This window comes from Lacerta agilis, chromosome 8 (assembly GCF_009819535.1).
Source record: "Lacerta agilis isolate rLacAgi1 chromosome 8, rLacAgi1.pri, whole genome shotgun sequence".
Lineage (NCBI taxonomy): Eukaryota > Metazoa > Chordata > Lepidosauria > Squamata > Lacertidae > Lacerta > Lacerta agilis.
The window spans coordinates 80,421,535-80,473,464 of record NC_046319.1 but is presented as its reverse complement, the minus strand read 5'-3'; the positions used below and the strand labels follow the sequence as shown (position 1 = coordinate 80,473,464).

Genomic DNA, 51,930 nt, shown 5'->3' with positions numbered 1-51,930 from the left:
GGAGACACCCCTGTTGGAAAAGTTAACACGACAGAGGACAGAGCAAAAAGAAAACAGTTTTCTTCTAGTTTGGTATGGATTTATTGCTCACGTTAACGACAAAAGGCATGGACAAGAAACCCCGGCCGAATGCAAATGGGCATGGTTAATTCCATAAGAATTCATGGTCAAACCTTGTGGTAGTTTTGTAGCTACACAATGCTTAGTTTTAGTTCTTTTGCTCTAGGCTTTCCCCCCTGCACCCAATGGAGAAAGTCCTTTGTGCTCAGTTGAACCCCTCTTCATGATTTCCTCACTCTCTTTGCAGAAGATCCCACGACTCTCTTCTGTATATCGTTGCCTTGGTTTTAAAAATCCTTCAATAAAAAATATTTTTTTAAAAAAATGGGGAAGCGGGGACAGGAAAAGGAGGTAAATCTCTGAAGCAGGAACCCGCACCCTTTCCAAACAAAGGGCATGTGCAGGAAATGTCTGCGAGGGGTGCCAGACGAACGAGTCCTGGGGGAGAGGGAGGGAGCAGAGCACCCCCTTTTGCCAGCTCCGGATTAGATTTAGCCCTTTAGACCTCTCCCTTTGGGACTCCCAGCCAACGGCAGAGCCTAGAAGGCGAACCCCCCAAAATCCAGCATGTCTACGTCCTGCTCCATCCCGTCGTAATCCAGGGGGGCCTCGTACTGCGGTTCGGAATCACAGGCCGACGGGTGGTAGCCCAGCTCCTTGAAGTCCGGCGGGCGGGGGTCCGCAGGGGGTCCGGCTGTGGATGAGCTGACCATGTGACCCATGCTGGGACCAGCGGCGGCGCCCCCCACCAGGAGGCAGGCGGCCTTCACCCCTGAGGTGGGGGCCTTGGGGCCGTGGCGGAGGCAGTGCGGGGAGCAGGTTTCGTGGCACAGGCTGGACCTGGCAACTGGAGAGAGAAGCAAAGGGCAAGTGGGGGGGATGAGAGGGGGTTAACTAGCCTCATATAGCCATCATGCTTGAGTCTAATTAGTGCACGAAGGGGTTAATGCCATAGCGTAAGCTGTCCTGCAAGGCTTTGCCTATGACACTTCCCCTCACCTTGGGAGGAAATGGGCAATGAAGCCTTTTGGATTCGGCATGTGAGGAGCTCTGACCTGCTCCCTCCAGCTGCATGGCTTTAACCAGCCTCTTTTCTGCTTGGCAGGGGGTTGGACTGGATGGCCCTTGTGGTCTCTTCCAACTCTTTGATTCTATGATTCTTCCAGACAAGGATGGAGTCTGAAACTCCAGCCTTTTCCCTATCTCGATAGTTTAGGAAATTTTACCGTTTTCTTACCAAGCAACGTTTTACTGCCTGTGCAACTTTTTATGACTGCTGTACGGAAAAGCACATGAATCTGACCTTCGAAGAGTTTTGTAAGTAAACCGTCTCATAGCTTACCAAATGGGTGGTCTAGGGAATACTTCGGGGTTCCACTAGAAAGGGCATATTTTTAAAGGTTTTTACAGCCAAATTTCCATGCTTTCCTATGCTGCCTATTTTGTGATTGTTAAATCGCTGGAGAGGTTCTCTCACCAAAGATTGCTTGCCCCCAGACCTCCTGGGTCTTGGCACCTGCAAGGAGACTGTGAGACCCAGGAAAGAGAATTGGAGGAGAGTTAGCCTAGCTGGGCAGTTGTGGTGGATGGTTGTTGTGGTAGCACCCGGAAGGTGCTACCAATGGGAAAACCCCCGAGCAGGATCCAAGCACAAGAGCCCTCTCCCCTTCTGTGGTTTCCAGCAACTGGGATTCAGATGCGTTGCTGCCTCCAACAGTGGAGGGCAGAGGACAGCCATCCTGGCTAGTAGCCATTGATAGTCCTCTCCTCCATTCAATTGTCTTAATCCTCTCTTAAAGCGATCTGGTTTGGTAGCCATCACTGCTTCCTGCGGAAGCGAGTTCCACAAGGAAATGGAGATACGGCTGGGCTGGCTGGGACATGTCCCAAACATCTGGAAGGCACCAGTTTGGGGAATACAGAGCAAACCGGCTTCCTCTGTGCAGGGGCGTTCCTAGCCCCTTGGCTGCCCGGGGCGGGAAGCCAAGAGGCACCCCTGGGGGCGGGGGCATCGCGGCACGTGCCTGCGTCATGACGTCATGCCGCACGAACACGCTGCGACGCCCCACCCCCGGGGGATGCCGGGCGGGGGCTTCAGGACTATCTGCAGCTCGCAGAGGCTCCCGAAGCGGGGGCCTGGCATCCCTGGGGGCGGGGCATCGTGGTGTGTGCGGCATGACGCACGCACACGCGGTGACGCCCCGCCCCCGGGGGATGCCGGGCGGGGCTTTGGGAGCCTCTGCGGGCTGCAGGGAGTCCCGAAGCCGCTGCTGTAGCACAAAGGGGTGCCAGGCTGCGGCTTCGGGGCTCTCTGCAGCCCGCAGAGACTCCCGAAGCCGCCGCCCGGGCCCCCTCGGGGGAGCGCAAGTGGGGCAGGGAGAGGGGCGGGTCAGCGAAGAGGGGTGTCACCCCTCTTCGCTGGCCCGCCCCTCTCCTTGCCCCAGCTCCGCAAGCCAGCCAGCAGCGTGGAAAGCCGCTGGAGGGCGGGGGCTATTTTCGGTGCTGCCGGGGCAGAGCCGCAGGGGCGGCCAGCGAGGGGGGTGACACCCCGACTCGCTGGCGGCCCCTGCGGCTCCACCCCGGCAGTGCCGAAAATAGCCTAAAAAGAATTTTTTTAAAAAAGTAAAAAAAAAGCCCAGTGGGTGGGGCCGCCCCCCGATGTGTCACCCCCAGCAGGGGCGCTGCCCGGGGACCCCCCTCCCCCTCCACCCCCCCTGTGACGCCCCTGCCTCTGTGTTCATTATGCTTGCCACCCCTCCAGCTATTCCCATCTGATTGGCATCTCCCTCGCCCTGACCCAAGAGGGATGCCCATATGTGGCCCACTGGCGCCCCACACAACCCCTGGAACCGCTACCTTCTCGCCTCTCTGTGCTGGGGCTGGGAGACCCGCTGCGCCCAGCGCCTTTCCGGCAGTGTTTTCTCACCGGCGAGTTGATGTGGAGCTTGCAGCTGGAGGGGGATCCCTGGGAGAAGCTCTGCAGAGAGAAGCCGAGAATCACAGTCGGAAGAACCGCAGAGGGTCATCTAGATCAGGGGTAGGCAACCTAACACCCGTGGGCCGGATGCGGCCCAATCGCCTTCTCAATCCGCCTGTTTTTACATGAGTAGAATGTGTGCTTTTATTTAAAATGCATCTCTGGGTTATTTGTGGGGCAAAGGAATTCATTCATTCACCACCACCCCCCAAAAAATATAGTCCAGCCCCCCTCATGGTCTGAGGGACGGTGGACCAGCCCACGGCTGAAATAGTTTGCTGACCCCCTGATCTAGATCATGGGTAGGCAAACTAAGGCCTGGGTGCCGGATCTGGCCCAATAGCCTTCTAAATCCATGTTTTTACATGAGTAGAATGTGTCCTTTTATTTAAAATGCATCTCTGGGTTATTTGTGGGGCATAGGAATTCGTTCATTTTTTCCCCTTTCAAAATATAGTCCGGCCCCCCACAAGGTCTAAGGGACAGTGGACCGGCCCCCCTGCTGAAAAAGTATGCTGACCCCTGATCTAGATGCAGGAATCCAGCCAGGAAGAGCCCACCCACACCCTCTGAATGTTTAGCCAAATTCCGCGTCGCCTTACCACATGGAAAGATGGACATACAGTCAAACCTCGGTTGTCGGATGTAATCCATTCCGGTAGACCGTTCGAATTCCAAAACGTTCGACAACCGAAAACTGAAATCGGAAGCCTCAATACAATAGGGAAACTCGAAACGGAAAGTGTGTAGCACGTTCGGTTTCCGAAAACCGGAGCAGTTAATTCTGGGTTTTCAGCTTTCAGGAGCCGAAACGTTAGAAAACAGAGCCGTTCAAGAACCAAGGTTTGACTGTAATTACAAAAAATTACAACCAAAGTCATCATAGGTGATAAATATAAACGCCTCAAAATTTGCACATCAAAATTAAACGATCCCTACATAAGCCGCAAGATCTGAAAACAAATGTTTGTATATCCATAACTGCAAAATTAACAAATCTAGAATTGAATCTTGACCGCCAGCAAAAACCCCTAAACAATTAATTACACCCCCAATGTCCTTACAGTTTGTCCCACCTCTGCCAAAATCCATAAAGAGAGTCTGCTGGATCAGGCCAATGACCCATCTCTGTCAGCTGCTGGGAAGGATTTTAAAACAGCAACATGCCTGCTGTCGCCCATGATTTCTGCATCAGCAGGAATCACGCAATGCAGGAATCGCAGCTAAGAATACACAAAACTGCCAAGGAAAGGAAACGCACAGAACAAGGACGGGGTTTGCTGGTGAGATTTTTTTTGCTTTGAAACCAATATCCAGTTAGCAAACCTGCAGTAAGAAGCATGACGTTGCTGGGCAAACTGGTAGCTGCCTCCTGCTCTTTCTCCAGCACAGGGGTGGGGAAGCTGTTGAGCCTGAGGGCCGCATTCCCTCCTGGGAAACCTCCTGGGGGGCCGCATGCCAATGGTGCTCCCAAAATTGGGAGGAGGAGGAAGGGGGCAATGGATGCAACCCCAATCCTTGTCCAGGAGGCTACATTCCAGCTGGACAAAATCGGAGATCTGGGAAGCCAAGGGGGTGGGGGTGGGGGTAGGCGGGCCAGGGCCAGGGAGGGGGTGTAGCTTGGGGAATGTCCCAACGGCCGCCTGGTGAGGTCTAGAGGGCCGCATCCAGCCCCACCTCCAAGGCCTGAGACTCCCCAGCTGTGCTCTAGAGTTTCCATTTCAAATCCTTACCTCTTTGACTTTTCTTAAGATGTTGAGCCAAAGTCTGCAGGGAAAAAGGAAAACAGGATTTTGTGTTATGGGTGTCTTTGTGCCTCATCGTCTACTCTGCCCCTGCAAGCACCACTCCTTTCACCCACCTGGCATCTTATGGTGCCATAACTGTGCTGGGCCAGTGGCCTTGGCCTAAGGGTTAGAGTGTCAGACCAGGACCTGGGAGAGACCAGGGTTCAAATCCCCCCACTCATGGCTTATCCACACTTGCTCTTTCAAGGCTCAGTGTCCAAGCAGCCCACCCTTTTTTCGTTCTGGAGCTTTCCCTCCAGCGTAACCTGCTCTTTAAAGCAGGCAAATGGCCATCCGTGGAAAACCCAAATTGACATTTCCTCCAAGTGAGTGCTAAAGTGCAGGTTTTCATGGGGAAAGTTCTGGGGCAAAGCCAAGCAAGTCGGGCACACATCCAAGCTAGAGCCTGGGATAGCTCAGTTGGCTAGAGCATGGTGCCGATAACGCCAGGGTTGCAGGTTCGAAGCGGCTTATTCCTGGAATGGATGGTCCTTGGGGTCCTTTCCATCTCAACAGTTTTATGATCCTATGTCGCTTTTAAGCGCACACATGTGCCTGGGGCACAAAGTCAGTGTGGTGAGCCCCCAGCCACGAGGCTGAACTGGGTGACCTTGAGGCCAGTCGCTGCCTCTCAGCCTAAACTCCCTTGCAGGGTTGTTTTGAGAATAAAATGGGGAGGTGGAGAAGCAAGCACAACACTTTGAGCTCCTTGTGGGGGAGGGGGAAGGTCGGATATAAATGTAAGAAATAAATACGCTGTAGGAAGAGGAAGAAAAATAAGACTGCCAGTTTCGTTGCACCTTTATGCAATTTATTATTGTGGGAATGCTTAGGAATGTGGATGAGGATATATTGCTAAAGATATCCTATCCCAGCTTGTGTTAACAAGCTCCAAACTTAGCAGAGTTGCATTCCCTTTCTAAAGCACAGCAGGAAACGGTTGCACAAGCTTGCTAAAGCCTCAGAATAACATATATATTCCTGGTATATTCCCCTTCTTCCCTCTTAAAAGTAAAGACACAACACAGTGCTCTTTAAAAGTATAAAAAGAGTTTGCTCACAGCTTTCATCCTGGGTTACAGCACAATCTCAGAAGGCAGGCTAGTTCAGATAAATGTATTTATATGTGTGAAGCTATCTCCATAAGGGAGCAGGCTTCACCTGGCCTCTTTTGGCTGGAAGCCAAGGGAGCATCCTTGTTCCTTGAAGAGACGAACCCAAAAGAGAGAGAGAGATGGCGTCTGGTCTCAAGAGTTTTGTATACAGGCAGGGGCATCGCAGGGGGGGCGGAGGGGATGGGGGCCCCCGGGTAGCGCCCCTGCCGGGGGTGACACATTGGGGGGCCGCCCCGCCCACTGGGCTTTTTTTCTACAATTTTTTTATTATTATTCTTTTTAGGCTATTTTCGGCACTGCCAGGGTGGAGCCGCAGGGGCCGTCAGCGAGTCGGGGTGTCATCCCCCTCGCTGGCCGCCCCTGCGGCTCTGCCCCAGCAGCGCCGAAAATAGCCCCCGCCCTCCAGCGGCTTTTCGCGGGCTGCAGAGGCTCCAAAAGCCCCCGCCCGGCATCCCCCGGGGGCGGGGCATCGCCGTGTGTGCGTGCGTCATGACGTCATGACGCACGCACACGCTGCGACACCCCGCCCCCAGGGGTGCCTCTTGGCTTGCCGCCCCGGGCAGCCAAGGGGCTAGGAACGCCCCTGTATACAGGTGAGACCACACCCACCTCTAGTTACACAAGAAGTTATCTCAGTCCAGGTAAACAGGAAGTTTTGGATGGAGGACTGAGATACCCTTCATGTCCACTCTAGCAATGGTATGTTTTGACTGCTCTGCGTTTACATCCCACAATTATTATTATTATTATTATTATTATTATTATTATTATTATTACTACTACTACTACTACTACTACACAAATATGGAGGACAGTTTTAAATAGTAATGAAACACACGGTGTAAAGTTGGCACAGAGCCTAGAAGCATTATATTCATACCAATGTTGCTCACATTTTCAGATCAAAACTTGATTTCCGTATGCAGCCAATATGAAAAGGAAATTTAGAATCATAGAGTTGGAAGAGACCACAAGGGCCATCCAGTCCAACCCCCTGCCAAGCAGGAAACACCATCAAAGCATTCCTGACAGATGGCTGTCAAGCCTCCGCTTCAAGACCTCCAAAGGAGACTCCACCACACTCCTTGGCAGCAAATTCCACTGAAATTTGTTCTTTTGAATTTGTTCTTTTTTGAAATTTGTTCCACTGAAATTTGTTCTTTTCATGTCTCATGCACTCAGGTACATCTTTTTATTTCTTATGCATTCAGGTGCAAAAATACAGCAACACATAGCAAACATATTTAACTCCTGGGCCACTTTTAGTTGCATCCATTACAAAATTTACCAGGACACCCTGAATGAAATCTATTCCTGTGCAAAACACCCTATACCTGAATATGCACCTGAAGACACAAGGTCTGCTGTCAATCCCGATGATGACAAAGTCACACACAACACTATTACGCAATTGCATGGTGTGCAACACTGCTAGGAATGTTGGAACTCCCCTCCGCAAGTTGTAGTGACAACCACCGACTTGGGTGTTTTTAAAAGGGGATTGGATGAATTTGTGAAGGCCTCTCCCGCAGCTACAGTCCCCGGTGCGACGAACCCCCACCTCTCAATTACTAAAATCGTGTCCAAAAGGGTACAGGGGTGAAACCAACCCCCCTCCACTCGGTTCGTCTCAAAGCAGACCCCTCTTATTTCAAGGGCTTAATAGTAATGAGAGCCTAATTCCAGCTTTCGTGGCCTGGTATCCTCAATACTCTGGGTTACTTAAATGGACAACCTCTTGCCTACAGTAAAGGGCCTCCCTCAGCTCGGATCCCCACTGTATCGATTTGCCTCAACACTCTGGCAAATTCGTGGCACTCTAGGTTTTCCCCATCTAACCCTTTTCTGTGTGACTCTAGGACACAAACTATCACCTCCCTTTCCTCAGGTAAGTTTTGCCCTTTCTTGAGTCCACACCTCTGTGAGCTTTGATACCCTGCTGGACCAATAATGACGATTCCTGCTTGGCACCAAAAAGAACTGAACTTTATTTTCTTGAGAACATAGTTGATTTAAAGATTCATGCTTTCACAATCTTAGTTGTAGTAACACAGAAACATCTTTCACACTATAGTTTCATGTTAACCTAATCCTAACCCAAACCACCACTATCCTGGCCCCACAGCCACCTTCTTCCCTGTCTCCACACACACCCTCCCTCTTCTCAGCTGTCAAAACGGCTGTTCCCTCCTTTTAAACCGGAGGACCGCCCCGCCCCCAAAGGATGAGCTGTCAGTCAAGATGAAGGTGGATTAACTCCTTCTGAGCCGGGAGGCAATAACTCCTCCACCCTAGGGCCAATCCGTCACACCTGGCACCCGTCATAAACGACAGAAGGAGGGCAGGCCCACCTGCACACTTGGCCGTCAGGTGCGAGGAAGAGGAGTAACTTGCCGTCGCTGAGACTCAGCCCCAAGCAGCTGTCCGTCTGGGCCCCCAGGGGAAGGCGCGGCAGGTGGCAGATCTCGCTGCCCTCCAGGATGGCCTCGCAGCTGGTGCCCAGGGAGATGCCCACCTCGGCTGGGGAGTCGGCATCCGGGCAGATGAGCAGGCTGCCGTCCAGCGAGAGGACGAGGAACTTCTCCTTCCACTGCTTGAAAAGGAAGCCTCCTGCAAAGGACCACTTGAGGTCAAGGTTGGCAAGAAGTCAGAAGCGCGAGAGCATGTGCTTTGGCTCAAGGCAGAGGAAGAAGGGAAGAAGAAGAGTTTGGATTTGACATCCCGCTTTATCACTACCCGAAGGAGTCTCAAAGCGGCTCACATTCTCCTTTCCCTTCCTCCTCCTCAACAACAAACACTCCGTGAGGTGAGTGGGGCTGAGAGACTTCAAAGAAGTGTGACTAGCCCAAGGTCACCCAGCAGCTGCATGTGGAGGAGCGGAGATGCGAACCCGGTTCCCCAGATTACAAGATTACCGCTCTTAACCACTACACCACACTGGCTCTCAGCCAACTGGCTTCAAGGAATCTCATCTGACTGGCTCCAAGGGCGGAAGGCGTGACTTGCAGGCGGACATGAGCCCCGGGACCTTTCCATTGGCAACCCAATCCGGTTATAGAATGGTAGAGTTGGAAGGGACCCCCAAGGGTCATCCAGACCAACCCCCCAGAACACCCTTGCCTCTTGGGGACTAGCAATTTCCTCTGCTCCCTTTTGAACAGGAGCGAGGATTATGCCTCTCTGGTCCTGTCCTCCGCTGTTCATCAGGCTCTCTCATTACTGAGTGGACGGATGGCTCGTTTATCCCAGAGAGTAATTTGCTACTAAGGAGATTCCGTTTCCATCAATCTGTCGCTGGCCGACGACGGGGCAAACATCATGCACAGCAACAAACAGATTAAAACAATGATTAAATTCTCTCGTGGGCGCTTTGGGATTAGGATTCAATCAAATGCTAGCGGCAATAATCCCAAGGCCGGGGGAAGGCAGTTTCATACCCTGCAAAAATTTCTCCGATGAAAATAGGGATGTCCTATTCCATACTACTACTACTACTACAACAACAACAAATAATTTTATTATACAGGTGAAACTCGAAAAATTAGAATATCGTGGAAAGGTTCATTTCTTTCAGTAATTCAGCTTAAAAGGTGAAACTAATATATGAGATAGACTCATGACATGCAAAGCGAGATATGTCAAGCCTTTATTTGTTATAATTGTGATGATTATGGAGTACAGCTGATGAGAACCCCAAATTACCAATTTCAACTTTGGGGTTTTCATCAGCTGTGCGCCATAATCATCACAATTATAACAAGCAAAGGCTTGACATACCTCGCTTTGCATGTCACGAGTCTATCTCATATTTTAAACTCCAGTAGCTAGTGAAAACAATTGCTTACATAAATGGACTTTTCCACGATATTCTAATTTTTCGAGTTTCACCTGTATATACCCTGCCCATCGGACTAGGTTGCCCCAGCCACTCTGGATGGCTTGCAACATAATAAAACATTAAACATTTAAAAAACCTTCCCTATGCAGGGCTGCCTTCAGGTGTCTTCTAAAGGTTGTAGACCCTCCAACGTTTCTCCGATGAAAATGGGGACGTCCTGGGAGAAAGCGGGACATTCCAGGATCAAATCAGAAACCGGGACGGCTTCTGTAAATCCGGGATTGTCCCTGGAAAGTAGGGGCACCTGGGAGGGTCTCCAGTTGCCAGTGTGCAGCAGAGCAGCTCAGATAAACAAAGAGGACTCAAGCAGCGTTCTTCCCTCTTGCAGAGGGTGGGTGGGGGGGAAAGGTTCCTCTTTAGGGTTTGTGGTTGGCAGTCCAGTTTTAAAAGCTCCTCAGGTTGTAACCAGTAAGAGCTATTTATTTGTTGACTCTATTTGTGCAGGCCACTCAGCGGCGCATCTTCCCTGGAAGGCACTCACACATGCAGAAGAAGGAACAAATCGCAACATTCCGATATCACAGAACGATAAAAAGCTTTATTATTTCCTTTTGCAGCCCAGGAAGATTACCCAGCTGCCCAGAGGGCCTGGGGCAACCCAATCATATGGGCAGAGTACAAATAATAATAATAATAATAATAATAATAATAATAATAATAATAATAATAATTACTGTGCTAAATTTGGGCCTGCGGTACCCTCGTCATCAGGCTTCGGGGTGAGCTGGACCTTTTTGCACAGCTGGGAGACCTGGCGCTTTGGGTTTAATCAACTAAACTATGCAATTAATTAATTAAAGCTCTAGGAGCAGATTTTTTTGATGTAATTTTAAAAGCATGCTGATTGACCTAGAAAGTTGGTGTCCCGTCCGCCCCCGTCCTGGTGAGAAAAACTCTTTTTTGTTCATCTCCCCAAAAACCTCCCTGTGAGAAATGGGACACACAACAAGGGCAAAACCAGCCAGTTGCATCCCTTGCCTGGTGGAAGGAGGTGCAAGACTGGTGGGATTATAAAGGAATCATGTCCCACGGTGGGGGGTTATTTATTTGTGCTGGGGCTCAATCCTGGCACCTGCTTCCACTCCAGTAGCAGGAATGAGCCCTGGGGTGTATGAAAGAGGAGCCGTCCCTGTCTCTGAGCAGGTACAGAGTGTAAATTGCTCTCATTGAGGATGAGAGGAAGCGTTCACTACATTCTAGAAATTTAGTACCTGCCACAATGCAAAATTAGCTCCTCTGTTGGGTGGAAGCTGTCTAGCTGTGATTATTTTTTTTAGACATTTAAAAACTTTTGTCCCAGCGATTTCTCAGGGCTGAAAAGAACACCCAGCTTGCTGTAGCATTTCCCTTTCCCCGTGCCCCTTAATCTAGACGTGGACTTTGCTAGCAACTCAAAAGTCCCACCGATTTGCATACCCGCACGCACACATTTATACACAAACACTGGTATTTGAGCCAATTAAGCTGGGAAGTGGCTGTGGGTGCCTAGTGGTTAGGGCAGTCACTCGCTCGCAGCCTAACCTCCCGCACAGGGCTGCCGTGAAGATGAAATTGTTGGGGGGGGGGGGGGAGAGAAGAAAACAGACCACCTTGAGCTCCTTTGCAGAACGCTCAGCAACCCTGCAAGCAAAAGTGGTTTCTTTCTTTAAAAAGTTTATAAGACCAACAACAGCAACAACAGCAACAACAACATGGATTCTTGCTCCCCCCTAACAAGGTGCCAGGGGCAAGGATGGTGCATTTCTGACCTGATGGAGCAAAGTGCCAGGGTCGGCGTGGGGGGGGGGGAGTTGGGGTAACTCACCGTATTTGCGGAGGTAGCCCCGATGGATCCCGGTGGGGATCCCCGTGGTGGTGCTCATCCTGCCCGGAGCCACCCATCAGAGGGCAGCGTGGCGAGGAGGGGGCAGGCACAGGCGGGCAGAGGCTCCAAAAACAAGCTTTTGCTGCTCTGGAAGGCTGACCGTCTAATCCCGGAGAGGGATGCTGAAGCAGCATCCCTCTCAGCCAATCAGAGCCCAGCTGGGAGCAGCCTCTTCACGCACCTATCCACGGGAAGCAGGCAGGCTGTGTGTACGGAGGGCTGCCTCCCAGTTCACCCAGTCTGGCCACTGGCTGGATTCTGCCTCCGTGTGTTGGACCAAAGCAAACAAGATGAATTTTAACAGGGGTAAATGTAAAGTACTACACTTGGGCCAAAAAATGAAATGCACAAATATAGGATGGGGGACACCTGGCTTGAGAGCAGTACATGCGAAAAGGATGTAGGAGTCTTGGTAGACCACAAACTTGACATGAGTCAACAGTGTGATGCAGCAGCTAAAAAAGCCAATGCAATTCTGGGCTGCATCAAGAGGAGTATAGCGTCTAGATCAAGGGAAGTAATAGTACCACTGTATTCCGCTCTGGTCAGACCTCACCTGGAAAACTGTGTACAGTTCTGGGCACCACAGTTCAAGAAGGATACTGACAAGCTGGAATGTGTCCAGAGGAGGGCAACCAAAATGGTCCAAGGCCTGGAAACGAGGCCTTATGAGGAACGGCTTAGGGAGCTGGGTATGTTTAGCCTGGAGAAGAGAAGGTTGAGGGGTGATATGATAGCCATGTTCAAATATATAAAAGGATGTCATATGGAGGAGGGAGAAAGGTTGTTTTCTGCTGCTCCAGAGAAGTGGACACGGGGCAATGGATTCAAACTACAAGAAAGAAGATTCCACCTAAACATTAGGAAGAACTTCCTGACAGTAAGAGCTGTTGGACAGCGGAATTTGCTGCCAAGGAGTGTGGTGGAGTCTCCTTCTTTGGAGGTCTTGAAGCGGAGCCTTGACAGCCATCTGTCAGGAATGCTTTGATGGTGTTTCCTGCTTGGCAGGGGGTTGGACTGGATGGCCCTTGGGGTCTCTTCCAACTCTAGGATTCTATGACTAGCACCTGGGAGAGACCAGGGATGCTGCCTCAGTATGTGTGTGGGGTGAAGGGGGAGGAGACAGAGCCTTTTCTGTGATGGCTCCTTGCTTTCACAAGGCACTCTGGAAGGCACCCTCACCCTCACTGAGGCACCGGGCAGGGCCATTTCTACTCCCTGCTGCTGGTTCTACTCCCTCCCCCCCTTAAAACTCTTTATTTGATTTATATCCCTCCTGCTTTCCTCCAAAGGAGCTCAAGGCATGGTGCCCCTGCCTCCGTTTTATCCTCACAACAACCCTGTGAGGTAGGATGGGCTAAGAGGCAGTGATGGGCTAACCAGGGCACGCCCAGCGTCGGGATTAGAACCTTGGTCTTTCCCGGGTCCTAGACGTGCCAAGCTTTAGGTTTAACCACTACAACACAGGTAGGTAGCCATGTTGGTCTGCCATAGTAAAAAAATGAAATAAAATAAAAATCCTTCCAGTAGCACTTTAAGTTTATCTCCAAGGTGCTACTGGAAGGAATTTTTTTATTTTTTATTTTGTTTTCACTACAACACACTGGCTTTGCCAACTTGGTTGCCATTTTAGTTTGCTGTTTTTAGGTTTGCTATTAGTTTGTATGGGGGTGGTGGCGGCTGTTCTTATTCTGGCCCCCTGCCAGGGATACTTTAGCTAAGATCGCAGGGGCACGTGGGTGTCCCTTTCCAACTCTGCAATTCCCCGGTTATGATTCCAAGTAATAACAATGATGATATTAATTTTATTATTTGAACCCTGCCCATCTGCACCCGTGCAATTTCTTTTCTTTTTCTACTTCCTTCGGTCATATCAGCCAACCCAGGAACAGCTGGAGTAGCTCGGTCGTGGGAGCATGAGACTATCAACCTCGGGGTCGTGGGTTCGAGTCCTACGTTGGGCAAAAACATTCCTGCATTGAAAGGGGTTGGACTAGATGACCCTCAAGTTGGGCCCCTTTCTAACTACGTACTGTATACGAGTCTATGAATGAGTTAGCAAGATTATAAGGAGGGGCGCGGAGCGGGGTCGGGGCAGGACATGGGCAGCCTGAGGATACGGCGGGTGGTCGTTGGCCGACGCCTTCCGCCTCTCGCCTGGGAAATCCACGCGTCGGCGCTCGCGTAACGTCGGAACGGTCTTTGTACACGTGAACGGGGCGCCGCCGGGACCCCTCCCCCCCGCCGCCGCTCGCCCTCCTGCACGTGCCTCCCCGCCCCTCCCGCCCGTCAAGGCGCACGGCCCCGCCCCCGCACATGTCTCCGCGTTCTGTCCCCGCCCCGTCACGTGCCCGCGCACCGGGCTCCTCGCCTCGCACGTGGCTGTCGGGGCTGTCCGGGCGGCCCTGGCGCCTGGCAAGAGCCTAGCCCATTGGCTGGCGGGGCCGCCGCTCAGAGCGGAGGGGCGGGGCTACGGCAGCCGCCGCCGCCGCCGCTGCTGCCGCGACCTTTGTGTCGGGGAAGGAAGGAAGGAAGAGCGGGCAGGAGGGCGCAGGTAAGTACCCCCCCCTCTCCGTCTCGGGTGCATGGCTCCGGGGAGGGCGCGGGGGGAGGGGGCGCTTGCAAGGGGGGGGGACGAGAACCGCCCCCGCGCCGTGGGCCACGATTGCACAGCCCCCTCCCTGCAGCATCCTCAATGAGGGCTAGAAGCACCCCCAAGGCCATGATTTGGCAGGCTCCCCCCTGCAGCATCCTCAGTGAGGGCTAGAACCGTCCCCGTGTCATGGGCCATGATTTGAGATGCGCCCCCCCCCTTTCAGGATCCTCAATGAGGGCTAGAAGCACCCCCGTGTCATGGGCTGTAATTTGACAGCCTCCCCCCTTCAGGATCCTCAATGAGGGCCAGAACCATCCCCGTGTTGCGGGGCCTGATTTGACAGCTCACCTCCAGCATCCTCAATGAGGGCTGGAAGCACCCCATGTCACAGAATCTGATTAGACAGGCTCCCCCCTACAGCATCCTCAATGAGGGCTAGAAGCACCCCCAAGGCCATGATTTGGCAGGCTCCCCCCTGCAGCATCCTCAATGAGGGCTAGAACCGTCCCCGTGTCATGGGCTATGATTTGAGATGCGCCCCCCTTTCAGGATCCTCAATGAGGGCTAGAAGCACCCCCATGTCATGGGCTGTAATTTGACAGCCTCCCCCCTTCAGGATCCTCAATGAGGGCCAGAATCATCCCCGTGTCATGGGCCGTAATTTAACAGGCTCCCCCCTTCAGCATCCTCAATGAGGGCTGGAAGCACCCCATGTCACGGAGTCTGATTAGACAGCCTTTCTCTCCCCCCCCACCTCCTTCACCCCCTTCAAAGAGTGTTAGAACCACCCCATATTACAGGGGCTGATTTGACAGGCTCCCCCTTCGAGCCCCCCCATGTTGTGGGCCCTCCTTTGACAGCCTCTCCTCTGTTCATCCTCAGTGGGGGCTAGAACCGCCCCAGGTTAAAGGCTCTGATTTGACAGCCCCTTCTTCACCATCCTCAGTGAGGACTGGAGCTACAGGGTCTGGTTTGACAGCCCCCCCCCCCCGCCCCGCCCCACGGACTCCCTCCAAAGGTGGTGGGCCTAACTTCCTTGCCTGTTTTTAAGCAGAGGTTGGGCTGCCACCTGCCAGGGATTCTTCAGCTGCGATTCCTGCAAGGCCGGGGGTTGGGCTAGATGACCCTTAGGTCCCACCCTCTTGATTCTATGATTTACCTTCCTCCATGAGGACTAGGGAGCCCACCTGCTCCCCTGCTGCTTCCAGGGTGGGGCAGAAAAGGGGGCTGCTGGCTTTGCACCATTGATGGACAGACCATTGCCAGGGTCAACTTCCCTCTTAGGTCTCTTGCCTCCCCCAATAATGACAGTTTTCCAAACGACCCCCATCAAATTCATCTTCTGCCCGTCCCTCCTGGATTGAGATGCTGCTGCTGATGCCTGGCATTTGGACCACGACCCACACACCCTTCCTCTGCCTGGGTCCCAGCCCCTTCCCCCTGTTCCCCAGCCCCCTGCTGCCTCTATTCCCCCTTACCCCAGATGCCCCCACTGCCGTTCAGCTAAATGCCCCCCCTTGCCCTCCCTGTGCTCCGGGAGGTGACCCCAATAAGGTTTTTTTGGGGGTGGGGTGGGCTCGGTGGTTGTGTCCGCTCTGTGGCTCAGGACTGGGGGAACCTCTTAAGGGAGGGGGCCGGTGAGGGGCACCCATTGCGAGGACCCCTCAGTGGTGGTGGGCGGAAGCAGGGATCATGGGTTTTAAAAACAAAACAAAACCCATAAAATTGTAGAGTTGGAAGGGACCCCAAGCGGTCATCTAGCCCAACCCCCTGCAATGTAGGCATCTCAGCTAAACATCTTATAGAAGCTGCTGTCCTTGTCCTAGGGTGGCTGTGCTCTCCTGCCTCCCTGCCTGACACCCAGGACCCTTCCAGGTCGGTAGGAAGGAGGATGGAGCTCTGGGGCAAGCTTGTTTCCCGCTGCTCCAGAGGGCAGGACCTGAACCAGTGAATTCAGATTGCAAGAAAGGAGATTCTGTCTAAACGCCAAGAAGAACTTTTTGAGGGTAAGAGTTGTTCAGCTGTGGAATGGACTCCCTTGCAACATGAGGGGATATTTGAAAGATGGCTCTCCTATCTCCTCTCAGTCTCTTCTTCTCCAGTCTAAACATACCCAGCTCCTTCAACCGTTCCTCACCAGGCTTGCTTTCCAGACCCTTGATCATCTTGGTTGCCCTCTTCTACCTTGTCAACATCCTTCTTAAATTGTGGTGCCCAGAATTGAACACAGTACCAGGTGTGGTCTGACCAAGGCAGAATAGAGTGGGACCATTACTTCCCTTGATCTGGACACTAGACTTCTGTGGATGCAGCCTAGAATCGCATTAGCTGTTTTTGCTGCTGCATCGCACTGTTGACTTGGTTGTGGCCCACCAAGACCCCTAGATCCTTTTCACATGAACTGCTAGTAAGCCAAGTGTCCCATGTCTTATATTTGTGCATCTGGTTCTTCCCATAGCTGTCAACTTTTCCCTTTTCTCGCGAGGAATCGTATTCGGAATAAGGGAATTTCCCTTAAAAATGGGAAAAGTTGACAGCTATGGTTCTTCTTCCTGCCTAAGTGCAGAACCTGACATTCGTCTCTACTGAAACTCATTTTGTAAGTTCTCCAATCTGTGAAGGTCATTTTGAATTCTGATTCTGTCTTCTGTGGCATTAGCTAACACCCCCCCCCCCCGTTTGGTGTCACCTGCATCCCCTCAAGCAGCTTAACTGCCCCCACTATTTTATTCATGTTGGCACCCCTGCCCTTAAGCTTTTTGAAATAAGCCTTCTGAAAGCGCAAAGTGCGTGCCTGACTACACATCTTTCCCTTGCTTGTGTATAATGAAACCCAAGAAAACATGATCACTTCCTCCCAAGTTTCCCAGTGCTTCCACCTCGTGGATCGGTTCCTCTGTGTTGGTGAGGACCACGTCCAAGATAGATGACCCCCTTGTTGCTTCTTCTACCTTCTGGGAAATGAAATTGTCAGCGAGGCAATGGAGGAATTTGTTGGATCTTACATTCTTGGCAGAGTTTGCGTTCCAACATATATTGGGGTAGTCAAAAGTCTCCTATGACTACAATATCTTTCATTTTTAAGTGTTTGGTAATCTGCTCATCCAAATCTCCAGTCTGGCTTGGTGGTCTATAGCAGACACCCACAGTAAGATCACTGTCGTTTCTTTTTCCTGCAATTTTTACCCATATACTCTCAATCTGCTTTTCATGCTCCAGGTCATGGATTTCTTCACAAGTGTACACATCCTTTACATATAATGCTGCTACTCCTCCCTTCCTGTTGATCTCTTTCTTTTGAGCAGGTCATACCCCTCAATTCCTACATTCCAGTCATGAATTTTAAATGTATTTTAATATTTGATGGAAGCCGCCCAGAGTGGCTGGGGAGACCCAGCCAGATGGGCGGGGTACAAATAATAAATTATTATTATTATTATTATGAGTCTCATCCCACCAGGTTTCAGTAATGTCTCTTATGTCATATTTGCCAACCTGTAGTAAGTGATCAAATTTGTCTTGCTTGTTTCCTATACTCTGTGCATTAGTATAGACCAGAGGTCTCCAAACTACAGCCTGAGGGACTCAATTATCCGGCCCGCAGCAACCCCCACTACACATTGCCGCCGCCCGCTCTTACTGGCGTGGGGCGGCTGCATGCGCACAAGCTATTTCCGGTGCTCCTCCAACCCAGAAGTGCGCCGGAAATAGTGTGTGAACACGCATATGGGTGCGCGTTCCCCCGCCCTCCGGCCCGCCACGCGATTGGCGCTGGAGGCACCGGCCCAATGCGCGGTAGGTTTGCTGACCCCTGGTATAGACACAGCTGAAATCACGAGTCCTTCCTCTGCACACTGCTGCTTCTCTCTGTGAGTCACCTTTCTCTGGGGAGCAGCAGGAACTGCAACCTTTGTTTGTTCTGAGGTTTGAAACTACTGTTCTTGCTCTCTTTTGGCCGAAAACCGGTGTCCGAGGTGAGGGCATGGAATCAGTTTTGTAGTTCCAGAGACACTCAGCCAGGCTCCTGACAGTTTTGCTTTTTGGTGTCACATTCCTCCAGGACTGGGCGATCTTCTTTCTCCCTAGGGGCACCCCACCTGCGTCTCCTTTCCAGGTCAGTCCAGTCCTGTCTAGTGAGAATTTCGTCATCTTGCCCGGTGGCTCGAAGTGTGAATAGGTGGGACTGAAGTCGCTGTACCTTCTCTTCCAGGAAGGCGACCAGATTGCACTTGCTGCAGGTGCGGTTTTGCACGTTCTCAGGCAGGAAGACAAACATGGCACACGGGTTGTGCATGCCACAAGCACCCAGATTGTCCTCTGTGCACTTTTAAGGCTTGGTTTGCAAAAAAAATCAACAGGTGCCCTGTGAATATTGCTGAGCTTAGTGTCATTGAGAGTATGGGATCAGACCTGTTGTATTTTGTGTCCTAGGCCTGTTTTGCATTTGTTTATGTATGTATGTGCCTACACACCAGCCTTTGCCCACCTGGCGCCCTCCAGGCATTTTGGACTACAACTCCCATCAGCCCCAGCCAGTGCGCCATGATGGGAATTGCAGCTTCCGCCAAGGGGTGATGCGTACCCCTTGATTCCTTTACCTCTGAATGTGTGAATCTGCTCTGTGTGTATTCAGGGTGATGTGAGGTAACACCCGTGCTGCCCAGTTCACATGTGCAAGTTGACGTTTCTCTTTGCAGGCGCCCAGTTTTGGAGTGTTCACGGATCATGGCCAATCCCCGAGGGCCCCACCCCCCCACAGTCAAGGTAGAAGGATCCACACCCTTCCTTAGCGTGTGGGGCTGGTGGAAGCCCTGGGCTTTTCTTCTTCCCAAACGCATAGCCATTCCTCAGACCATGTCTGTTTCCCCAGCTCTGCATGTGGGCCAGTAGCCCAAGGAGTGCCTTTGCCAGCCGCTTCTGCCGTGTCTGATCTCGCACTCATAACCAGGGTTGCGTCATGTGGGTTCTGTTTAGTGGAACCAGTTGAACCAGAATACAGCTTTTGGGCAGGGACGAGCCCTGGGCAAGCAGAAGGAGGTTGGAGAAAGTTCTGGGAACCAGACAGGCAGCTCTCACGTTGACTCCAGGACTATTTTAAATTTCCACGCTTAGCCTGCTGCAAACCGGAGGTATCAAAGGGACATCAAAATGATTTCCATGCCAGATTGTTCAAGGCCCTGATTAACACCACTGTAAGTTGGCTCTTTCCCCCAATGCATATGAGGCCCCCACCCCACCCCAAATGTTCCAATCCTTTTCAGCGATGCAGGGGGCTGGACTAGATGGCCCCTGGGGGTCCCGCCCAACTCTACGATTCCATGATTCCGTGAACTCCCGCCTAGATTCTGAGTTGCCGCTTTGTGCGATCGGAATAGCCCCGTGTGGCTCTTCTCCCTTTCTCGCGGCGAGGTCTTTTGGGTGCAAGGCCGCAGATGTTTGTCGCCGAGCGGAATAAGAAGTTCGTCGTAAAGGGGCTGTTGTCGCCTGCTCCGTCACCAGCTCATCAGTGGTTTTGGCAGCCCTCCATCCCCAATGCCAGTTGCCATGTTTAGTTAAGATGTAGCGTGGCACATTCAGGACAGATAAAAGAGAAGGAAGTCCTTCCACGGTGCATGGTTAATCTGTGGAACTCCCTCCCACAGGAGGCAGCTGTGGCCCCCAGCCTAGATGGCTTTAAAAGAGGATGGCTACTAGCCACAATGGCTTTGCTCTGCGCTTCACAGTCAGAGGCAGCAATGTTTCTGAATCCCAGTTGCTGAAAACCACAGGAGGGGAGAGTTGCTTATGTGCTCGGATCCTGTTTGTGGGTTTCCTCTTGGGGCATCGGTTTGGTGACTTGGTGGGTGCATGTGCGAAAGGCCTCTGTTGAGTGGAAAGCTCTCTGCTTGAGGTGCCACGATTCCTCTGCTTCCAGGAAGCTATTAGGCTGGGATATTTTATATTTGCATCATCATAACCATTTCCTTTAGCTTATCGATCTGCATGGACGACCCCGGAGTGTTGCTCTTTGCCGGCTCCTTGGATATTTTGAATTTCCTCTTCTTCTTTTTTTGCAGTTCTTGTGAGATTTGGGTTCAGATCCTCCCTCTGCCGTGGTTTGGGTTTCCGGTCATTGCTGCATCGTGTCAGCCTCAAGTTTCCTTTCTGTGAACTATAGAAATGTGTCGTGATGTTGCGGGAAGGAGCAAATTCCATACAGGTTAAAGGAAAATGCTTTGCAAATGGAAATTGCTGCATGAGGGATTCATGACAATGGGCTGGGCTAGACTTTGCTTGTTTTTTTTCTGCGCTGCATTTTCCCTTCGCCCTGGATTTTGGGTTCCTGCTGAATCGCTGGCAGCAACTGGGTGCTTACTGTGCCTCTTTCTGCGCAGACTCAGAGTAGCCACACACCTGCTTATGCTGGGGGGGGGGGGGGCTTGGGGGTTGGGGGTGGTAATGGCCCAGAGCTGACCGAGCTTAACAGAAGCTCTCTCAGGACAAAATCCTCTTTCTTGCTCCAGGAATAGTCCGGGGCGGCAGAGTGCCGTTCCGTACGTGCTTTGTCTTCTTAACAAGTTGAAAGGCCAGCCCAGAAAAGTTGCCCACGTTTGTTGTGGGGTGGGAAAACACGGCGTTAAAAATGCGGCTTCAGCAAAAAATGGTGGAGTTATGTTCAGATATATAAAAGGATGTCATATAGAGGAGGGTGAAAGGTTGTTTTCTGCTGCTCCAGAGAAGCGGACACGGGGCAATGGATTCAAACTACAAGAAAGAAGATTCCACCTAAACATTAGGAAGAACTTCCTGACAGTGAGAGCTGTCCGACAGTGGAATTTGCTGCCAAGGAGTGTGGTGGAGTCTCCTTCTTTGGAGGTCTTTAAGCAGAGGCTTGACAGCCATCTGCCAGGAATGCTTTGATGGTGTTTCCTGCTTGGCAGGGGGTTGGACTGGATGGCCCTTGGGGTCTCTTCCAACTCTAGGATTCTATGAATTCCGGACACAGCTACATTCACTGTACAGTCTGGGGGCTGCAAGCTTGGCCCGGGCTTTGCTTTCCCGTACCTCCAGATCACACCTTTCTTTCCCCAGAATATAATAATAATAATAATAATAATAATAATAATAATAATAATAATAATTTATTTATACCCCACCCATCTGGCTGGGTTTCCCCAGCCACTCTGGGCGGCTCCAACAAAATATTAAAATACAATAGTTTATTAAACATTAAAACCTTCCCTAAACAGGGCTGCCTTCAGTTGTCTTTTAAAAGTAAAATAGTTGTTTATCTCTTTGACATGTGAAGGGAGGGCGTTCCACAGGACGGGCGCCACTACCAAGAAGGCCCTCTGCCTGGTTCCATGTAACCTCACTTCTCGCAGTGAGGGAACCGCCAGAAGGCCCTCGGTGCTGGACTTCAGTGTCCGGGCAGAACGATGGGGGTGGAGACGCTCCTTCAGGTATACAGGACCGAGGCCGTTTAGGGCTTTCAAGGTCAGCACCAACACTTTGAATTGTGCTCGGAAACGTCCTGGGAGCCAATGTAGATCTCTCAGGACCGGTGTTATGTGATCTCGGCGGCTGCTCCCAGTCCCCAGTCTAGCTGCCGCATTCTGGATTAGTTGTAGTTTCCGGGTCACCTTCAAAGGTAGCCCCACGTAGAGCGCATTGCAGTAATCCAAGCGAGAGATACCTAGAGCATGCACCACTCTGGCAAGACAGTCTGCGGGCAGGTAGGGTTTCATCCTGCGTACCAGATGGAGCTGGGAGACAGCTGCCCTGGACACAGAATAACCTGCGCCTCCATGGACAGAATCTGACGCGTGGCTTTGCATTTTGATTTTGCTTCCCCGTTTCAAGCATAGGAGCCCACTCCTAAGAGTTGAGGTCCCTTCGACCCCCCCCCCCTCAATAGAATATTTGAGCCTCCCGCCCCCCAAGTTGATGGACATTGCCATTCAAATGGTGTGTACCTTGTTAGCGATTATGCATGGTGATGGCTTACCTGCCCCCCCACCCATATTTTATTCAAGTTGGCACTGCTGGTTTCAGGACAGGACAGGTGAAAGGAAGGACTTCTTCCTGCAGCACATAGTTAAACTGTGGAACTCCCTGCCACAGGAGGCAGGGGTGGGCGCCAAGCCAGATGGAGGAGGCAGCAGTGCTTCTGAATACCTCCTGACCTGTAGGAAGGGAGAGGGCTCTTTGCGCTCGGATCCTGATTGCAGGTTTCCCACAGGGGTCTTGGTCAGGACGCTGGACTAGATGGGCTCCCCTTGGCCTGATCCAGAACGCTCTTCTTAGGATCCTGGGGGAACTGTGGATACACACAGCTGGCCCAGGCTTTTCTCTGGGAATTCCCAGCAGCAAGAGGGACTGGCCCCAGAAAAGGCACTTCCTTCGCTGCATACCCCCCAATCCTGTTAAAAAAAGTACTGCTTTGCACCGTGTTGCGATGGGGAGCTTGATTTTGTAGGTGCCGCGGGACACTCGTTTTTTTCGTGCTAAATCTTCCTTGGCTTCCTGATGGAAGAAGTTAGATGTTTCTGCCTGGAGGCAGGCAGTGGCTTTTCCTAGAGAGAATCGAGAGTTTTCGCTTCCCGTCCGTGTCTCCCCATAGAACCGTCGAATTGCAGAGTTGCAAGGGACCCCCGCGGGTCATCTAGTCCAACCCCCTGCAAGTGCAGGAATCGCAACTGAGGCACCCACGGCGGGTGGCTTACCTGATCCCTGCTTAAAAACCTCCGAGGCAGGAGAGTCCAGCACTTCTCATGAGAGTCTGTTCCGCCCTCGGAACAGCTCCTCCGCAGCCTTCCCCTGTTCCAACGAGCTTGCAACTCCGTCAGAAAGAAAGAAAGAAAGAAAGACGGAAGGAAGGAAAGAGTCCAGTACTTCTCATGAGAGTTTGTTCCGCCCTCGGAACAGCTCCTCCGCAGCCTTCCCCTGTTCCAACGAGCTTGCAATTCCGTCAGAAAAAGAAAGAAAGAAAGAATGAAAGAAAGAATGAAAGAAAGAATGAAAGAAGGAAGGAAGGAAGGAAGGAAGGAAGGAAGGAAAGAAAGAAAGAGTCCAGCACTTCTCATGAGAGTCTGTTCCGCTCTCGGAACAGCTCCTCCGCAGCCTTCCTCTGTTCCAACGAGCTTGCAACTCCGTAAGAAAGAAAGAAAGAAAGAATGAAAGAGAAGGAAGGAAGGAAGGAAGGAAGGAAGGAAGGAAGGAAGAAAAGAGAGAGAAAGAGAGAGAGAGAGAGAGAGAGAGAAAGAAAGAAAGAAAGAAAGAAAGAAAGAAAGAAAGAAATGAGAGATTCGTTTGGCAGTGCTTGGTTGTTGTTTTTTTAAGAAACCCACGCTCGGTCTTCAGAACTGTTTTATTTTTGTTGCTCCTGGAACAACACAAAACTGTTTGGACCGGAAGCGAAAGCCGGAAGACGTTTCTGCCTTCCCCGTCGGGGGGGGGAGGGGGGCTCTGTCTTGGCTCCCTCCCCTCTCCTCCTTTGTCTGCCTGTGTCTCATGCCTGGTCCAGATTTAGTCCTGCTCCCCTTGCCTGGGTGGGAGGGAGGTGTGGCATGGCTGCGTGCGGGGCAAGATGATGAATGGAGCACCCTCTCTTCCAGCTGCGCCTCGCGCGCGTGTGTGTGTGTGCGCGCTGCTCCATGTGACGCCGCACTTCTAAGCTGTGTCCATATTTAGACAGCGGAGTCTCTGCCTCCCACCCCCCCACCCCATGTGCAGGCACGCATGAGAGGGTGGGCGCCTCTCTCCCCTCCCCTCTTCCACAACTTTCCCATGGCCGGTCGGATGGCCCTGCCCCCCTAGACACCTCCCTGCGCCCAGTTATGGCGGAAAGGTTATTTTCTCCCCGGCTTGGTTGGAGAGGGGAGCTGAGCCCTTTGCCACAGATGATGGAGAGACGAAGCCTTTGAGGTGGGGGTTTTCGACGGCGTAGGTAGGTGAGTGAAGGAGGGGAGGCTGCTGGCGGCTTGTGGGGTTGCGATATCGATGGCACGGCTGGCTGGCGTCTTCGACGTCTCCTTCTCCGCAGGCTTCTGCTGATTCTCACTGCGGCTTTTGGGAATTCGTGGGGTGCAAGGGGGGGGGCAACCCAGACACGCACATCCTCCCGGCTGACCCCCCCCCCAGGTCTCCTCCTCTGCGTCGTCAGCTGGAGCCCACTGATTTTTTAATTTAATCATTGCATTTATATGGCAGCTTTTATTACCTCCATGGAAGCTTCATGCCTCTCCCCCCCGCGTCATTCAACCCCTGCAACAACAACCCTTTGAGGTAGGCTAGGCTGAGAGGCAGTGACTGGCCCACAAGGTTGTGCCCAGTGAGCTTCATGGCCGAATGGGTGTTTGTGTGTGTGGATTCGACCCTGGTTTCCCATGTCTTAGTCCAGCGCTCTAGCCATTACACTACACTACCTTTCCAGATTTTTCCTCCTAGAAGCTTGGAGGTGAGCTCCGGGTATGGTGTTCTTTGTCGCCATTTCTTTTGTTAGACGGACAATGGGGCGGGTCCGCGCCAAGTTTCTGTGCACCTGCCTCATAAATCATCCCCACAATTTAGGTGCGACTTCGTTCCTGGCGCCCTGGAATTGTGGCAGGGTTCCCAGGACGCCACAGGGTCTGGGAGCACACCCTTGGCTTGGTGAAATAGGGCAGCCGGTGAATTTTGCTTTTTAAGGTGTGTGGGGGGGGGGCGAAACTCGTCCGGGAGGTCCGCCCTGGTGGTTTTGGACCAGGTTTTCCGCCTGCCCTCCAGGAAACAACCTGGGCGCGCACACCTGCCCAAACCAGCTGCCGCTTTCCCCGCACTGCAAAGGGGTTGGACTAGATGACTCTTGGGGGTCCCTTCCCAGCTCTGCAATTCCGCGGCACGCCTCCACCCCGGCCGTATCCATAAAATTATAACCGTGGCACTGAGGCAGGGGTGGGGCAGAGGCTGAGCCCCCTTGGTCGCTGCTGGCCAGGCTGAGCCCCACATAGTGCAGCCTCCCTCCCTTCCCCCAAGGAAGGCTGGGGGGGGCGGGGAAGGGACAGGGACACACGCCTACTATGCGCGAGGTGCGTGTGGGTCTCCGTGTACTGGGAACATGCTGTACACCATTGCGTAATCTTTGGCTCTGCTTGGGAAACGTAGTAGTTGAGCCTGCCTCTCTCCTCGCCCCCCCCCCCTGGGCGGGGTGTAAACAAAAGCACATGGCTGGCCAGCTGACTGACTGGCTGGCGGAGGAACCCTTGGCTGCAGGAGGAAGCATGTGGACTGGAGGGAGGAGGAGGGAGGAGCACTCTCCCCACTTGATAAAAAGTCCCTTTCATGGTTGACTTCTGCAGGAAAGTGGGGTGGGGTGGGGAATAAAGTGCCTGAGGATTTAGTTGTTTGCCTAATAATAATAATAATAATAATATTTATACCCTGCCCATCTGGCTGGGTTTCCCCAGCAACTCTGGGCAGCTTCCAACAAAAGATTAAAAATACATCCGAACATCAGTCATTAAAAACTTCCCTAAACACGGCTGCCTTCATCTATAAGGCAGCCTTGCTCAAAGATTTAATTCTCCCAGCTGGCAGGGGTACTTGATTCACGTTCCTCCATTTATTTTATTTTATTTTATTTTATTTTATTTTATTTTATTTTATTTTATTTTATTTTATTTTTTTATTTATTTTATTTTATTTTATTTTATTTTATTTTATTTTATTTTATTTTATTTTATTTTATTTGTTAATACATAAATAAATAAAGGTAAAGGGACCCCTGACCATTAGGTCCAGTCACAGACGACTCTGGGGTTGTGGCACTCATCTCGCGTTACTGGCCGAGGGAGCCGGCGTACAGCTTCCGGGTCATGTGGCCAGCATGACAAAGCCGCTTCTGGCGAACCAGAGCAGCGCACGGAAACGCCGGTTACCTTCCCACCGGGCGGTACCTATTTATCTACTTGCACTTTGACGTGCTTTCGAACTGTTAGGTTGGCAGGAGCAGGGACCGAGCAACGGGAGCTCACCCCGTCTCGGGGATTCGAACCGCCGACCTTCTGATCAGCAAGCCCTAGGCTCTGTGGTTTAACCCACAGCACCACCTGTGTCCTTATTTATACATACATACATACATACCTCGCTTTTCCCTCTGACAGGGACTCAAGGCGGTTTATGAATAAAATAAAATAAGATAAGCTAAAAACATAGAGATAGAATAAAAATCATAAAAAACAATTAAACATTAATACAATTAAAACTTTAATATATAAATAATTTGCACAAATAAAATATATGGTAGTGGCATTGCAAGGGGTTGGACTAAATGGCCCTTGGGGTCCCTTTCCAATTCTACAATTCTTTGATTCTATGAAAATATAATTGCAAGAAATAATAATAATAATAATAATAATAATAATAATAATATTCTGCCCCTCTGACTGGGTTGCTCCAGCCACTCTGGGCACCTCCCAACAAAATATTAAAAACACGCTGAAACATCAACCCTTAATAACTTCCCTGAACAGGGCTGCCTTCAGGTGTTTTCTAAAACAGTGTTTTTCAACCTTTTTTGGGCAAAGGCACACTTGTTTCATGAAAAAAATCACGAGGCACACCACCATTAGAAAATGTTAAAAAAATTAACTCTGTGCCTATATTGACTATATATAAAGTAATTTTCCCACGGCACACCAGGCAACATCTCGCGGCACACTAGTGTGCCACGGAACAGTGGTTGAAAAACACTGTTCTAAAAGCCATCTGAAAAACAGCACAGCGCCAGCCCTTTCACTCAAACCCGTCTGTTCCCAAAGGCCTCTTGGAATAAAAGAGTTTTCACCTGCCGGCGGAAGGAAAGCGAGGAGGGAGCCGGTCTGGCTTCTCTTGGAAGGGAATTGCGAAGGTGCCTGGGAGCAGCCACCACCAAGGAGGCCGCATCCCGCGTCCCCACCAAGGGCACCTGAGAGGGTGCGGGGACTGAGAGAAGGGCCTCCCATGAAGATCCCCAAACCTGGGCTGGTTCCTATGTGGGAATAGGGTCTTTCAGGTAGCTTGGACCTATGCGGTATTAGGACTTTGTAGGTCATAAGGAGCTCGAAAAGTTAAATCCTTCAGGAAAGCAATTTTTTATTTGAGCGAATGCATAATTATTTTAACTGTGCAATGCTTTCTTTTTGTTGTTGTATCTTTGGCGACACGGATTAATTAATGCATTAATTAATTAATAAAGTATTGGTGCAACACTGCAGGGGGGTGGGCTGGATGGATGTAGGCAGACTTAACGCAGGCGCCGCTTAGAAGCAGTTTTGGCCCGCGCTTGGGAAAGTTGTCCTACCGGCTACCAGTGCCAGGATCGCATGCAACTCGAGTCCAGCGTGAACCCCGTGATTCCTGCATGGCAGGGGGTTGGACTAGATGACCGTTGGGGGTCCCCTTCCAACCCTCCCCCCCCATGCAGTTCTGTGATTCTGTGAATCACCATCTGTTGCAGGGAAGTGTCTTCTTCCCCTTCTTCCGATTCCTCTCTGAGAGTCTCTCTATTTATTGATTGCTTTTCTATCCCACCTTTTTTCTACAAGGAGCTCAAGGAGGTAAAACATGGGTTTTCTGAAGGCAGCCCTTTTTAGGGAGTGGCTGGGGAAATCCAGCCAGATGGGCGGGGTACAAATAATAAATATTATTATTATTATTCCTCCCCACAACAGGCAGGGACTGTGGCCCAAGGCCGCCCAGTGACTCAGCTTAATTTGTTTATTCTTTGTTTCATAAAGCTTATACACGGATTGATTTTTTTAAAAAAACGAAACGAAAAACCCTCAAACCAGTTTTAAAAAGGTAAAAGAGTAAAATCGAGAAAAGCGAACGACCGCACATTGAAGCGTACAAAAGACAAAATACCGAAACAAATTATTCATGGCCGAGTGGGACTTGAACCCTTGTCTCTGCCAGCGCTCTGACCATTGTGCGGCACTGCCTCTCTTAGGTGTGCAAGGGAAGCTTGTGAGCAAGATCCCTTGCGCATTCACCTGCACAAACCCCCTTCTTACAGGTGCTGAATGTGTGAACGCTTGCATGTGTTTGTGTCCTCTTGAAACCAAGTTCCCTATTGTGTTAGGAACCATCTTGCATGTGACAACCCTGTAGATATATGATAGACGGAGAGGAGATATGCTGTCACATGGAATTTGGATCACGCTTGTTTCCTGCTGCTCCAGAGGGTGGGACCTGAACCGAGGGATTAAAACGGTCCACAGAGGAGATTCCGACGGGACATTAGTAAAAACTTCCTGACTGTAGGAGCTTGGGGGAGCCGTCTGCCACGGGTACTTTAGCTGTGATCCCAGCACTGCAGGGGGCTGGACTAGATGCCCCTCGGAGGTCCCTTCCAAATCTAGAATTCCACATGGCTATAACACAAAGCGAAGTAGGGGTTTCTGGTGTTAAATTGCTGCCGGGGGGGGGGGGGAAGAGTCGGGTGTCCAAACGGGACACAGAGCAGAAAGGAGCAAGGGACAAATTCAGGATCCACAGAAGTGGGTGCCCACGTACGATGGCATAAAGGTAAAGGTAAAGGGACCCCTGACCATTAGCTCCAGTCGTGTCCGACTCTGGGGTTGCGGCGCTCATCTCGCGTTACTGGCCGAGGCGTACAGCTTCCGGGTCATGTGGCCGGCATGACTAAGCCACTTCTGGAGAACCAGAGCAGTGCACGGAAACTCTGTTTACCTTCCCGCCGGAGCGGTACCTATTTATCTACTTGCACAGTGTGCTTTCGAACTGCTAGGTGGGCAGGAGCAGGGACCGAGCAACGGGAGCTCACCCCATCATTGCGGGGATTCGAAACACCAACCTTCTGATCAGCAAGCCCTAGGCTCTGTGGTTTAACCCACAGCACCACCCGCGTCCCGTACGATGGCATAGCAAGGTGTAAAAAGTGAAAAGACGGACGCCTTGCAACAGGCTGAAATTAAAACGTGCCCATGTGCCCCCCTCCCCTAGTCCCAGAGGAACCCTTCATTTCACATTGCTAGCCAGGAACTTTCTCCTGCTTAGATTAAAACTGTGGTGCTCCCTCTTGGGCCCGGATCCTGCTTGCAGGTTTCCCATTGGGGCAGCCACCGTGAGAGCAGGACGCCGGATTAGGTGGGCCGCTGGCCTGATCATCAGCCGGGCTCTTCTTATATGGAGCTTCCAGGTCCAGAGGCAGTCTACCTGGGCCAGTCACTTCTTGAGGTTGTTTGGCCAGGACGCTGGACAGGATGGGCCCCCTCGGGCCCTGACCCAGCAGCCAGGCTCTCCCCCCCCCACATTCTCAGCTGCCTGCTCCCGTCTCCCTACGCAAGCAAGACACTTGTTTCCTCTTTCCTTCCGGGGGTGGCTGTGTGGCCAAGTCCCAGAAAGCATCTGCCCGGCTCTGGGTGCGAGGCTCTGCAGCGGCAGGAGCCTCCTCCTTGTTATGTAATAGCCAGCCCTCCCTGCAGCTGCTTCTAATCTGCAGCCTGCTCCCGATTTTCGTTTTCTGCCTTCCGCCTGTCCTCCAGCACATGGCAAGGCAAGAGGCGGAGGAGGAGGAGGCAGACACATTGCGGGCCATGTGCTCCGCTGCCCCTCCCTCCCTCCCTCCCTCGCTGGCGCTGGCAAAGGTGAAACTCTGCACAGATGCACAGAGCCAAAACCAGCTTGCTGTGCTCACCCTGGAGAGCAGGCAAAGGGTGTCAAGGCGGTAGCCAAATACTCTTTAGAATCACCGTATTGTGGAGATGGAAGGGACCACGAGGCAAACCCCTGCAAGTCAGGAATATTTTGCCCAGCCCACAGCCCTGAGATTAGGAGTCTCATGCTCTACCGATTGAGAGAGCCATGATTATTTAATTGCCATTTGCATGGCTCTCTCCTCCCCCTTTCCAGGGACCCCTGGTCCAGTCGCGGACGACTCTGCGGTTGCGGCGCTCATCTCGCTCTATACGCCGAGGGAGCCGGCGTTTGTCCGCAGACAGCTTCTGAGTCATGTGGCCAGCATGACTAAGCCGCTTCTGGCGAACCAGAGCAGCGCACGGAAACGCCGTTTACCTTCCCGCCGGAGCAGTACCTATTTATCTACTTGCACTTTGATATGCTTTCGAACTGCTAGGTGGGCAGGAGCTGGGACCGAGCAACGGGAGCTCAACCCGTCGCGGGGATTCGAACCGCCGGCCTTCTGATCGGCAAGCCCTAGGCTCTGGTTTAGACCACATCGGCACCCGCGTCCCTCCCTTTCCCTTTAAACCACCACAAAAGTGACAACCCTGCGAGGTACGTCAGGGCAAGAGCAAGTGACAGTCCGTTGAGCATATGGCCGAGTCGGGTATCTGAACCCTGGTCTTTCCCGGGTCCTACTCCCGTCATCCTAGCCACTATGCCACGCTGCTTCCATTTAGCCCCAGAGGTCACTAGGCACCACCTCCCTGCCTCTTAGGCCAGCCTACCTCGCAGGACTGTTGTGAGCATAAGATTGTGGTGTTTACAGGATGGAGAACAAAGTTCAATGCGTTGAGTTCCTTGGAGGAAAGAATAATGACTAAATGCTAAGCTTGTTTGTCTAGTGTACTCCTGACGCTTATCTGAATTCTCCCCCCCCCCCAGTTTCAGCCTGTTCTGGCCTGCCTGCAGGCAAGGGGGGCAATAAAGGCCCCCCCCCCGCCTCTTGCCACACTTTCTTGGCAGCAGCGGCAGCAGCTGCAGCCACTCTTGATTTCTCTCTCAAAACAGCAGAGAAGGAGGTAAAGAAGCCTCTTCCCGGAAGGCCTTTTGTGACAAAATGAAATCTGTCAGTAGGGGGGAAAAAACCGTGGGGAGCGAAAGGGATCCATCATGGCCACTTCCCCCATCGTGCAAATCTTCTGTGTGCAAAGGGGTTGGACTGGATGACCCTTGGGTTCCCTCCTGACGATACCGTTCTGTGATTCAAGGAGTGTTTGGTCCTGGGAGCACATGCATGCTCCCAACTTTAAGTGCCAACCAATGAATCATAGAATCCTAGAGTTGGAAGAGACCCCAAGGGCCATCCAGTCCAACCCCCTGCCAAGCAGGAAACACCACCCAAGCATTCCTGACAGATGGCTGTCAAGCCTCCGCTTCAAGACCTCCAAAGAAGGAGACTCCACCACACTCCTTGGCAGCCAATTCCACTGTCCAACAGCTCTTACTGTCAGGAAGTTCTTCCTAATGTTTAGGTGGAATCTTCTTTCTTGTAGTTTGAATCCATTGCTCCATGTCCGCTTCTCTGGAGCAGCAGAAAACAACCTTTCTCCCTCCTCTAGATGACACTCTTTTATATATTTGAACATGGCTATCATATCACCCCTTAACCTCCTCTTCTCCAGGCTAAACATACCCAGCTCCCTAAGCCGTTCCTCATAAGGCATTGACCTCCTCATAATGCATTGACCTCCTCCTCCTCCTCCACCTCCTCCTTCCACAGTTAAACTATGGAACTCCCTCCCGCAGGAGGCAGCGAGGGCCACCAACCTACATTACTTTAAACGAGGATTGGACAAATTCATGGAGGAGGAGGAGACGGCTATCGATGGCTGCTAGCTAGGATGACTCTGCCTTCGCGGTCAGAGGCAGCAATGCTTCTGAAGGCCAGTTGCTCGAAACCACAGGAGGGGAGAGTTGCTCATTTGCTCGAATCCTGTTGCTGGCTTCACATAATGGGCACCTGATTGGCACACTGTGAGAACAGGATGCTGGACTAGATGGGCCCCCTCTTTTGGCCTGATCCAGCCTCGGAGCTCTTCTTAAGTTTCCCACACCTAGTTTCTTCTTCTTTAATGAATAAGGCTGGTGGTTTCCCCACGGTTAGTGAACCTGCAGATCCCTAAAGCATGGGTAGGCAAACTAAGGCCCGGGGGCCGGATCCGGCCCAGTCGCCTTCTAAATCCGGCCCACGGATGGTCCGGGAATCAGCGTGTTTTTACATGAGTAGAATGTGTGCTTTTATTTAAAATGCTTTTCTGGGTTATTTGTGGGGCATAGGAATTTGTTCATCCCCCTCCCCCCAAAAAATATAGTCCGGCCCCCTACAAGGTCACAGGGACAGTGGACTGGCCCCCTGCTGAAAAAGTTTGCTGACCTCTGCGACTCCCTCAAGAGGTTGTGGCCTCTACTTCCTTGGAGGTTTCTAAGCAGAGGTTGGATGGCCATCTGTCAGGGGCTTGGACCGGATGACCCTGGGGGTCCCTTCCAACTCGACAGTTCTATGCTTGTAAGGTCTCCTGTTCTGCTAACATCCTGCTTTTGTCTCTGTGCCCCTCAGGAGCCCAGGAGAGCCTCAGCCATGCCTTCGGACAAGTCCTCTCCGCTTGTGCACCCTTCTAAGCCAGGGAAGGAGAAGACCACCCTGCCTGGGTCCCTGAAGGCAGGCAGCTCCGACTCTGAGGGCCACATGGGGCAGTCCAAACCCACGATGACGAGAGGCTCTGGCAGGAGGCCTCGCCCCCCTGCGAGCGAAGGGGAGAAGGACTCTGGATTTTCAGGTACAGACCCTCCCAGCAGCTGCCCCCTTGCTGTCAGGCTGAGAGCCGGACCGTGGGGGCTGCAGTGTGAGCAGAAAAGGAGGCCCTCCCCTCCCAGCTGTTGCTTCAGCTCTGGCATCCGAGAGGCCTCCTTGTCTAGCTCCTTGCAGCCCAGAGACAGAGAGACTGGCTACTCGAGCATGGCAGCATCCTCCTTGGCCGACATTTTTTTTATTTATAAATTTTTTTTGCACTGCTTGAGTGTAAAAATACAGACAAACCTTAAAGCGGTTTAAAAGAAAAGACGAAGCAGTACACTTGTCACCGAGAAAAAGCAACGCAACGACAATTTAAAACTTTTCAAAAAGTTAAAATAATGGTAAAAACAGATTGGAACTCTCATCTGGGTAGGCTTGCCCAACTGAGAAGTTTTTTAGCAGGTGCCAAAAAGTGCACTGTGAAGGCACCTGGCTAATATCATGAGGCAGGGAGTTCCAAACTGCATTTTTATGTAGCTCCCAGCTGCACGTCTCAGCCTGTGCATGTGCAGAAAGGGGGCGACCAGAGACAAGCCCCAGAATGAATGTAACCCTGGAGCCAGTGTGGTGTAGTGGTTAAGAGCGGTAGACTCGTAATCTGGGGAACCGGGTTCGCGTCTCCGCTCCTCCGCATGCAGCTGCTGGGTGACCTTGGGCTAGTCACACTTCTTTGAAGTCTCTCAGCCCCACTCACCTCACAGAGTGTTTGTTGTGGGGGGGAGGAAGGGAAAGGAGAATGTGAGCCGGTTTGAGACTCCTTCGGGTAGTGATAAAGCGGGATATCAAATCCAAACTCTTCTTCTTCCGGAAATAATGGTTTGGTTGCTCGATGGCCTGCTTCTAAGGAGAGGAAGCTGAATAATTTGAGCGGGGAATGTTAGTTCATGTTAATATCAGCTGATATTTACTTGAGAAGGGGGTGAAGAATTTCCTTCTCATCCTGCAGCACTGAACTGAGAAGGTGCCACTGCCTAGAAAACGACCAACATGTTTTGCATAAACCACACAAGTGCAGCTGCAACTGGTTAAGGCTTTTTTTTTTTTTTTTTTAAATACACATCTTGTGGGTCAACTAGGTTGTTGAGCAAGTTTACCCTGCAAATCACAGGTTTCCTTTCGCTGCTGGTGCAATTGGTGCATTGCTAAGAAGAGCAGTTCTCTCCAGTCTCAGAGGTTGGATTTGGCTGGTGTAACGATATTCGCAGGGATAACCTCTGCTCAAAAGAGAGTTACATACTTGAGACGCTCTTAGATTGGCAGCCTCCTTAAGTTAGAGCAATTCCACTTGGGCCACAGGAGTTGCTCAATGGGTAAATGGCGATGAGGATGTGAACTGGCAAAGTCTTAGATTCGGCATTCCGGTCTGTCGACTCCCCTTATAATGTAGCACTGGATTTTATTTATATCTTACATTGACATCGCATCTTCCCCAGCGAGGAGCCCAAGGTGGTACAACGTGGTTCCCCATTCAGTCCCCACAACAACAACCCTGCCAGGTGGGTTAGGCTGAGAGGCAGTGACTGGCCCAAGCCTTCATGGCTGGGTGGGAATTCAAACCCTGGTCTCCCAGGTCCTAGTCCGGCACTCTATAACCACCGCACCACACTGCTTTTCCAGAGATGATGAAAAAAGGCGACACGTAGACCAATGTATAGGGCAGAATGTTTCTTGTAATGTCAAATAATATACAGCAGACTTTTATAATGTCAAATAATATGCAACGAAGACAGCATTCCGGGTAAGTACACTGTTTCGGTATGTCTTCTTCAGTTCATAACTTGATAAACAAACTTCTTGCGTGGAGTAGTGGTCATGGCCGTATGTTACATGTTTATCAAGTTATGAACTGAAGAAGACATACCGAAACAGTGTACTTACCCGGAATGCTGTCTTCGTTGCATATTATTTGACATTATAAAAGTTTGCTGTATGTTATTTGACATTTCAAGAAACATTTTGCCTTATACATTGGTCTACGTGTTGCCTTTTTTCATATTTTCCAGAGATTAGACAGCTGCCTCTCCTCCGATCGAAACCGGGCAGAAATGTATTTGTTTCTGCCCGGTTTAGATCGGAGGAGAGGCACCTGTCTAATCTCTGGCAAAGCCGTCCTCCCTCCTTGGGGGGTTAGCGCAGGTGCTTCTCAGCTTGCAGGGGTGGGGGAATGGAGAAGGGCTGCCGGCTGCTGCTGAGGGTTTAATGATTGTCCTGCTTCCCCCTTCCCGACTGCCTTAACCCCTCCTCTCCCCCATTCCCTCTTTGGCAGATGAGAGCTCGGAGCACCTGAGTGCCGTGGAGCAGACGGACGCGGAGGACCAGCCTGCCTACCCATTGCGCCAGGGGGCCGCGTTGCAGCGGGCGGCGCAGAAAGCGCACGGGGGGCTTGCGGGCAGCGCCTTCCCTGGCCTCGCCCCCCTTTACATCGTCAAAAACGTTATCCTCAAACAGGTAGCCCCTTTTCACTCCCACCCGTCGCCGTGGTCCGCTTTGCAAAGTACAGGAGGGAAGGTCCCTGCCCCGAGGGGTGTGCAAGTCATGGGAGCCCCCCGTGGATTATGGGGAGGGGCGGAGTTTCATCCACCCAGTGGCTTTTTCCTGACTTTTCGTTCTTTGCCCTTCCTCCTCGCAGCCCCACGCAGCGTCCCCCACCACCCAGCTCGTAGCCTGGAACGGCCAGCACCCTCTCAGCAGCACCCAGGCCTCCCCCACCCACGTCCTCTTGATCCAGCCGCCGTCGGGACCCTTGAAGCCGCTGCTTCCTGGCCAGAAGTCTCCCTCCAAGGAGGCCGCCTACCTCCCCATCCTCAGCACATACCCCAAAATTGCTCCTCACCCGGGCTGTGACCCACAGGCCAAGGGCCTGGGAGGGGGAGGAGGGTCCACCCCGGCAGGAGGGGCCAGCAAGAACAAACGCTTCTGCTTGGAGGAGGCCTGGGTGTCGTCGTCTGAGGCCGCCACCCCGAAAGTGAGCAGGGAGAAGCAGCGCAAGGAAGCGCCCCCCGCTTCCTCCGGCCGGCTGGCCTCCACCTTCCTCGCCCCGGAGGCGCTTTCCCAGAACACGGTGTCGTCCTCCACAGGACTGGACTGGGCTGAGAGCAGGATGATCTCCAGAGCCTCCAAAAAGCTGGGCTGCGGCAGCTCGGGCAAGCAGCGCCGCTTCCACAACACGGTGGAGGTCCTACGGAGGTCAGGCCTGCTGGGGATCACGTTGAGGACCAAGGAGCTGATCCGGCAGAACAACAGCACCCAGTGGGAGCTGGCCGAGCTGCGGGAGCACGCCCAGCTCCTGTGCGAGGCCGTCCAGAGCAATGACTGCCGCGCCTGGGCCCGCCTCCAGGAGGCCATGCTCCGCTCTGCCAGCTACTGGGCCAAAAAGGGGGCCAGCTCCTCTTACGCACACGCGTGGCAGCAGAGGCCGGCGGCCGAGCCCACGGGCCCCACCACGGAGAACGCCGGGGAGCCCCTGCCCAGCTCACCGACGAGCCTGTCGCTCACACCGGACACTTCAGTGCACGTGGCGCTGCCTTAGCTCCTCTGCCATCATGCCCTGGGCTGAAGGGTGTTGCTCCGGAAGTAAAATCTCTTTGCAAGAATTTGTGTCTTGGCTACCAAACCCTCTTGCCTTTAGTGAGGCTGAGGGGGCCAGTGTAGGACGCCGGATTAGGCCCCTCCTGACTGGACTGCTGATCCTTCATGGGGTTTGTTGGCTGTTGAAGCCTGCCGTGTGCTTGTGGAGGGTTCCTGAGATAATCTTTGGGCTCCGATAAAATAATCTCAGCGTGGGGAATTGGGTTGGGCTGGGCTCTGCTGGCCCAGTTTTAGTAGGGTTGAAATAGCAGAGGAATCGTGTTCCTAGAGGCCGGCAGGGCGAGGCCTTGGGCAGCCGGCACAGAAAAGTGCAGCTGCTTTTGTATCGATTCATCCCATTTGCTCTCAGCTGGGATTTCGGAGCAGCAAATGTTTTAATATTTGGAACAACCAGCCCTGAGAGGGAAGATGGAGAGAGCAATGTGTCCAAGGCCCATCTAAGGAAGTGTTGCATTTTAACTCATGCCACTCAGGTAAGGAGCGCTCTCTCCTGCCCACTAAGTTTGCTACAAAAGGAGTTCTGTTTCCGTCTTGACAGAATTAGCCTCCGCTCACCCATTTTCTGGTTTTGGGGGAAGCGATGCAATGGCGCTCTGACTGAAGGGTCTAGCGAGCGACATTCTGCCCCATTAGGAGTTCTGCCTCACTCTAAAGCTTGTTTTGCTCCGCTGCCGACAGAAGATGGTCCAGTAATAATAAAGAAATTATGATGGTGATCCTTGATGATCTGGTGTGTTATTAACTGCAAAAGGTTACCCGCGCCTCTTCCCATTGCTGTTTGTGGTGAGAAAGAGTTTGCTCCTTTGGGGGCTTTCCTCTAGGTCAGGACCCATTGAAACCTGGCAGTCTCTCTAGTGAAATGGGACGGCGGGAGGGTAAGAAGCTGGATTTCTCCCCTCTCCCTTTGCCAGTGGATGTTGCGAAGAAAACAAATGGGGGTTAGCTTTCCATTTCTGTTTTCACCTTCATTTGTTTGATGCCTAATGTGATTGAAATCGAATGCAAATAGTGCGTTGTGGATTTATTCAGCCACTCCACTGGTCAGCTTTATTTTGGTCCGAGGGAAAGGAATGGCTGGATTATCAGTGCTGGATGCCTGATATTGCAAGAAGATATTTGATCCAGTTTTGCATCTAAAGGCGAACCTACACAATTCACCGTTCCCAAAACAACATGCGAAAGCTACGATTTTATGGCATAAAACCTTTCAAATGTTTGCAGTGTGGAAAGAGCTTCATCTGGAGTAGTCACCTCTCTAGACGTAACATAACTCATACAAAGAACAAACCTTACAGATGTTTGGAGTACAGTGGAACCTCATGTTATGGACGGGATCTGTTCCGGAGGCCCGTCCGTAACACGGAACTGAAGCGCCGCGTCTGCGCATGCCGCGATTTAGTGCTTTTGCGCATGCACGAGCGGCGAAACCCAGAAGTAACCCGTTCCGGTACTTTTGGGTTGCTGTGGGACAACACGAAAACGTAACCTGAAGCGGACGCATCATGAGGTATGACTATAGTGTGACAAGAGCTTTCGTCACAGCAGCTACCTGACTAAGCATCAAAGAACTCAGAAGGGGTTGGAGTGGGGAAAGATCTTCAATCACACCAAGAGCTCCTACAATAAGCAAACCAAAAATTATGCTTGGTGTTAGAATTTGCTTCTGTATCTTAATTTTGCTCACCTCGCTCTTTTTAATCATAGGCTTTTGCTTGTTCTGAGGCCTTTTGAGTCTCCAGGCCGCCAAATGTAATGCAGAGAAAATGATTATTATTATTCATTTCATTTCTATACCGCTTTATATTTTGAAGAAAAATCTCAAAGCAGTTTACAGCGTATTAAATCGATAAAACAATCCAGACTCAATCATTTCTGAAGAAATAATAATAATAAAAAAATCCTTCCAGTAGCACCTGAAGAAAGTAAAATATAAAGCTCTGTCCCAGCTCCTGCCAACCTAGCAGTTGAAAAGCACGCCAGTGCAAGTAGATAAATGGGTACCACTGCGGTGGGAAGGTCAATAGCGTTTCCGTGCGCTACTCTGGTTTCCGTTGTTACGGAAATTACCGGGTCGAGAAGGCTCAGCTCCCGGTCCTACGGAGGAAGCCCGTGGTTCGCTGCGGAGGCAATGGAGACCAGCCGGAGATTGGAGCAAAAGCAAAGGAGTTTATTGCGCAACAAGGTTCAGGAGGATCCGAACCCCGAACAAAGGGTGTCCTGGACTTTTAAAAGTTCCCGCGACAGCCCAGAATACACAGCGAAATACATCACAGAAACGTCAGAGATGGGGAGGGGAGAGAGGAGGTTACAGTAAATTTACATAGGGGAAAAACAAGTTTTGCATATCAGGAAGGATGGCAGGAACCGGTGAATGGATCTAGGGTGGGTGAAATACACATTGAAGGTTTCCTCTGCGTCAGGACAATAGAACGCTCCTAGGAGGATGTCTGCTGCTATGGTAACTGATGGATGGGTGCTTGAATGGATTATCGGGAGGGGTGTATCTCCTCCTGCGGACGGACGTGACTCGCTGCTTAGGGGATTATGAAAGCCACTGAGTGGAGAGTCCAAAAATTATGCAGTATCGAAATAATATACTTCTGATGATCGGAGGATGGCGGGGACCGAGGGGTCAGAAAGGTTATTTTATAAGGAGCAGATAGACACTCGAATCAAGCAGATCGGACTTTGCGTTGCTGAGATATTGAATTTTATGTTATTTTACTGTCTGAGCTGTCAGACAGGCCACCCACAGTCTAAATAAGTCCACTTGCAACATTGTTGTACTTCATAATTAATAGTTTCCCAAACTAGATACATTTTGGTTTCGGTTCCATTGTTCTCGCAGCAGGGAGCCTGTCAATACCCACTTAGCGTTCAGTCAAGCGTGAAGGTGATGATTGAATCATAGTAGCTGAGCTGAACGTTCCATTTTGCAGGCTGAGCTGAATGCATGCTCCTGATTGGTGGGTTTCCCGTTCATTGAGAAAATGGAGACCAGCGGAGCGCTGTTTGACAGAAGCGCTTTTCCAGGGGCTTTTTCGGAACGCAGATTGGGATTTTGGGGAACCCTTCATCACGAGGGTTTTATGTGGTGCTTGTGTGACATGTAAAGTGTAGGGAGATGGACATAAAAGGGGGGGAAAGAATGCCCGCTCATCGTCGGGCTTTTAGCGAGTTCACGAGTCCCGCACTCGCTACCGGGGAGGCATAGCAGTGGGGGAAGGTGGTGGCGGGTAAATTTCCCTATCACCGTCAGTGTCCCGTTGCGCCAGAAGCGGTTTAGTCCTGCTGGCCACATGACCCGGAAAGCTGCCTGTGGACAAATGCCAGCTCCCTCGGCCTGAAAGCGAGATGAGTGCCGCAAGCCTATAGTCGCCTTTGAATGGACTTAACCGTCCATGCAGTGGCGGAGGAAGGGGTGGGGTGGGGGGTTGCGGTCTGCCCCAGGTGTCATCACTGAGGGAGGGGTTGACAAAATGAGTTTAAAAATATTAAATTGGGCTCACGAAACTCTTTAGGAGCGACGTGGTGGCTTAGGCGCCTGCAGGTTCTGTACTGCCTCAAATGGCAGTGTGGGACTTGCGTCTCTACTGCCTCTCCCTCAGCTGCCCTACAGCTAGGGGGGGGGTGGCAGTGGAGAGGCTCCAAGCGTCAGAGAAGCTCACCCTGCCCCCCTGGGCATGGATCACCCCGCCCCTGGCTGCAGGACACCACAGTGTCCAGGGGTCCTTTGCCTTTACCTATCAAAGCATCTATACTGTTGTTTCCACTGTTGGGCTTTCAGAGTGTGTTCTTGTTTTAATATGGGAGTGAGCTGTTGAATAAACGAAGTTACATTGGGCTTCTGACTTTTCCTGAATATTTAATACTTTAATTTAATATTTAAGGGCCAGAATGGAGGCTGGACTGCTGCTGGTGTTAGGATTGTACCTAATGCGAAGACTAGCCTGAAGACTGACACAGCAGCAAAATTATAGAATCCTAGAGTTGGAAGAGACCACAAGGGCCATCCAGTCCAACCCCCTGCCAAGCAGGAAGTGCAGAATGCAACGGATAGGGAGTGGATTTCAGGAAAACTCGTGGAAAGCATGGATAAAGGCAAAAACTACCATGCATGAGAACGGCAACTTTGCTGGAGCAGAGCCACCAGGCACAGGCAAATCCTGTCTCGCCTATTTATTAGAGTTTTCCGTTTAGATAGTGGCAATCTAGTCAGCATGGTGCACTTCAGACTTTCAAAAAGCTTAGGAAGCCCCCTGCCGGAAGCTTCTGAGTCAAATACTAGGCAGTAGGGATGTTATGGAGCCAGTGATTTCGGCCCCATCCTGAGTTGGCAGCCATCTGTCAGGAACGCTTTGATGGCGTTTCCTGCTTGGCAGGGGGTTGGACTGGATGGCCCTTGGGGTCTCTTCCAACTCTAGGATTCTAGGATTCTATGCAAATGATGCCGCATTGGGGGGGGTGTGCATCAATATGCTGCCCCCGACTCACAGATAGACTATAGAATACCGAACAAGGCCTAAAACCGCTACCCAAGACTGAACATCGTCTACTGAGGACTAGAACCTGACACCCACCAATCCCTGAGGCCCTGGTGAGTTTTGTGGCCTATCTAAGCACTGCTGGGGGAGGAGTTCGGACCATAGGATGGTCATTGCTGGACTTAGGGCATATCCCTCCAGGTCTGCCTTCGCAGATCTGCGCCGCTTGGGCATCCACGCACCCCATCGCATGCCTCGTTGTCAAGGTTAGGCCCCCAGTCGTGTGAGGCAACATGAATTGTGCCCGGTGAGCGCCGCCATGACCCGTGACCCAGACTTATGTGCTGGGCGCACCTGCAACAGAGTCAAAGGGAAAACAGTAAATGAAAACCAAAGAGTGACCTTTGTATTGCCGCCAGAGGCCACGCTGGCCTTAAGGAGGAGTTTCCGCAGTGCCTCTAGGGCCGGTTCGCGGAAACACTCCATCACCGCATGATTGTCCAACCAGATGCGAAGGGCAACGGCTTTGATTGGGGAAGGGGGGGGTCTAGAAACAGGCAAACAGGAACAGGAATGCATCAACTGTTGCGAAAACCAGCCTTGGGGTATGTCCTGCTTCCTTGTGGGTTAAGCTTCCAACATAGGCAGAATGGCTGGAAGAGAAACAGGGGAGGGGGCTAGGGAGGAAAAAGGGTGTGTGTGTTACTTCTGCGTGGCGCCTCTTGAGTGCTGGGCTTCAGCCTTCGACGCTCCTTGGGCCACTTCTGAATCCTGTCCATTTCCGTGTCCTGCTCCGTGAAAGCTGTGAGAAGAGGGCCTTGCCCGAAAACAATCAGTCTGGGGGTGCGAGCCACCGCAGCACTCACAAAATGGTTAACATGACACATATCCCGTGTAGAGGAGCCATTGTTAAATGCCCAACAGTCCATTTGGGCCGCTTTTGTAGGGGGCTTGGAAGACTCAACCCCCTGGGCCCTCTTCTCAAAATGGGGAGCTACCACCTCTGACCACAAATCACTGTCCTTAATGTCCCAGCGAGCCTTGGGGGGTCCTCCGCGGCCCTAGCGTGAAAATCCTCATCGTAAGCCAAGGCCGCTGCCTCCCCTGCCATCTGTCTAGCCTTGAGAATGATGCCTTGGTTATTACCCAGCCGCCACCCGCTGTCAGGATACGCAGCTGACACCAGCCCCATGTAAGTGGTGAATGCGGCCATCCAATTGTCAAATGTGCGTTCCACTTCTACCGCCTTGTCTATGACGCGGCGCTGACTTACATTTTGTGCTGCGTGACGATGCCGGAGAAAGCAAAGAGAATAAATCTATGAAATCACCACTGAGGATGCGAGCACGTACCTTCTTCTTCAGACAGATACCTGGAGGCTGGTCCGTGCGCTTAAGGTTGGACATGTACCCTCCCCCTGGCACCCAGCCCATCCTCACCGCATGGTACAGTAGCCCCAAAGGCACAGCGATGTTGCCAGGTTCTACGTCCCCAAATATAGCTTGGAAGCCCAGGCGACTTGTGCGTGGTAACCCAATACCCTTTGCAGCGTTCCTGCGGCTCACAACTGGAGGAATCACTCGTACCTGAAAGATCTGAAGCGTTTGATGAATCTCTCTTCATCGTGTGGTGTAGTGGTTAAGAGCGGTAGACTCGTAATCTGGGGAACCGGGTTTGTGTCTCCGCTCCTCCACATGCAGCTGCTGGGTGACCTTGGGCTAGTCACACTTCTTTGGAGTCTCTCAGCCCCACTCACCTCACAGAGTGTTTGTTGTGGGGAGGAAGGGAAAGGAGAATGTTAGCCGCTTTGAGACTCCTTCGGGTAGTGATAAAGCGGGATATCAAATCCAAACTCCTCCTCCTCTTCTTCTTCTTCTTCTTCTTCTTCTTCTTCTTCTTCTTCTTCTTCTTCTTTTCTTGCACTTGCAACCATGATTTCTAGACTTGCACGTTCTCTGCTTCCTACGGTGCACTCTGCATGAGTCGGGGCTGGAGGAACTGCTGGAAGAACTTATTCCCGGTGACCTATGCTTACGCCTACCGATGCGAGAGCAGTGGTGCGGGGACTTATCCAAGTGAGCCTCAACCCTTGCCAAACGCTGCTATAAGTGACGATTTATACGCTTAAAGTTGAGAACTTCCTCCCTGCTTGACTGAGAACCGCCACCCTCCAGGCTGCGGCAGCCAGGGGGGACATCAGGTGATGGATTATTGTCCCGACAATGGCCAGTGGCTGGCTTCTTAATTGGCTAGCTTTTCTTTCCAGGCCCCACACCTAAGGTGGGGCGGCCATCTAGCAATGCGTACTTCCACTTGCCCCTAGCTGGGGCCCGCAAGGTAGGTGAGTAGGAGGGTGATGGACTATCAATACATCGGTGGCGAGTGGCTGCCCTCTTGGCTACTTGGCCCTTCTTGTTAGGCCCAGCCCCCGCCAGGTGGGCCATCTAGGGATGTGTCATTGCCCTTGGGCATTGCACGTGGGATGGGGGGGGGCTTCCTGCCAGTAGACAGGACCCTTTCCTTGGTCTTACTTGCTGCCTGCACGGCACTGCTAGGGGTGCCCCTCACTGTACACCTATGCATGTGGGGAGGGGAGGTGTCCCCATGCTCAGTTGCCATAGCAGGAGACATGATGGCGTAAGCAGCGTGTGAGGACAAGCAATTACCAGCTACTCGGCGATGTAACACTGTGGAAGCAAGCTGAATTCTAATAGTTGGGTAACTACACTAAAGTCTAAGAGACAGAACCAGCAAACCTACTGCAGTGCGCGCGCACCACTAAAGGAAATACTGAAAAGCAAGCAAAAGAATATGTTAGATTCCCGCAAACTCAACGCTTGGAGCCAAAACTGCGTCACCCGAGCCGTGTGCTGGTGGACAGAACTACCGGTATAGACCACCTTGTTTCCTCCAGTTTCTGTCCATAGATCTCAATCTCCCCCTAGGCAACATACTTTTGCACAGTTCCCTACCCTTTCCTGTCATGCACACAAATATATTATGTAATCACGTTCTCCAGCACAACACATTCTGCTCCGCAAATCTACCTTCAATCTGGACACTTGTCAGCCTGCGCTTGTACAAATTTCTGAGCTAAGCATACCGATGGCTGAAATTTGTCTTTATATGTTTGAAATCTTGCCCAGGCATTTTCTGTGTGCTTTATTTCCGATTACATTGCAAGTTCCTAACTACTTTCAGCTACGATTCTATGTTAGCCTCCTGATTCTGTGTCTCCATGATTCTGGGTCCTCTCGATTTCCTTCCTTTATTTACGTCATAAAATTTATACACCACTTGAGTGCAAAAACAAAACAAGACACCCAACAACTCTCTCAAAGTGGTTTACAAAAAAGATAAAACAAAATTATCAATAAAAAGGTTGTTGTTGTTCTTGTTGTTGTTCAGTCGTTCAGTTTGTGACCCCATGGACCAGAGCACGCCAGGCACGCCTATCTTTCACTGCCTCCCACAGTTTGGCCAAACTCATGCCAGTCGCTTTGAGAACACTGTCCAACCATCTCGTCCTCTGTCGTCCCCTTCTCCTTGTGCCCTCCATCTTTCCCAACATCAGGGTCTTTTCTAGAGAGTCTTCTCTTCTCATGAGGTGGACAAAGTACTGGAGCCTCAACTTCAGGATCTGTCCTTCCAGTGAGCGCTCAGGGCTGATTTCTTTAAGGATGGATTGGATAAGTTTGATCTTTTTGAAGTCCATGGGACTCTCAATAGTCTCCTTCAGCACCATAATTCAAAAGCATCCATTCTTTGGTGATCAGTCTTCTTTATGGTCCAGCTCTCACTTCCATACATTACTACTGGGGAAACCATAGCTTTAACTATATAAAAAGGTAGCAACGATAATTTAAGATTTTCAAGATCGCAATAGACTGAAAACAGGATTAAGCCTGCATCAATTTTCTAAACATCTGGGTAGGCTTGTCTAACAAAAAACAAACAAACAAACAAACAAACATTTGTAGCAGCTCTATAAATATATGAATGTGAATACAGGTGAAACTCAAAAAAATTAGAATATGATGGAAAAGTCCATTTATGTCAGCAATTGTTTTCATTAGTTACTGGAGTTTAATATATGAGATAGACTCGTGACATGCAAAGCGAGATAGGTCAAGCCTTTGCTTGTTATAATAGTGATGATTATGGCGTACAGCTGATGAGAACCCCAAATTAACAATTTCAACTTTGGGGTTCTCATCATTGAAATTAACAATTTCAACATTGGGGTTCTCATCAGCTGCACGCCATGCATGTCATGAGTCTATCTCATATATTAGTTTCACCTTTTAAGTTGAATTACTGAAAGAAATGAACCTTTCCACGATATTCTAATTTTTCGAGTTTCACCTGTATATGCACATTATAATAGTCCTACACTATAACCAAGCCCTGACACTGTGACCCATTGTCCATCCGGAATTAGCCTCCATTTATCACCCCACATCCAATCCATTACAGGGTTCACAAGTTCCAGTGGTTCTCTGATATCACATCTGTATGTTGATGGCACCGTTAACCTCAGATCCAGAGATTAATTATCCCAGCAGTTTTATATAGTTGTTAAAGGCATGGGGGGCAGGATGCAACCCCAGGGTGGGAGGAACACCTTGGGATCTGCTAGTCAGATGGGTTGAGAGAGCCACAGCGATGTGAGGCCTCCACCCCACAGAAGAGTATATAGACAATTTCTTGTTAAGGCATGGTCCTGATCTAGGGGCCCATCTTACTGTTTCGCAACAGAATGCAAAATGTAAAATAATAACGGAAAACCAAAACATTCGCAAAAGCAATAAAGGTTCTTACAAAAAAAATTCTGGAGCTTCAGAAGCTGCCAAAGCGAAGATTGCCATTGCTAAATGAATTCCAATTCTTTTCCTATTCCCTTTCTGTGCTGGTTTCCCACTTAAGGAATGCTCTCCCTGGGGAGTCTCCCCTGGCACCTTCACAAATACTCCTGAAGCAAAAAATTTTTTATAAGATTTTTTATTTTTTAGCACAAGGAAAGAAAAACAATGCACATACACATATACACATTAAAAAGAAAACATAACAAACGATTAAACAAAAATACAATAAACAAAGAAAACTTATACCTACCTAAATAACAAAAACATTCATTAATCCTTATCTCTTCTAGTTTCAATCTTCTTTAACCGGGGACCTCCCCCGCTCACTCGGCTGCATTCAAAATCAGTATACTTTGGTAACTTTGTAACTTTTTCCCGTAAACATTAACCAAACTTCTTAAAATCTTTGGGCAATTAATCACTTATAGTTTTTCACATAAACTACACATCCTAAAATTCTTAAACAATTAAATCGTTCATAACAATATTTCTTATACACAATTTTATCTAACATCGTCTAGCTAAAGCCAATTCATCTAGCTAATTCTGCTCAAATATTCAATTTTACACACTTATTTAAATAGTCTTTAAAATTCTTCCATTCCTGGTACACCTTCTCCTCCCTCTGGTCTCGGATTCTCGCGGTCAGTTCGGCGAGTTCCATAAAGTCCATCAGCTTCATCTGCCATTCTTCCACTGTCGGGATCTCTTCGCCTTTCCAGTTTCTTGCTACAAATACTCCTGAAGCAAAATAGCTCAGAGGCAAGCTAACATTTAAGAAGAGATGTGGAAGAAGCAGTTCCTCCTCACAAGATAGAAAAAACAACTCACTTAGCATGCAACTTTTCCCTTCCTAATTCTTTCCGTTTCTCTTATAGCAAAACTGAGTCAGGAAGACGGCTTCACAACTCCATATTCAACAATTATTTACATCTAGACCAGGGGTCGGCAAGGCTTACCGGACATGGGCTGGATCACCTCCGTGGAGATCTCCCTTCCTCATTCATGGACAGATAAGGAGAGTCCCATAGGGGTATGTAACTTTCTACCAGTATTGCCAGGAAATGCTTGTGCAAGTCGAAATTCTCCTGAATTACAGGTTTTTATTCTTTCTGCTTGCACATTTACCGGAAAATTTGTCCATCTCTGTGAGGGGGTGAGGGGGAGGCTCCTTGGATTTATAAGGCAGCGCTTCGGATGCCCATCCACTTCTTTGCAGAACCAAAGTAATAGGAGCAGCAAAGTCAACGAGGGCCGTCAGCTCCCAAATGGGCCTCTTTGGAGTGTTGCCCTTCTTGCTGGTCTCCTGCATCACCTTCTTGCTTATCCTAATCCGGAGGAGAGATGCCACAAAGGGCAAACTGCCCCCGGGCCCCACCCCGTTGCCTTTGCTGGGCAACTTGCTCCAGTTGAATATTCGGGACATCGTCACGTCTTTTAAGAAGGTAAGTGTGGGTCTCTGCTTCGTAGCCAGTGGCGTAGGTAGCTGCACATGCATGCTACGTAGCAGGTTGCTGTACGGACAGTGCCGGGATCCTCTGCTCGCGGCTGATTTGTATTAGAAGCAGTTCTAGACATCTTTGCTGATTTCACCGGTGTTACATACCATCTATACATCATTTTCATATAGTTTTCTTTCAACGAACAGCACACTGCAAATTTTAAATTTTCCTTCCATAGTTTTTTCCCAAGACTTATGTTGAATGTTATGCCCTGTATCTTGTGCCCATTTTATCATTACTCATTTGACCTCTTCATCTTTTGTATGCCATTCTAGAAAACAATTCATACATTCTAGATAATAGTTTTTCATCATTTTGCAATAATTCTTTTTCAAACCTTGAACATTCTGTACTGAATCCTCCTTTCTTATCTACTTTAAGCACATCATTTATTTGGTAGTCGAAACAAAATAAAAAAATTCCTTCCAGTAGCACCTTAGAGACCAACTAAGTTCGTTATTGGTATGAGCTTTCATGTACACGCACACTTCTTCAGATATTCTTCAGATTTCATGTGCATGCACATTAAAGCTCATACCAATAACAAACTTAGTTGGGCTCTAAGGTGCTACTGGAAGGAATTTTTTTGTTTTGTTTTGACTATGGCAGATCAACATGGCTACCTACCTGTAACTACATTTATTTGGTATTATTGCAACCAATCTGTGACTAGCTGTCTTATGTCTTCCATATTTTTGAATCTCAATTAAAGAAGATTTCACCTAAACATTAGGAAGAACTTCCTGACAGTAAGAGCTGTTGGACAGTGGAATTTGCTGCCAAGGAGTGTGGTGGAGTCTCCTTCTTTGGAGGTCTTGAAGCGGAGGCTTGGCAGCCATCTGTCAGGAATGCTTTGATGGTGTTTCCTGCTTGGCAGGGGGTTGGACTGGATGGCCCTTGTGGTCTCTTCCAACTCGATGATTCTATGATTCCAATTGCTGTTTGCTTTCAATGAGCAGCTCTTTATAAGCTGCCAATTCTGCTCTTGCATTACCTTTTTCTAAGGATATCGCTTCTATTGGTGAGAGCCACCATGGGGTTTTCTGTTCTAACAAGTTTTTATACTTTCCCCATACACTATAAATTGCATTTCTTTTTTTTTCTTTTTTTATAAGAATTTATTGGCATTTTTCTATAACAAACATATACCCACACCCACACCTACAATTAAACAAATGCAAAACAGATAAAACAAATACAAACAATGTCAAGCTTTCTTGTTGCATCTTTCTAAAAAGAAAAAAAAATTTTTTCTAATTCCATATCTTGACTTTTGACTTCCCCTGCCTTTTCACCTTCGAGTTTGTATCCTTGATCTATTTTATAACCATTTCTCCTACAAAAAAAAACATTAACTTCAATTGTATAATTACATTCAATTATATCTTCAACATTTACTAAAAATGCATCATCATAATAATACCTCACCATTTAATCTTCTAAATCCATAAACTTAATCCACTTAAATTCACTTTACTTATACTCCACCTCATAGATCTTCGCAAATCATTCGCATCTAATCTATCTCTTCTATCCTTAAGGTTGCTGCTAGTAACGTAAAAACTTGAAATATCTCCTTTCATGTTCAAAATAAAAAATATAACAAAGTGTTGTTGACAGTATTCACCCTCCGATTTCAATTTACCGTATCAGGCTGCTTAAAGTTTTACTTAATGCTTCACCCCACACCCCCTCTGTCCATTATTCTTCTCCTGATGGCATCAGCACTGAACTTCCATATCTCTTCCCTCTCCAAGCGTCCACAGATCCAGGCACAGTCCAAACCTCTCCTTGCCGCGAGTTCAGAGGTGTCCCTCTCATCATCTCTCAGCTTCTTCGGTTCTTTGTAACATTCCTTTTCTTCTTGTAGATACCTTAATTCTCTGTCCCTGGCCCCCGAGCTCACACCTCGGGGACTGGATATACGAAATCTTAACGTCGCCTTGGGGCTGCCACCCCCAAAAGGCGAATTTCTTCTCCGAAGTAGCTCATTCATTTCACTCCATCTTTGCATCCATCCTCTCAGCTCTTTGGCAAGGCTTTCTTCCAAAGTATCAAAAGTTTTGTAAGCCTCCTCTGTGGGCAATTGGTTCCATTTCAGACCCCCACACAAGACTTTGACTTTTCTATAAAGCAGTTCCACCTTCAAGGCAGTGAGTCTCTGTTCGTCCGTTAGTCCAGAGTTCAGTGCCAGTTCAAGGACGAAACCCAGCATACTGGCAGAGGAGGAGGAAGCGGGTGTCATATTTCTACTCCCCTCTTTGTTCGTCGCCATTTTCCTGGACTGGAGCGCAAATACCGCAACTTTAAAAGGAGATATTTTCCTCTAGTTAACTTCCCAAAAGAAAAGTTTGCCAGTCTCCTGTGTCAATTTTAAATACATTGTAACCAGTTCTGTAGCAGCAATCACTCAAATTGGTTAGATTCTTGAGCTCGAAGGGAGGGAGGGCAGGCTGCCATTCTCCTTCCCCCCGGATCGTTCCAAAAGCACAATTTCTAATCAAATTCTTTACTCACGACCACCGGGTTCTTTTAGCTCCATTCTTCACAGGTAGAACTTGGACGCTCACCGCGGGCTCTGTCGCCGCATTTGCATCCCGGTTGGGGCATGTCCCCGAAGCCCGGCTCCGTTTGCCCTTCACCCCCACTCCCCCTTTACAGGGGGGGCAAGGGAAGGGTTCAGAGCCTCCGCGGGCGCAGCCGGGGAGCCCAGGGTGCGGGACGCTCTTCCCGCACCCCAACCGGAGCCGCGCGCTGCGGTAGCGCGGCTCCTAACCCCCGGGATGGACAAGGCGCTTCGGACCCGAAGCAGCCTTCGACCACCCGGCGATGGCGTCGCCGCCGGAAGTAAATTGCATTTCTTTTTACATGATTTAAAAAACCTTTATGCACTTTGTATTATGCATGCCATCCAAATCTGTTATCATGACCTTTAAGGTCTAAAATATCTGTGTTTTTCAAAGTTATCCATTCCTTTAGCCAGCAGAGACAGGATGCCTCATAATACAATTTTAAATCTGGCAGAGAGAAGCCCCCTCTTTCTTTGTCATTTGTTAACAATTTATATTTAATCCTTGGGTTTTTTCCATGCAAGATAAATTTAGTTATATCTTTTTGCCATTGCTTGAAGTTGTTATATAATTATCCTTAAATATATTTATATTCCTAATAGTTAGCCATACACCCAAATATTTCACCTTTTTTTCAAAGTATAATTACGTTGCTAGTTGTAATTCATTTTTACTTTTTTCAGTCATATTTGAAACCATTACTTTTGTTTTATTTTTGTTTAACTTAAAACCTGCTACATGTCCAAACACATGTATTTTATCCAACACCCTAGGTATACTGACCAATGGGTTTTCCGTTACAAGGTCATTTGTAAATGTTCTTAATTTATATTCTTTGCACCCACTTTTTGTACAAATTTTAAGAAACTGAGGTGTGATTGATTGGTCTCTTGGCAGCTCCAGGAGCAGTATGGTCCAGTCTTCACCGTCTACATGGGCTCCCGGCCAATTGTGGTGCTGTGCGGTTATGAAGTCATCAAGGAAGCACTTGTAGATAACGCAGAAACATTTGGAGGAAGGGGACACATACAGTCCTTGGATGACTCCTTGTCAAAATACGGTGGGAGAAATTTGCCTTGCAATGTTAGAGGAAGGCTTTTAATCTATCTATCTATCTATCTATCTATCTATCTATCTATCTATCTATCATCTATCTATCTATCTATCTATCTATCTATCTATCTATCTATCTATCTCTCTATCTATCTATATACCACCCTATACCCCTAAACCTCAGGGTAGTTGAGGAAGGGTTGTGGTGGAGTATCTGCTTTTGCATGCAGAATGTCCCAGCTGCAGTCTTTGGCATTTCCTCGAGATCCTGGAGAGCAGTTGCCAGTCAGTTTGGTGAGTTAGATGGACCAAGGGGTCTGAGCCGGTGGAAGGCATTCCTGCATTGAAGGAGGCTGGACTAGAAGTCCAGGGGGATCCCTTCCAACTCTATGTATCTAAGGCAGATTCCTATGTTCCTTTTCTTCCCATTACCCCTTTCTGGCTTTGTGAATGTGCCGGGAATGATTGAAGACAAGGGTGAGGCTTAAAAAATCACGAGCAGTCCAACGAGAGCTGCAGGCATGAATTTGTCTTGTTCGGTTGTGCCATCTCCAGGGATAGCACTACAGGACTTGGTTTCCTCTGGATAACAGATATCAACTAGCTGAGAAAGGTTAGTGCTACAGTGCCTTGAAGTGAAGGCGATCATCTGCACTGTTCTCCATCAGCGTGAGGGGAAGGCAGAGCCTCGCAATCGGCTGCCTTGTTTTCCTTCAGCGTGAGGCAATCAAGATCAGCAGCGTTATTGGTATATTGCTGCACATTGCCAGGTCAAAATGATTATTTCAGTGTGATTTCAAAACTGATTCTGGCCAATATATTGAAAAATTGCACAGCGTCAAAACAGTCCATAATATTTCTTATGATACCATGCCAAAATGGCATTAAATTAGTTTGGGGGGAGGCAAGGGATGGAGCCGCAGTCTCCCTGGGTACGTTCCGTGGACCTCCAGTGGTCCCAGAACTCCGAATTGGGAGCCACTGTTCTATGAGATTCATTCTATTGACAATTGCACACAAGCAATGTATGTTGGACGCAAAGAGGCACTTTCATAGCAGGCAGCAAATTCTC

General features: G+C 50.2%; 3 protein-coding genes across 5 annotated transcripts in view; 2 read left to right on the top strand and 1 right to left on the bottom strand.

The window, feature by feature from the left end:
• Window positions 1–339: 339 nt before the first annotated feature.
• LOC117052085 lies at window positions 340–11,699 on the bottom strand. Its single transcript, XM_033158810.1, has 5 exons — window positions 11,642–11,699; window positions 8,291–8,549; window positions 4,771–4,804; window positions 2,917–3,037; window positions 340–907 (listed from the first exon to the last, which is right to left on the bottom strand). The coding sequence occupies exons 1-5, from the start codon at window positions 11,697–11,699 to the stop codon at window positions 600–602; spliced, it is 780 nt and encodes a 259-aa protein (XP_033014701.1). The 3' UTR covers window positions 340–599.
• A 2,521-nt stretch (window positions 11,700–14,220) lies between these two features.
• CIPC (CLOCK interacting pacemaker) lies at window positions 14,221–37,101 on the top strand. Of its 3 annotated transcripts, XM_033158554.1 has the most exons (5): window positions 14,221–14,255; window positions 16,124–16,303; window positions 32,560–32,779; window positions 35,063–35,244; window positions 35,426–37,101. In XM_033158554.1, exons 3-5 carry the CDS (start codon window positions 32,581–32,583, stop codon window positions 36,323–36,325), a joined length of 1,281 nt encoding a protein of 426 aa, XP_033014445.1. In that variant the 5' UTR covers window positions 14,221–14,255; window positions 16,124–16,303; window positions 32,560–32,580; the 3' UTR covers window positions 36,326–37,101. The 3 variants fall into 3 exon arrangements, with proteins under 3 accessions (XP_033014445.1, XP_033014446.1, XP_033014447.1); XM_033158555.1 differs by lacking the exon at window positions 16,124–16,303; XM_033158556.1 differs by lacking the exons at window positions 14,221–14,255; window positions 16,124–16,303 and adding an exon at window positions 24,028–24,203.
• A 9,838-nt stretch (window positions 37,102–46,939) lies between these two features.
• Window positions 46,940–51,930, top strand: part of LOC117052084 (cytochrome P450 2C29-like) — a 12,570-nt gene continuing 7,579 nt past the window's right edge. The window contains exons 1-2 of the mRNA XM_033158809.1: window positions 46,940–47,184; window positions 50,709–50,865. Of these exons, the coding sequence (XP_033014700.1) occupies window positions 47,002–47,184; window positions 50,709–50,865 (340 nt within the window). The 5' untranslated portion in view covers window positions 46,940–47,001. The remainder of the gene's footprint in view (window positions 47,185–50,708; window positions 50,866–51,930) is intronic.

Coding starts and splice junctions, on each gene's coding strand:
- CIPC (XM_033158555.1), top strand. CDS start 32,581: ATGCCTTCGGACAAGTCCTCTCCGCTTGTGCACCCTTCTAAGCCAGGG. Junction 32,780..35,062: donor GAAGGACTCTGGATTTTCAG/GTACAGACCCTC, acceptor CCTCTTTGGCAG/ATGAGAGCTCGGAGCACCTG. Junction 35,245..35,425: donor AAAACGTTATCCTCAAACAG/GTAGCCCCTTTT, acceptor TCCTCCTCGCAG/CCCCACGCAGCGTCCCCCAC.
- LOC117052085 (XM_033158810.1), bottom strand. CDS start 11,699: ATGAGCACCACCACGGGGATCCCCACCGGGATCCATCGGGGCTACCTC. Junction 4,805..8,290: donor CCTGACGGCCAAGTGTGCAG/GTGGGCCTGCCC, acceptor TTTTCCCTGCAG/ACTTTGGCTCAACATCTTAA. Junction 3,038..4,770: donor TCTTAAGAAAAGTCAAAGAG/GTAAGGATTTGA, acceptor TTCTCTCTGCAG/AGCTTCTCCCAGGGATCCCC.